This window comes from Somniosus microcephalus, chromosome 9 (genome assembly GCF_052327205.1).
Source record: "Somniosus microcephalus isolate GS21.2 chromosome 9, FLI_Smic_1.0, whole genome shotgun sequence".
NCBI lineage: Eukaryota > Metazoa > Chordata > Chondrichthyes > Squaliformes > Somniosidae > Somniosus > Somniosus microcephalus.
The window spans coordinates 70,144,988-70,217,076 of record NC_140995.1 but is presented as its reverse complement, the minus strand read 5'-3'; the positions used below and the strand labels follow the sequence as shown (position 1 = coordinate 70,217,076).

The 72,089-nt window shown below is 52.4% G+C and overlaps 1 pseudogene; it reads left to right on the top strand.

Annotated features, from left to right (window-relative positions):
• The first annotated feature begins 17,202 nt into the window (after window positions 1-17,202).
• LOC147112459 (opsin-5-like) lies at window positions 17,203-57,071 on the top strand (annotated as a pseudogene).
• Window positions 57,072-72,089: the final 15,018 nt, after the last annotated feature.

Here is a 72,089-nt window from a genome sequence, read left to right as displayed (position 1 = left end):
ATCGGTTAATGGGAGGGCGGGGCGTGTGTGATAATGGACGTGCCGGGCAACCAATGGCGGGAGTGTGGGGGCGGGGTGTGTGTGAAAACAGACATGCCGGGCGACCAATGGCGGGAGTGTGGGGGGCGGGGTGTGTGTGATAACAGACGCGCCGGGCGACCAATGGCGGGAGTGTGGGGGGCGGGGTGTGTGTGATAACAGACGCGCCGGGTGACCAAAACCGGGAGTGTGGGGGCGGGGTGTGTGTGATAATGAACGTGCCGGGTGACCAATGGTGGGAGTGTGGGGGGCGGGGTGTGTGTGATAACAGACGTGCCGGGCGACCAATGCGGGTGTGTGGAGCGGGGTGTGTGTGATAACAGACGTACCGGGCGACCAATGCGGGTGTGTGGGGGCGGGGTGTGTGTGATAATGGATGTGCCGGGTGACCAATGGCGGGAGTGTGGGGGCAGGGTGTGTGTGATAACAGACGTGCCGGGCGACCAATGCGGGTGTGTGGAGCGGGGTGTGTGTGATAACAGACGTACCGGGCGACCAATGCGGGTGTGTGGGGGCGGGGTGTGTGTGATAACGAACGTGCCGGGTGACCAATGGTGGGAGTGTGGGGGGCGGGGTGTGTGCGATAACGAACGTGCCGGGTGACCAATGGCGGGAGTGTGGAGGCGGGGTGTGTGTGATAAGGAACGTGCCTGGTGACCAATGGCGGGAGTGTGGGGGCGGGGTGTGTGTGAAAACAGACGTGCCGGGCGACCAATGGCGGGAGTGTGGGGGGCGGGGTGTGTGATACAACAGACGCGCCGGGTGACCAAAACCGGGAGTGTGGGGGCGGGGTGTGTGCGATAACAGACGTGCCGGGTGACCAATGGCGGGAGTGTGGGGGTGGGGTGTGTGTGATAACGAATGTGCCTGGTGACCAATGGCGGGAGTGTGGGGGCGCGGTGTGTGCGATAACGAACGTGCCGGGCGACCACTGGCAGGAGTGTGGGGGCGGGGTGTGTGTGATAATGAACGTGCCGGGTGACCAATGGCGGGTGTGTGGGGGCGGGGTGTGTGTGATAATGAACGTGCCAGGTGACCAATGGCGGGAGTGTGGGGGGCGGGGTGTGTGTGATAACAGACGTGCCGGGTGACCAATGGCGGGTGTGTGGGGGCGGGGTGTGTGCGATAATGAACGTGACGGGCGACCTATGGCGGGAGTGTGGGGGCGGGGTGTGTGTGATAACAGACGTGCCAGGTGACCAATGGCGGGAGTGTGGGGGCGGGGTGTGTGATAATGGATGTGCCAGGTGACCAATGGCGGGAGTGTGGGGGCGGGGTGTGTGTGATAACGAACGTGCCGGGTGACCAATGGCGGGAGTGTGGGGGCGGGGTGTGTGATAATGGATGTGCCGGGTGGCCAATGGCGGGAGTGTGGGGGCGGGGTGTGTGTGATAATGGACGAGCCGGGCGACCAATGACGGGTGTGTGGGGGCGGGGTGTGTGTGATAATGGACGTGCCGGGTGACCAATGGTGGGAGTGTGGGGGGCGGGGTGTGTGTGATAATGAACATGCCGGGTGACCAATGGCGGGAGTGTGTGGGCGGGATGTGTGCGAAAACGAACGTGCCAGGTAACCAATGGTGGGAGTGTGGGGGCGGGGTGTGTGTGATAACAGACGTGCCCGGCGACCAATGGCGGGAGTGTGGGGGCGGGGTGTGTGTGATAAAAGACGTGCCGGGTGACCAATGCGGGTGTGTGGGGGCAGGGTGTGTGTGATAACAGACGTGCCGGGTGACCAATGGCGGGAGTGTGGGGGCGGGGTGTGTGTGATAACGAACGTGCCGGGTGACCAATGGTGGGAGTGTGGAGGCGGGGTGTGTGTGATAACGAACGTGCCTGGTGACCAATGGCGGGAGTGTGGAGGCGGGGTGTGTGTGATAACGAACGTGCCTGGTGACCAAAGGCGGCAGTGTGGGGGCGGGATGTGTGCGATAACGAACGTGCTGGGCGACCACTGGCGGGAGTGTGGGGGCGGGGTGTGTGTGATAATGGACGTGCTGGGCAACCAATGGCGGGAGTGTGGGGGGCGGGGTGTGTGTGATAACAAATGTGCCGGGCGACCAATGGCGGGAGTGTGGGGGCGGGGTGTGTGTGATAATGAACGTGCCGGGCGACCAATGGCGGATGTGTGGGGGCGGGGTGTGTGCGATAACGAACGTGCCGGGCGACCAATGGCGGGAGTGTGGGGGCGGGGTGTGTGTAATAATAGACGTGCCAGGTGACCAATGGCGGGAGTGTGGGAGCGGGGTGTGTGTGATAACGAACGTGCCAGGTGACCAATGGCGGGAGTGTGGGAGCGGGGTGTGTGTGATAACGAACGTGCCGGGCGACCAATGGCGGGAGTGTGGGGGCGGGGTGTGTGTGATAATGGACGTGCCGGGCAACCAATGGCGGGTGTGTGGGGGGCGGGGTGTGTGTGATAATGGACGTGCCGGGTGACCAATGGTGGGAGTGTGGGGGGCGGGGTGTGTGTGATAATGAACGTGCCGGGTGACCAATGGCTGGAGTGTGTGGGCGGGTTGTGTGCGATAACGAACGTGCCGGGTGACCAATGGCGGGAGTGTGGGGGCAGGGTGTGTGTGATAATGGACGTGCCAGGCGACCAATGGCGGGAGTGTGGGGGCGGGGTGTGTATGATAACGAACGTGCCGGGTGACCAACGGTGGGAGTGTGGGGGGCGGGGGCTGTGCGATAACGAACGTGCCGGGCGACCACTGGCGGGAGTGAAGGAGCGGGGTGTGTGTGATAATGGACGTGCTGGGCGAGCAATGGCGGGAGTGTGGGGGGCGGGGTGTGTGTGATAACAGATGTGCCGGGCGACCAATGGTGGGAGTGTGGGGGCGGGGTGTGTGTGATAATGAACGTGCCGGGCGACCAATGGCCGGTGTGTGGGGGCGGGGTGTGTGCGATAACGAACGTGCCGGGCGAACAATGGCGGGAGTGTGGGGGCGGGGTGTGTGTGATAACAGACGTGCCAGGTGACCAATGGCGGGAGTGTGGGAGCGGGGTGTGTGTGATAACGAACGTGCCGGGTGACCAATGGCGGGAGTGTGGGGGCGGTGTGTGTGATAATGGATGTGCCGGGCGACCAGTGGCGGGAGTGTGTGGGCAGGGTGTGTGTGATAATGGACGTGCCGGGTGACCAATGGTGGGAGTGTGGGGGCGGGGTGTGTGTGATAATGGACGTGCCGGGCGACCAGTGGCGGGAGTGTGGGGGGCGGGGTGTGTGTGATAATGAACGTGCCGGGTGACCAATGGCGGGAGTGTGGGGGCGGTGTGTGTGATAACAGACGTGCCGGGCGACCAATGCGGGTGTGTAGGGGCGGGGTGTGTGTGATAACAGACGTGCCGGGTGACCAATGGCGGGAGTGTGGGGGCGGGGTGTGTGTGATAACGAACGTGCCGGGTGACCAATGGTGGGAGTGTGGGGGCGGGGTGTGTGTGATAACGAACGTGCCGGGCGACCACTGGCGGGAGTGTGGGGGCGGGGTGTGTATGATAATGGACGTGCTGGGCGACCAATGGCGGGAGTGTGGGGGGCGGGGTGTGTGTGATAACAAATGTGCCGGGCGACCAATGGCGGGAGTGTGGGGGCGGGGTGTGTGTGATAATGAACGTGCCGGGCGACCAATGGCGGGTGTGTGGGGGCGGGGTGTGTGCGATAACGAACGTGCCGGGCGACCAATGGCGGGAGTGTGGGGGCGGGGTGTGTGTAATAATAGACGTGCCAGGTGACCAATGGCGGGAGTGTGGGAGCGGGGTGTGTGTGATAACGAACGTGCCGGGTGACCAATGGCGGGAGTGTGGGGGCGGGGTGTGTGATAATGGATGTGCCGGGCGACCAATGGCGGGAGAGTGGGGGCGGGGTGTGTGTGATAATGGACGTGCCGGGCAACCAATGGCGGGTGTGTGGGGGGCGGGGTGTGTGTGATAATGGACGTGCCGGGTGACCAATGGCGGGAGTGTGTGCGCGGGGTGTGTGCGATAACGAACGTGCCGGGTGACCAATGGCGGGAGTGTGGGGGCGGGGTGTGTGTGATAATGGACGTGCCGGGCGACCAATGGCGGGAGTGTGGGGGTGGGGTGTGTGTGATAACAGGCGTGCCGGGCGACCAATGCGGGTGTGTGGGGGCGGGGTGTGTGTGATAACAGACGTGCCGGGTGACCAATGGCGGGAGTGTGGGGGCGGGGTATGTGTGATAACAGACGTGCCGTGCCGGGTGACCAATGGCGGGAGTGTGGGGGCGGGGTGTGTGTGATAATGAACGTGCCGGGCGACCAATGGCGGGTGTGTGGGGGCGGGGTGTGTGCGATACCGAACGTGCCGGGCGACCAATGGCGGGAGTGTGGGGGCGGGGTGTGTGTAATAATAGACGTGCCAGGTGACCAATGGCGGGAGTGCGGGAGCGGGGTGTGTGTGATAACGAACGTGCCAGGTGACCAATGGCGGGAGTGTGGGAGCGGGGTGTGTGTGATAACGAACGTGCCGGGCGACCAATGGCGGGAGTGTGGGGGCGGGGTGTGTGTGATAATGGACGTGCCGGGCAACCAATGGCGGGTGTGTGGGGGGCGGGGTGTGTGTGATAATGGACGTGCCGGGCGACCAATGGCCGATGTGTGGGGGCGGGGTGTGTGCGATAACGAACGTGCCGGGCGACCAATGGCGGGAGTGTGGGGGCGGGGTGTGTGCGATAACGAACGTGCCGGGCGACCACTGGCGGGAGTGAAGGAGCGGGGTGTGTGTGATAATGGACGTGCTGGGCGAGCAATGGCGGGAGTGTGGGGGGCGGGGTGTGTGTGATAACAGATGTGCCGGGCGACCAATGGCGGGAGTGTGGGGGCGGGGTGTGTGTGATAATGAACGTGCCGGGCGACCAATGGCCGATGTGTGGGGGCGGGGTGTGTGCGATAACGAACGTGCCGGGCGACCAATGGCGGGAGTGTGGGGGCGGGGTGTGTGTGATAACAGACGTGCCAGGTGACCAATGGCGTGAGTGTGGGGGCGGGGTGTGTGATAATGGATGTGCCGGGCGACCAGTGGCGGGAGTGTGGGGGCGGGGTGTGTGTGATAACAGACGTGCCAGGTGACCAATGGCGTGAGTGTGGGGGCGGGGTGTGTGTGATAATGGACGTGCCGGGTGACCAATGGTGGGAGTGTGGGGGCGGGGTGTGTGTGATAACGAACGTGCCGGGTGACCAATGGCGGGAGTGTGGGGGCGGTGTGTGTGATAATGGATGTGCCGGGCGACCAGTGGCGGGAGTGTGTGGGCAGGGTGTGTGTGATAATGGACGTGCCGGGTGACCAATGGTGGGAGTGTGGGGGCGGGGTGTGTGTGATAATGGATGTGCCGGGCGACCAGTGGCGGGAGTGTGTGGGCAGGGTGTGTGTGATAATGGACGTGCCGGGTGACCAATGGTGGGAGTGTGGGGGCGGGGTGTGTGTGATAATGGACGTGCCGGGCGACCAGTGGCGGGAGTGTGGGGGGCGGGGTGTGTGTGATAATGAACGTGCCGGGTGACCAATGGCGGGAGTGTGGGGGCGGTGTGTGCGATAACAGACGTGCCGGGCGACCAATGCGGGTGTGTGGGGGCGGGGTGTGTGTGATAACAGACGTGTCAGGCGACCAATGGTGGGAGTGTGGGGGCGGGGTGTGTGTGATAACGAACGTGCCGGGTGACCAATGGTGGGAGTGTGGTGGGCGGAGGGTGTGCGATAACGAACGTGCCGGGCGACCACTGGCGGGAGTGTGGGGGCGGGGTGTGTGTGATAATGGACGTGCTGGGCGACCAATGGCGGGAGTGTGGGGGGCGGGGTGTGTGTGATAACAAATGTGCCGGGCGACCAATGGCGGGAGTGTGGGGGCGGGGTGTGTGTGATAATGAACGTGCCGGGCGACCAATGGCGGGTGTGTGGGGGCGGGGTGTGTGCGATAACGAACGTGCCGGGCGACCAATGGCGGGAGTGTGGGGGCGGGGTGTGTGTAATAATAGACGTGCCAGGTGACCAATGGCGGGAGTGTGGGAGCGGGGTGTGTGTGATAACGAATGTGCCGGGTGACCAATGGCGGGAGTGTGGGGGCGGGGTGTGTGATAATGGATGTGCCGGGCGACCAATGGCGGGAGAGTGGGGGCGGGGTGTGTGTGATAATGGACGTGCCGGGCAACCAATGGCGGGTGTGTGGGGGGCGGGGTGTGTGTGATAATGAACGTGCCAGGTGACCAATGGCGGGAGTGTGTGGGCGGGTTGTGTGCGATAACGAACGTGCCGGGTGACCAATGGCGGGAGTGTGGGGGCGGGGTGTGTGTGATAATGGACGTGCCGGGCGACCAATGGCGGGAGTGTGGGGGCGGGGTGTGTGTGATAACAGGCGTGCCGGGCGACCAATGCGGGTGTGTGGGGGCGGGGTGTGTGTGATAACAGACATGCCGGGTGACCAATGGCGGGAGTGTGCGGGCGGGGTATGTGTGATAACAGACGTGCCGTGCCGGGTGACCAATGGCGGGAGTGTGGGGGCGGGGTGTGTGTGATAACGAACGTGCCGGGTGACCAATGGTGGGTGTGTGGGGGGCGGGGTGTGAGCGATAACGAACGTGCCGGGCGACCACTGGCGGGAGTGTAGGAGCGGGGTGTGTGTGATAATGGACGTGCTGGGCGAGCAATGGCGGGAATGTGGGGGGCGGGGTGTGTGTGATAACAGGTGTGCCGGGCGACCAATGGTGGGAATGTGGGGGGCGGGGTGTGTGTGATAACAGGTGTGCCGGGCGACCAATGGTGGGAATGTGGGGGGCGGGGTGTGTGTGATAACAGACGCGCCGGGTGACCAATGGCGCGTGTGTGTGGGGGTGGTGTGTGTGTGATAACAGACGTGCCGGGTGACCAATGGCGGGTGTGTGGGAGCGGGGTGTGTGCGATAACGAACGTGCCGGGTGACCAATGGTGGGAGTGTGTGGGCGGGGTGTGTGTGATAATGGATGTGCCGGGCGACCAATGGCGGGAGTGTGGGGGCGGGGTGTGTGCGATAACGAACGTGCCGGGCGACCAATGGCGGGAGTGTGGGGGCGGGGTGTGTGTGATAATGGACGTGCCGGGCAACCAATGGCGGGTGTGTGGGGGGCGGGGTGTGTGTGATAATGGACGTGCCGGGCGACCAATGGCCGATGTGTGGGGGCGGGGTGTGTGCGATAACGAACGTGCCGGGCGACCAATGGCGGGAGTGTGGGGGCGGGGTGTGTGCGATAACGAACGTGCCGGGCGACCACTGGCGGGAGTGAAGGAGCGGGGTGTGTGTGATAATGGACGTGCTGGGCGAGCAATGGCGGGAGTGTGGGGGGCGGGGTGTGTGTGATAACAGATGTGCCGGGCGACCAATGGCGGGAGTGTGGGGGCGGGGTGTGTGTGATAATGAACGTGCCGGGCGACCAATGGCCGATGTGTGGGGGCGGGGTGTGTGCGATAACGAACGTGCCGGGCGACCAATGGCGGGAGTGTGGGGGCGGGGTGTGTGTGATAACAGACGTGCCAGGTGACCAATGGCGTGAGTGTGGGGGCGGGGTGTGTGATAATGGATGTGCCGGGCGACCAGTGGCGGGAGTGTGGGGGCGGGGTGTGTGTGATAACAGACGTGCCAGGTGACCAATGGCGTGAGTGTGGGGGCGGGGTGTGTGTGATAATGGACGTGCCGGGTGACCAATGGTGGGAGTGTGGGGGCGGGGTGTGTGTGATAACGAACGTGCCGGGTGACCAATGGCGGGAGTGTGGGGGCGGTGTGTGTGATAATGGATGTGCCGGGCGACCAGTGGCGGGAGTGTGTGGGCAGGGTGTGTGTGATAATGGACGTGCCGGGTGACCAATGGTGGGAGTGTGGGGGCGGGGTGTGTGTGATAATGGATGTGCCGGGCGACCAGTGGCGGGAGTGTGTGGGCAGGGTGTGTGTGATAATGGACGTGCCGGGTGACCAATGGTGGGAGTGTGGGGGCGGGGTGTGTGTGATAATGGACGTGCCGGGCGACCAGTGGCGGGAGTGTGGGGGGCGGGGTGTGTGTGATAATGAACGTGCCGGGTGACCAATGGCGGGAGTGTGGGGGCGGTGTGTGCGATAACAGACGTGCCGGGCGACCAATGCGGGTGTGTGGGGGCGGGGTGTGTGTGATAACAGACGTGTCAGGCGACCAATGGTGGGAGTGTGGGGGCGGGGTGTGTGTGATAACGAACGTGCCGGGTGACCAATGGTGGGAGTGTGGTGGGCGGAGGGTGTGCGATAACGAACGTGCCGGGCGACCACTGGCGGGAGTGTGGGGGCGGGGTGTGTGTGATAATGGACGTGCTGGGCGACCAATGGCGGGAGTGTGGGGGGCGGGGTGTGTGTGATAACAAATGTGCCGGGCGACCAATGGCGGGAGTGTGGGGGCGGGGTGTGTGTGATAATGAACGTGCCGGGCGACCAATGGCGGGTGTGTGGGGGCGGGGTGTGTGCGATAACGAACGTGCCGGGCGACCAATGGCGGGAGTGTGGGGGCGGGGTGTGTGTAATAATAGACGTGCCAGGTGACCAATGGCGGGAGTGTGGGAGCGGGGTGTGTGTGATAACGAATGTGCCGGGTGACCAATGGCGGGAGTGTGGGGGCGGGGTGTGTGATAATGGATGTGCCGGGCGACCAATGGCGGGAGAGTGGGGGCGGGGTGTGTGTGATAATGGACGTGCCGGGCAACCAATGGCGGGTGTGTGGGGGGCGGGGTGTGTGTGATAATGAACGTGCCAGGTGACCAATGGCGGGAGTGTGTGGGCGGGTTGTGTGCGATAACGAACGTGCCGGGTGACCAATGGCGGGAGTGTGGGGGCGGGGTGTGTGTGATAATGGACGTGCCGGGCGACCAATGGCGGGAGTGTGGGGGCGGGGTGTGTGTGATAACAGGCGTGCCGGGCGACCAATGCGGGTGTGTGGGGGCGGGGTGTGTGTGATAACAGACATGCCGGGTGACCAATGGCGGGAGTGTGCGGGCGGGGTATGTGTGATAACAGACGTGCCGTGCCGGGTGACCAATGGCGGGAGTGTGGGGGCGGGGTGTGTGTGATAACGAACGTGCCGGGTGACCAATGGTGGGTGTGTGGGGGGCGGGGTGTGAGCGATAACGAACGTGCCGGGCGACCACTGGCGGGAGTGTAGGAGCGGGGTGTGTGTGATAATGGACGTGCTGGGCGAGCAATGGCGGGAATGTGGGGGGCGGGGTGTGTGTGATAACAGGTGTGCCGGGCGACCAATGGTGGGAATGTGGGGGGCGGGGTGTGTGTGATAACAGGTGTGCCGGGCGACCAATGGTGGGAATGTGGGGGGCGGGGTGTGTGTGATAACAGACGCGCCGGGTGACCAATGGCGCGTGTGTGTGGGGGTGGTGTGTGTGTGATAACAGACGTGCCGGGTGACCAATGGCGGGTGTGTGGGAGCGGGGTGTGTGCGATAACGAACGTGCCGGGTGACCAATGGTGGGAGTGTGTGGGCGGGGTGTGTGTGAGAATGGATGTGCCGGGCGACCAATGGCGGGAGTGTGGGGGCGGGGTGTGTGCGATAACAGACGTGCCGGGCGACCAATGGCGGGTGTGTGGGAGCGGGGTGTGTGCGATAACGAACGTGCCGGGTGACCAATGGTGGGAGTGTGGGGGCGGGGTGTGTGTGATAATGGATGTGCCGGGCGACCAATGGCGGGAGTGTGGGGGTGGGGTGTGTGTGATAATGGATGTGCCAGGTGACCAATGGCGGGTGTTTGGGGGCGGTGTGTGTGTGATAACAGACGTGCCGGGCGACCAATGGCGGGAGTGTGGGGGCGGTGTGTGTGTGATAAAAGACGTGCCGGGCGACCAATGGCGGGAGTGTGGGGGCGGGGTGTGTGTGATAAAAGACGTGCCGGGCGACCAATGCGGGTGTGTGGGGGCGGGGTGTGTGTGATAACAGACGTGCCGGGTGACCAATGGCGGGAGTGTGGGGGCGGGGTGTGTGTGATAACGAACGTGCCGGGTGACCAATGGTGGGAGTGTGGCGGGCGGGGTGTGTGCGATAACGAACGTGCCGGGTGACCAATGGCGGGAGTGTGGGGGGCGGGGTGTGTGTGATAACGAACGTGCCTGGTGACCAATGGCGGCAGTGTGGGGGCGGGGTGTGTGCGATAACGAACGTGCTGGGCGACCACTGGCGGGAGTGTGGGGGCGGGATGTGTGTGATAATGGACGTGCTGGGCAACCAATGGCGGGAGTGTGGGGGGCGGGGTGTGTGTGATAACAAATGTGCCGGGCGACCATTGGCGGGAGTGTGGGGGCGGGGTGTGTGTGATAATGAACGTGCCGGGCGACCAATGGCGGTTGTGTGGGGGCGGGGTGTGTGTAATAATAGACGTGCCAGGTGACCAATGGCGGGAGTGTGGGGGCGGGGTGTGTATGATAACGAACGTGCCAGGTGACCAATGGCGGGAGTGTGGGAGCGGGGTGTGTATGATAATGAACGTGCCGGGCGACCAATGGCGGGAGTGTGGGGGCGGGGTGTGTGTAATAATAGACGTGCCAGGTGACCAATGGCGGGAGTGTGGGAGCGGGGTGTGTGTGATAACGAACGTGCCGGGTGACCAATGGCGGGAGTGTGGGGGCGGGGTGTGTGATAATGGATGTGCCGGGCGACCAATGGCCGGTGTGTGGGGGCGGAGGGTGTGCGATAACGAACGTGCCGGGCGACCAATGGCGGGAGTGTGGGGGCGGGGTGTGTGTAATAATAGACGTGCCAGGTGACCAATGGCGGGAGTGTGGGAGCGGGGTGTGTGTGATAACGAACGTGCCAGGTGACCAATGGCGGGAGTGTGGGAGCGGGGTGTGTGTGATAACGAACGTGCCGGGCGACCAATGGCGGGAGTGTGGGGGCGGGGTGTGTGTGATAATGGACGTGCCAGGTGACCAATGGCGGGAGTGTGGGGGGCGGGGTGTGTGTGATAATGGACGTGCCGGGCAACCAATGGTGGGTGTGTGGGGGCGGGGTGTGTGTGATAATGGACGTGCCGGGTGACCAATGGTGGGAGTGTGGGGGCGGGGTGTGTGTGATAATGAACGTGCCGGGTGACCAATGGTGGGAGTGTGGGGGGCGGGGTGTGTGTGATAATGGACGTGCCAGGTGACCAATGGTGGGAGTGTGGGGGGCGGGGTGTGTGTGATAATGAACGTGCCGGGTGACCAATGGTGGGAGTGTGGGGGGCGGGGTGTGTGTGATAATGAACGTGCCGGGTGACCAATGGCGGGTGTGCGGGGGGCGGGGTGTGTGTGATAATGGACGTGCCGGGCGACCAATGGCGGGAGTGTTTGGGCGGGGTGTGTGCGATAATGAACGTGCCGGGTGACCAATGGCGGGTGTGTGGGGGGCGGGGTGTGTGTGATAATGGACGTGCCAGGTGACCAATGGTGGGAGTGTGGGGGCGGGGTGTGTGTGATAATGGACGTGCCGGGTGACCAATGGCGGGAGTGTGGGGGCGGGGTGTGTGTGATAACAGACGTGCCGGGTGACCAATGGTGGGTGTGTGGGGGCGGGGTGTGTGTGATAACGAACGTGCCGGGTGACCAATGGCGGGAGAGTGGGGGCGGGGTGTGTGTGATAATGGACGTGCCAGGTGACCAATGGTGGGAGTGTGTGGGCAGGGTGTGTGTGATAATGGACGTGCCGGGTGACCAATGGTGGGAGTGTGGGGGCGGGGTGTGTGTGATAATGGACGTGCCGGGTGACCAATGGTGGGAGTGTGGGGGCGGGGTGTGTGTGATAATGGACGTGCCGGGTGACCAATGGTGGGAGTGTGGGGGCGGGGTGTGTGTGATAATGGACGTGCCGGGTGACCAATGGCGGCAGTGTGGGGGCGGGGTGTGTGCGATAATGGATGTGCCGGGTGACCAATGGTGGGAGTGTGGGGGCGGGGTGTGTGTGATAACAGACGTGCCGGGTGACCAATGGCGGGTGTGTGGGGGCGGGGTGTGTGTGATAACGAACGTGCCAGGTGACCAATGGTGGGAGTGTGGGGGGCGGGGTGTGTGTGATAATGGACGTGCCGGGTGACCAATGGCGGCAGTGTGGGGGCGGGGTGTGTGTGATAATGGACGTGCCGGGTGACCAATGGCGGGGGTGTGGGGGCGGGGTGTGTGCGATAATGAACGTGCCGGGTGACCAATGGCGGCAGTGTGGGGGCGGGGTGTGTGTGATAATGGATGTGCCGGGTGACCAATGGCGGCAGTGTGGGGGCGGGGTGTGTGTGATAATGGACGTGCCGGGTGACCAATGGTGGGAGTGTGGGGGTGGGGTGTGTGTGATAATGGACGTGCCGGGTGACCAATGGTGGGAGTGTGGGGGTGGGGTGTGTGTGATAATGGATGTGCCGGGTGACCAATGGCGGCAGTGTGGGGGCGGGGTGTGTGTGATAACGAACGTGCCGGGTGACCAATGGTGGGAGTGTGGGGGTGGGGTGTGTGTGATAATGGATGTGCCGGGCGACCAATGGCGGCAGTGTGGGGGCGGGGTGTGTGTGATAATGGATGTGCCGGGCGACCAATGGCGGGAGTGTGGGGGCGGGGTGTGTGTGATAATGGATGTGCCGGGTGACCAATGGTGGGAGTGTGGGGGCGGGGTGTGTGTGATAATGGACGTGCCGGGTGACCAATGGCGGGAGTGTGGGGGCGGGGTGTGTGTGATAATGGATGTGCCGGGTGACCAATGGCGGGAGTGTGGGGGCGGGGTGTGTGTGATAATGGATGTGCCGGGTGACCAATGGTGGGAGTGTGGGGGCGGGGTGTGTGTGATAACGAACGTGCCGGGTGACCAATGGTGGGAGTGTGGGGGCGGGGTGTGTGTGATAATGGATGTGCCGGGTGACCAATGGTGGGAGTGTGGGGGCGGGGTGTGTGTGATAATGGATGTGCCGGGTGACCAATGGTGGGAGTGTGTGGGCGGGGTGTGTGTGATAATGGATGTGCCGGGTGACCAATGGTGGGAGTGTGGGGGCGGGGTGTGTGTGATAATGAACGTGCCGGGTGACCAATGGTGGGAGTGTGGGGGCGGGGTGTGTGTGATAATGGATGTGCCGGGTGACCAATGGCGGCAGTGTGGGGGCGGGGTGTGTGTGATAACGGATGTGCCGGGTGACCAATGGTGGGTGTGTGGGGGCGGGGTGTGTGTGATAACGAACGTGCCGGGTGACCAATGGCGGCAGTGTGGGGGCGGGGTGTGTGTGATAATGGATGTGCCGGGCGACCAATGGCGGGAGTGTGGGGGCGGGGTGTGTGTGATAACAGATGTGCCGGATGACCAATGGCGGGAGTGTGGGGGCGGGGTGTGTATGATAACAGATGTGCCGGGTGACCAATGGCGGCAGTGTGGGGGCGGGGTGTGTGTGATAATGGATGTGCCAGGTGACCAATGGTGGGAGTGTGGGGGCGGGGTGTGTGTGATAATGGATGTGCCGGGTGACCAATGGTGGGAGTGTGGGGGCGGGGTGTGTGTGATAATGGATGTGCCGGGTGACCAATGGTGGGAGTGTGGGGGCGGGGTGTGTGTGATAACAGACGTGCCAGGTGACCAATGGTGGGGGTGTGGGGGCGGGGTGTGTGTGATAACGGACGTGCCGGGTGACCAATGGTGGGTGTGTGGGGGCGGGGTGTGTGTGATAATGGATGTGCCGGGTGACCAATGGTGGGGGTGTGGGGGCGGGGTGTGTGTGATAACAGACGTGCCAGGTGACCAATGGTGGGAGTGTGGGGGGCGGGGTGTGTGTGATAATGGATGTGCCGGGTGACCAATGGTGGGGGTGTGGGGGCGGGGTGTGTGTGATAACAGACGTGCCGGGCGACCAATGGTGGGAGTGTGGGGGGCGGGGTGTGTGTGATAATGGATGTGCCGGGTGACCAATGGTGGGAGTGTGGGGGCGGGGTGTGTGTGATAATGGATGTGCCGGGTGACCAATGGTGGGAGTGTGGGGGCGGGGTGTGTGTGATAATGAACGTGCCGGGTGACCAATGGTGGGTGTGTGGGGGCGGGGTGTGTGCGATAACGGATGTGCCGGGTGACCAATGGTGGGTGTGTGGGGGCGGGGTGTGTGTGATAATGGACGTGCCGGGTGACCAATGGTGGGAGTGTGGGGGCGGGGTGTGTGCGATAATGAACGTGCCGGGTGACCAATGGTGGGTGTGTGGGGGCGGGGTGTGTGTGATAATGAACGTGCCGGGCGACCAATGGTGGGTGTGTGGGGGCGGGGTGTGTGCGATAATGAACGTGCCGGGTGACCAATGGTGGGAGTGTGGGGGCGGGGTGTGTGTGATAATGGACGTGCCGGGTGACCAATGGTGGGTGTGTGGGGGCGGGGTGTGTGCGATAATGAACGTGCCGGGTGACCAATGGTGGGAGTGTGGGGGCGGGGTGTGTGTGATAATGGACGTGCCGGGTGACCAATGGCGGCAGTGTGGGGGCGGGGTGTGTGTGATAATGGACGTGCCGGGTGACCAATGGTGGGAGTGTGGGGGCGGGGTGTGTGTGATAATGGATGTGCCGGGTGACCAATGGTGGGGGTGTGGGGGCGGGGTGTGTGTGATAACGGACGTGCCGGGTGACCAATGGTGGGGGTGTGGGGGCGGGGTGTGTGTGATAATGAACGTGCCGGGTGACCAATGGTGGGGGTGTGGGGGCGGGGTGTGTGTGATAATGGACGTGCCAGGTGACCAATGGCGGGTGTGTGGGGGCGGGGTGTGTGTGATAATGAACGTGCCGGGTGACCAATGGTGGGGGTGTGGGGGCGGGGTGTGTGTGATAACGAACGTGCCGGGTGACCAATGGTGGGGGTGTGGGGGCGGGGTGTGTGTGATAACGGACGTGCCGGGTGACCAATGGTGGGGGTGTGGGGGCGGGGTGTGTGTGATAATGAACGTGCCGGGTGACCAATGGTGGGGGTGTGGGGGCGGGGTGTGTGTGATAATGGACGTGCCAGGTGACCAATGGCGGGTGTGTGGGGGCGGGGTGTGTGTGATAATGAACGTGCCGGGTGACCAATGGTGGGGGTGTGGGGGCGGGGTGTGTGTGATAACGGACGTGCCGGGTGACCAATGGTGGGGGTGTGGGGGCGGGGTGTGTGTGATAATGAACGTGCTGGGTGACCAATGGTGGGGGTGTGGGGGCGGGGTGTGTGTGATAATGAACGTGCCAGGTGACCAATGGTGGGGGTGTGGGGGCGGGGTGTGTGCGATAACGAACGTGCCAGGTGACCAATGGTGGGGGTGTGGGGGCGGGGTGTGTGTGATAATGAACGTGCCGGGTGACCAATGGTGGGGGTGTGGGGGCGGGGTGTGTGTGATAATGAACGTGCCGGGTGACCAATGGTGGGGGTGTGGGGGCGGGGTGTGTGTGATAATGAACGTGCCGGGTGACCAATGGCGGGAGTGTGGGGGGCGGGGTGTGTGTGATAACGAACGTGCCGGGTGACCAATGGTGGGTGTGTGGGGGGCGGGGTGTGTGTGATAACGAACGTGCCGGGTGACCAATGGTGGGTGTGTGGGGGCGGGGTGTGTGTGATAATGGACGTGCCGGGTGACCAATGGCGGCAGTGTGGGGGCGGGGTGTGTGTGATAATGGATGTGCCGGGCGACCAATGGTGGGAGTGTGGGGGCGGGGTGTGTGTGATAATGGATGTGCCGGGTGACCAATGGTGGGTGTGTGGGGGCGGGGTGTGTGTGATAATGGATGTGCCGGGTGACCAATGGTGGGAGTGTGGGGGCGGGGTGTGTGTGATAATGGATGTGCCGGGTGACCAATGGTGGGTGTGTGGGGGCGGGGTGTGTGTGATAACGGACGTGCCGGGTGACCAATGGTGGGTGTGTGGGGGCGGGGTGTGTGTGATAATGAACGTGCCGGGTGACCAATGGCGGCAGTATGGGGGCGGGGTGTGTGTGATAACGAACGTGCCGGGTGACCAATGGTGGGTGTGTGGGGGCGGGGCAGTGGAAGGTGGGAAGTCATGTGATTTAACCTCCAGGAATACGTCCAATCAGAGTCAGCAACACGACTGTCATTTCAAGTGATTACGGAAAGGACAAGTACCAAGTAGATAAAGAGGTGACGAGAGAGACAGGAGTCAGGAACTTCCCCGGAGCTCCTGCTGCCCCAGTGCTGTCACTGCACTGGAGGAGCGACGGAAAACCCTCCCTTTCCAGGTGGCGAAGTTGTGACAGCGGAGGGAGAGGGGCTCCAAGGAAATCTCCGGCCGGTGTCAGGAACATTGGAATGATCCGGTGGAGAGGAGCCCATCCCCAGCACCCCCTGCTCCTACCTACCACAATTTCGAGACCCCGGCCTCGATTGCTGCTGGCCGACAAATGGATTCAGGCAACACTTCCGACTAACTTCACCTCTCCTCAAAGATCATCCCTGAGAAACTGTTTATGCACAGAGGGTCCATGGGATCGAGATCACAAGCGGGCCAGTGAGTAAACACCTCAGATAGAACAGCCCCACTTCTGACCTTATGATGGAGGGAAGGTCATTGATGAAGCAGCTGAAGATGGTTGGGCCTAGGACACTGCCCTGAGGAACTCTGGTCCACCCAGAATGTCCCACACAATTGTAATACCTTGTGCAGAACAATATATACACTTTCCACCCTCCCCAAAACCATGTGATGTCCTGGAGAGGTGAAAAACCAGATAAAAAACACAGGACAATTTGGGGAGAAAAAAATCTGGGTAATTCCTCCAACCCATCTCGGCAATTGAAACTAGTCCAGGAGATCACTCTAGCCCGGATCATTCTATGCAATCCCTACCTTTAGTACGAGGTGCTCTCCTGTGCATTACCATAATCCTGGGCAGTCGTTAGAGATGACCTGCCCACTGCCCAGTGACCTCACCCTACACTAAGTATCTCGAGGAAAGAAGATTAAATAGACTCACATCATGCTGCAGGATAGTTCTAAAGCCATTCTTAGGCCTGATTAAGAAGTAAAACCGAGGCAAGGGATTGGTTTTCGGAAAAGCATTCCTCCCCCTCCCAGAGATTCCCTATCTCACTCTCCATCTGCCCTGTTCGGTCGAGTGGGTTTCAGCGGGTCTTTTCTGTTCTGTGGTTGATGGTCAGTTCTAGATCCATGATTGAGTGACTGTTCTTAGAAAGATGGCTTTTCGTGGCCTGGTCAATAGTCCGTGGAGGAACCACAACAGCACCTTTCACCCAAGGAGACCCCCATCTCAGAGCAAGGGGAGACTGTAATTGGCGCCTACCTGCTAAGTCTCGGTACGTAGCACTGATTCACACTCTACGTAGAAATACATACATTACATAGAATTATATACATTACATCGAATGTACAGCACAGAAACCTGACAGGTCTATGCCGGTGTTTATGCTCCACACGAGCCTCCTCCCACCTCTCTTCATCTAATCCTATCAGCATATCCTTCTATTCCTTTCTCCCTCGTGTACTTATTTAGCTTCCCCTTAAATGCATCTTTAATCATCTCAACCACTCCCTGTGGTAGTGAGTTCCACATTCTCACCACTCTCTGGGTAAAGAAGTTTCTCCTGAATTCCCTATTAAATTTATTGGTGGCTATCTTGTATTTATGGCGCTTAGTTCTGGTCTTGCACGCAAGTTGAAACAGCTTCTCTACATCTACACTATAAAACCACCACCAACAACAACAACTTGTATTTATATAGTGCATTTAAGTCGTAGAGTCATAGGGCAGGATTTTCATTGGGCCGTGGAGGCGGGATTGGAGGCGTGTGGGGGGTTAAAATCCCAAAATCGGGGGGCATGAACCCATCCCGCCCCCAACCCGCCTCCATGCCAGTTTCAAAGGAGGCAGGTACCCAACCCGCACTGGGACCTGCCTCTCCGAGGCGGGAAGGGGATTAGTGCCAATTAACTGCCTGTTAACAGGCAGTTTTTAGCCTAATTTCTATTTTCATTCTTGAAGTGTGGGATTCCTGACGGCTCCAAACCACGCCAAGTTAGCGAGGCGGGCTGTCGGGCTGAAGGGCTTGGAGGGGTTGAGATGTCCGGTGTTCAGGTGAGTGATGGGTGCATGAGTGCAGAGGTAAGTATGTTTGGTGTGTTTAAAGTGTTTAATGAAGTTTTACTTACCTTTACAGCCTTCCTTCCTTCAGGTCTCGGGAGTCCCTCATCTCACCGGCACAGAAAGCAGAATGGCCACAAGCTGTCAAAAATTGCAGCATTCAGCTTTCTGTTCCGGAGAGCTCTCTAAATCATCCTGAGAGGAAGGAATTAACTTGCAGTACAGATTGTCAGTGTTTGACAGCTTCAAACAGTTGTCAAATGCTGATACTTCACCTGTCAAAAGCTCTTGACAGATGAAATATCAATCTGTGACGTCACCTGTTGCCGGGTGGCCCTTAATTGGCCTGCTGAGCATGCTGGGCGGGCTCAACAAGGTAAATCAAGTGAAAATCGTGTGGGTTGGCTACAACTTGATGGAGGCGTGACTACAACCCCTGAAAGTTTTAGTTCCGCCTCCTACCCGCCTCCTCAATGAAAACCCAGCCCATAGATTCATAAAATGTCCCAAGGCGCTTCACAGGAGCCTTATAAAACAAAATTTGACACCGAGCCACATAAGAAGATGTTAGGGCAGATGACTAAAAGCTTGGTCAAAGAGATAAGTTTTAAGGAGCGTCTTAAAGGAGGAAAGAGAGGCGGAGAGATTTAAGGAGGGAATTCCAGAGCTTAGGGCCCAGGCAGCTGAAGTACGGCCACCAATGGTTGAGCGATTAAAATTGGAGATGCTCAAGAGGCCAGAATTAGAGGAGCGTAGATGTCTCAGAGGGTTATGGGGCTGGAGGAGATTGCAGAAATAGGGAGGAACGAGGCCATTGAGGGATTTGAAAACAAGGATGAGAATTTAAAAATCGAGGTGTTGCTTAATCAGGAGCCAATGTAGGTCAGCGAGCACAGGGATGATGGGTGAACGGGATTTGGTGTGAGTTAGAACACGAGCAGCAGAGTTTTGGATAACCTCAAGTTTATGGAGGGTAGATGTGGGAGACTGGCCAGGAGTGCATTGGAATAGTCAAGTCTGGAGGTAACAAAGGCATGGGTGAGGGTTTCAGCAGCAGATGAGCTGAGGCGGGGCGGCGTCGGGAGATGTTACGGAGGTGGAAATAGGTGTCCTTAGTGATGGCGCATATGTGTGGTTGGAAGCTCATTTCGGGGTCAAATATGACACCAAGGTTGCGAACAGTCTGGTTCAGCCTCAGAAAGTTGCCGGGGAGAGGGATGGAGTCGTTGGCTATGGAACGGAGTTTGTGGTGGGGACCGAAGACAATGACTTCGGTCTTCCCAATATTTAGTTGGAGGAAATTTCTGCTCATCCAATACTGGATGTCGGGTAAGCAGTCTGACAATTTAGAGACAGGGAAGGGTTTGACAGAGGTGGTGGTGAGGTAGAGCTGGGTGTTGTCAGCGTACATGTGGAAACTGATGCTCTGAGAAATAGGAGGGGGCCAAGGATAGATCCTTGGGGGACACCAGAAGTAACGGTATGGGAGCAGGAAGAGAAGCCATTGCAGGTGATTCTCTGGCTACGATTAGATAGATAAGCATAGAACCAGGCGAGTACAGCCCCACCCAGCTGGACGACAGGATGGAGGAGGATGGTGTGGTCAACCCTGTGTCAAAAGCTGCAGACAGGTCGAGAAAGATGAGGAGGGATAGTTTACCTTTGTCACAGTCACATAGGATGTCATTTGTGACTTTGATAAGAGCCGTTACGGTACTGTGGCAGGACGGAAACCTGTTTGGAGAGATTCAAACATAGAGTTCCGGGAAAGATGGGCATGGATTTAGGAGGTGACAACACTTTCAAGGACTTTGGAGAGGAAAGGGAGGTTGGAGATGGGGCGGTAGCTTGCAAGGATGGAGGGGTCAAGGGTTGGTTTTTTGTGGACGGGTGATGACGGCAGATTTGAAGCAGAGGGGGACAGTACCTGAGGAAAGAGAATCATTAACAATGTCAGCTAACATGGGAACCCGGAAAGGAAGTTGGGTGGTCAGCAGTTTAGTGGGAACAGGTTCGAGGGAGCAGGAAGTGGCTCTCATGGACAAGATGACCTCGGAGAGAAACTGGAGAAAGATGTGAGTTCAGGGCTAGGGTAGGGGGGAACCCCTTCATAGTTTTAAAGATCTCTATCAGGTCACCCTCAGCCTTGTCTTTTCTAGAGGAGAGAGTTCTAGACTGTTCAATCTTTTTCTGTCGAGGAAATGTAAAGTGTCCATATTTCAGGGGGATTCTCCAGACTGTAAGCTCAGCTGCAATTAAAAGCTGCTTCACACACTCCCCTCCCAGGTATTATTTCTTCAAACTTTGCAGGGAGCAGATTGAACATAGAGACCTATTGTCAGTAATACATCTTCTCGCTGTGCTTCTGCCCTTAGGCTGGTTATCTTGGTTTGGAAACAGCGTGGTGATATTTGTGTTGTCCAGGCAGAGGACAACACTACAAGCACAAGATTATTTAACATTCAACCTGGCCATCTCAGATGCCAGTATTTCACTTTTTCGATACTCCCGTGGAATTATAGAGATTTTCAACGTATTTCGAGATGACGGTTTTCTGATTACCTCCACATGGACCTGTCAGGTAAGATGCACCAGCAAGCAGTCCAACTGCAGTATCTTTCTATACTACTCCTTCCACGGTGTCAACTGTGGCTCAGTGGGTAGCACTCTCGCCACTGAGTCAGAAGGTCATGAGTTTGGAGTCCCACTCCAGAGACTTGAGCACATATTTCAGGCTGATACTCCCAGTGCAGTACGTTCGAGGTGCCATCTTTTGGATGAGATGTTAAACCGAGGCCCCGTCTGTCCTCTCGGGTGGATGTAAATTATCCCACAGGCACTATTTCGAAGAAGAGTGGGTGAGTTCTTCCCGGTGTCCTGGCCAATGTTAATCTTTCAACCAATATCACTAAATATAGACTGCTCATTATCTCATTGCTGTTTGTGGGAGCTTGCTGTGCACAGATTGGCTGCTGCATTTCCCTACATTACAACGGTGGCTATACTTCAAAAGTACTTAATTGGCTGTAAAGCGCTTTAGGGCGTCCTGTGGTCGTGAAAGGCACTATAGAAATGCAAGTTCCTTCTTTCCATACTTTCCCTCGCTAGTCCTGCCCTTTCACTACGACTACCGTCCAAGAGTCCACCTGCATTTTCTTTCCACACCTTCCCTGAGGCCATAGTTAACCTTCACCGACCATTAACTCCCACCGCGTAACATGTAAACAGCAACAAACCGTTTCACAAGTCAAAAGCAACATTGTGCAGAGCTGTCAGTGGGGCTGTTGGAGGGCAGGTGAAAGCTCCGTCTGTATTTTAACCTGGTGAAGTGACAAGGGAAAATGCTGGAAACATACAGGAGGAGAAAGGCAGCGATCATCATTTCGGCTGTGACCTTTCGGCAGAACTGAAAATTAACGGATAAAGCAAACCTCTCAATAAGGCTGGAAAGTACAGGGAGAAAGAGAGAAAGAGGGGAGAAAACGACACACAGTCTGTGATAAAAATGATAACTTGTGGGAAGTTATGTCATCACTTCCTGTGAACTATGAACTATGAACTGTGTACATACCTCACTTCCTGTCATGTCACTTCCTGTTGGACTGGTATAAATACTGGTCTGTTCAGTATTGTAAGAGGCTTCTACCAGAGGCATGGTAAAGACCTCTCTTGTGTATATAGTGTGTTTATAAGTTACTTAAAGCTTACTTTAAAGTTACTTGATGGTAAGTCTCCTTTTTCTTACATCAATTTAAGTAACTTAGTATTTACACTGACAAATACTAGACCTTCAGACAAACTCGGAAGTTAAGGATCCAGGGAACCACCCATCATGGAGAAAATCCTTAGACCTATTCGTCTGGACTTGGACCCGAATACACCAGCAGCTGGCAGGGTATGGAAGCATTGGTATCGTACTTTTGAGAATTTTCTGGATGAATGTAAAGCGGATGCTCCTGCTAAATTGAAGATACTTGTCAATTATGTGACCCCAAAAGTGTTCGAATATGTTGATGACTGGGATAATTACGAAGAGGTGATTCGGGCACTTAAGAAACTGTATGCGAAGACCCCAAATGAGGTCTATGCTAGACATCTACTGGCCACAGCCCGACAAGGGCCAGGGGAATCAATTGACGAATTCCTGCAAGAACTTCGCAGGCTCAGCGTAGATTGTAACTTTCAGGCAGCCTCAGCTGAGCTGTACCGCCAAGAAATGATTCGTGATGCTTTCATCTGCGGGATTGCCTCTCCATTTATACGCCAGCGTCTACTAGAAAGTAAAACACTTGAGCTACAAAAAGCTTTTGACCTAGCTTGTTCACTGGATTTGGCAAAGAGAAATGCAGACCTCTATCAGCTGCCCAGATCTCGATCTGCTGCTGTAGCTGCAACCAGACAATTCAAGCGGTCTCAGGTGAACCCTATCATGGGGGAATCTAATTCTGATAATTCTGATGAAGAAGAGGAGGACGACCCCACTTTAGCAGCCTCTTGGCAATCTAGGAAGGAATGCTTCTTTTGTGGAGATGCTTTTCACCCTAGGAAAACCTGCCCTGCTCGCAATGCAATCTGCAGTTATTGCGGGAAAAAAGGACACTTTGCTAAAGTTTGCCTGTCAAGGGCCTCTACGAGGGCCAATCCAGCTAAGGCCTACCGAACTGCCCCAATTAGGGCCTATCAAGATGCTCCAGCTAGGACCTATCAAGCTTCCTCTCGAGCTCTCTCCCGAAGAAGCACACCGAGAGTTTTAGCCACTCTCTGTGCAACGACACCAATTACAGCTGCTTGCCCACAGAACCTGTCTCAGGCAGCCACAAAAATTTCAATTAAAGGGCATACCTTAGATGCCTTAATTGACTCAGGAAGTACTGATAGTTTCATTAAGGAACAGATTGTTGCGAAATTGAAACTACATGTCTTCCCATCGGACCAGGCAATTGCGATGGCCCAGTCATCACTTAATACCAGAATCTCCGGCTTTTGTGTTGTTGATATGACACTTCATGGTCGTATGTATCCCTCCACCTGACTTTCGGTGCTCAAGGACTTATGTAGTGATCTCCTCTTAGGGCTGGACTTCCAAAAACAGCATAAGAAACTCACCATTGAGTTTGGTGGATCCAAACCCGGACTTACTATTTCTAATATACCATCTAAATTACCATTTTGTGCATTATCAGCAGCTTCACTGGATGAACCCTCATTATTTGCCAGTATTCCGCCTCAATGCCAACCGATAATAACGAAATCGCGGCGCTTTAATCAGGAAGACCAATCTTTTATTGCGGCTGAAATCTCTCGACTTCTAGCAGAGGATATCATTGAACCATGTTCGTCGCCCTGGCGGGCTCAAGTCGTCATTGTCAAGAACCCTCTAAAACCTCACAAACAGCGACTATGCATCGATTATTCACAAACCATCAATCAATATACCGACTTGGACGCCTACCCATTGCCACGCATTGATGATATGGTTAATAAACTGGCCGAATACAAAGTGTTCTCAACTTACGATTTAAAAAGTGCCTATCATCAGTTACCCTTGAAGGTCTCAGATAAGCAGTACACAGCCTTTGAGGCTAATGGACGGCTGTACCAATTTCGTCGCCTCCCATTCGGGGTTACTAATGGAGTGGCTGTCTTTCAACGGGCAATGGATGGCCTGGTTAAGCAGGAAAACCTAAGGGACACTTTTCCCTATCTTGATAACATTACCATTGCAGGTCACGATCAACAGGAACACGACTCCAACCTCCAAAAATTTCGGGATGCCCTCCATCGCCGTAATTTGACCCTGAATGAATCCAAATCTGTTGAGTCGCAACCGACCATCAACATCCTTGGCTACTGCGTAGGCAATGGTATCATTAAGCCAGACCCAGAAAGACTTCGCCCGCTCCAAGAGCTCCCGTCACCTAAGAATCCGGCTTCTTTACGTCGGGCTCTCGGTCTGTTTGCATACTACGCTAAATGGATTCCTCATTTTTCGGACGAAATCCAACCCTTGCTGCATGCTAGATCATTTCCACTGGGAACAGCGGCTGTTGCAGCCTTTAACCTTCTCAAAAAACAGTTGGAGAAAGCGGCTCTTCACTCCATTGATGAGAATCTCCCTTTCGTGGTTGAATGTGATGCCTCGGAGGTGGCGATCTCGGCTACTCTGAATCAGGAAGGTCATCCTGTAGCATTTATGTCCAGGACCTTACAAGGTGCCGAGCTACATTATCCTCCGGTTGAGAAAGAAGCCACAGCCATCATAGAGGCAGTACGGAAGTGGAACCATTTTCTAGCTCGCCAGCACTTTACATTGATCACGGACCAACGATCAGTCGCCTTCATGCTCGATAATCGAAAACGAACCAAAATTAAGAATAATAAAATACAACTTTGGAGGATGGAACTGGCCTCTTTTGGTTATACCATTCTCTATCGGCCTGGCAAGGAGAATGTGGCCCTGGACACCCTCACACGGGCATTCTGCTCCACTATGTCATCCTCCACTCTCATGGATGTCCACAATGGTTTGTGTCATCCTGGCGTTACGCGCATGCTACATTTCGTACGATCACGGAATCTCCCTTTTTCCACTGGAGATGTAAAGAAAATATGCTCAGAATGCCGGCTTTGTGCGGAATTAAAACCTCAGTTCTTCCGCCCCTCAGATGGTATACTCATACATGCAACCCAACCGATGCAACGACTTAGCATCGATTTTAAGGGCCCAGTGCCCTCTTCAACTCGGAACACATATTTGCTCACCATGATCGACGAATATTCACGTTTTCCGTTTGCCTTCCCCTGCTCCAATATGCTGGCGTCCACAGTAATCTGCTGCCTTGAGCAGGTATTTTCTCTCTGTGGCATGCCGGCTTATATTCACTCAGATCGGGGTCCATCCTTTATGTCAAGGGAACTCAAGGACTACCCCTCAGAACGGGGAATTGCTACAAGCAAAACAACACCATACCATCCCATCGGAAATGGGCAGGTAGAGAGGTATAACGGTATCATCTGGAATTCCGTACGTCTCGCTTTAAGATCTCGGGGCCTACCAGACCAGCAATGGGAAACAGTGCTTCCGGATGCATTGCACTCTATACGGTCCCTGCTTTCTACAGCCACAAATACTACACCTCATGAGCGGTTCTTTGGATTCCAGCGTCGCTCATCTCATGGGACATCACTCCCGTCATGGCTAACTACTCCTGGACCTGTATTACTCCGAAGATACGTTCGGACGTCTAAAAATGACCCTCTTGTAGACGAGGTCGAACTAACCGATGCCAACCCCACCTATGCAAACATACGATATTCCGACGGCCGAGAATCTACCGTATCATTACGGGATCTGGCTCCCTGCCCACCAGGACCTAGTGGGACATCGGGTGATGGCATTTCACCAGGAAACTCTTGGGACCTATCGGGTACCCCTCTCCAGGACCCTGATCGGACACCAACTAGCTTGGTGCCGGTAGAACCCCGTGCTCAAGGTTGCGACCCTCCCAGTACCGCGCATGAAAGTACTGATCCACCACAAACCAGCTCTGCACCTCCCTCTGAACAGAGGCAGTCCGACTTTGAACCTATTGGGGCTCGTACTCGAAGCCATGATCTCCCCGACCCTTCACAGGGCAATCCAGGCCACACAGACTCTGACCAATGGCCAACTGCATGTAAGCGGACCAGCGACCCTCTACGACGGGAATCCAAACGGGTGCGACTCTTCCTTGTTCGGCGGCTGCGGACCAAAAGGTAGACCACAGCCTCCTAATCCTGCAGGAGGGAAGAATGTGATAAAAATGATAACTTGTGGGAAGTTATGTCATCACTTCCTGTGAACTATGAACTATGAACTGTGTACATACCTCACTTCCTGTCATGTCACTTCCTGTTGGACTGGTATAAATACTGGTCTGTTCAGTATTGTAAGAGGCTTCTACCAGAGGCATGGTAAAGACCTCTCTTGTGTATATAGTGTGTTTATAAGTTACTTAAAGCTTACTTTAAAGTTACTTGATGGTAAGTCTCCTTTTTCTTACATCACAGTCCAATCACAGAGAAGAAGTTGAATGGCCTGTAAACTGATTAATAGAAAATTATTACAAAAAGAAAATACTGCAGATGCTGGAAATCTGAAATAAAAACAGAAAATGCTGGAGATACTCAGCAGGTCAGGCAGCATCTGTGAAGAGAGAAACAGAGTTATTGGCCCAGAAATTCGTGTCGGGGGCTTCCCGCGGGTGCAAGCCCCCGACCTACACTTACATAGCGCGCCGACAGTTGAAGCCTGGGCCTGCGTGGATTTCCTGTCTGTGGCCCGGTTCAGCTCCCGGCGCGCTGTGCTTGCGTGATCCAGCGGCGTAGTTAGTGCGATGCGTCGGCTGGGATCACGTGAGCACTGGGCAACCAATCGGAGGATGCAAAAGTTCATTCATGAGTTTGACAGTAAGAACTGTCAAACTCATGAAAACTCCGGGCGCCCAAAACAGTACTGAAACTTGAAATAAAATTTTAAAAAACATCACACTATTTAAATGAACTATAAATAACTTTAAATAACTATTTTAAACAATAATTTAAATTTTTGAAAAAAATAACTTTATAAAAAATCGGGGCTAAAAATACACTTACCTTACTGTAAAGTCTTTAAAAATAATAAACCTGTGGAAAAAAAATTCTAATTTTAATTAATAGACCACTTACCTTTTAAAATTAAGTCCTTACATCTGCTTTTTTAAAGTGTAAAAAGTGGAGGCCTTCACGCACGGGCAAACCTGGAAAAAAAAAGGAAGTTCAACGCGCACGTGCAGACTCCCGCGCGCACGCGTTCGACCTCTGAACCCCTTGGTTCAGAGGATCGGAAATGCCGGTTTCCCGTGCATGCGCTGTACATGCAGAAAACCGGCAATTCCATCGGTCCCACGTGTGAGTACACGGTGCTTACTCGCGCGTTGGGACACTAATTTCTGGGCCAATGTTTCAGGTCGATGACCTTTCGTCAAGTGACAGGCGACCGGAAGCTCGGGGTCCCCCTTATGGACTGAACGGAGGTGTTCCACAAAGCGGTCACCCAATCTGCGTTTGGTCTCCCCAATGTAGAGGAGACCACATCGTGAGCAGCGAATACAGTATACTAGATTGCAAGAAGTACAAGTAAATCGCTGTTTCACCTGGAAGGGTGTTTGGGGCCCTGGACAGTGGGAAGGGGGAAGGTATAGGGGCATGTGTTGCATCTCCTGCGTTTGCACGGAAATGTGCCGAGCGAAGGGGAAGGGGTGTTGGGGATGATAGAGGAGTGGACCAGGGTGTCGCGGAGGGAGCGGTCCCTTCGGAATGCTGAAAGGGGAGGGGAGGGGAAGATGTGTTTGGTGGTGGGATCACGCTGGAGGTGGCGGAAATGGTGGAGGATGATCCATTGAAAGTGGAGGCTGGCGGGGTGAAAGGTGAGGACAAGGGGGACCCTATCGTGGTTCCGGGAGGGAGGGGCAGGGGTGAGGGCAGAAATGCGGGAGATAGAACTGACACGGTCAAGGTCCGTGTCAACCACAGTAGAGGGGAATCCTTGGTTCAGGAAAAAGGAAGACATGTCGGAAGCACTGGTATGGAAGGTGGCATCGTCAGAGCAGATGCAGCGGAGACGGAGAAACTGGGAGAATGGAATAGAGTCCTTACAGGAAGCGGGGTGGGAGGAAGTGTAGTCCAGGAGCTGTGGGAGTCAGTGGGCTTGTAGTGAATGTTTGTCAATCTCCTATCTCCAGAGATGGAGACGGAGAATCACAGAATCACAGAAACCCCACAGTGCAGATAGAGGCCATTTCGGCCCATCGAGCCTGCACCGACACATATCCCACCCGATCCCCGTAACCCCTACACCAACACATATCCCACCCTACCTCCGTAACCCCACACATTTTAATCCCCCTAACACTAAGGGTCAATTTATCATAGCCAATCAACCTAATCTGCACATCTTTGGACTGTGGGAGGAAACCGGAGCACCCGGAGGAAACCCACGCAAACACGGGGAGAATGTGCAAACTCCACACAGAAGTCGAGGAAGGGAAGGGAAGAGTCGGAGATGGACCATGTGAAGGTGAGGGAAGGGTGGAAGTTGGAAGCAAAGTGAATGAAATTTTCTAGTTCAGGGCGAGAGCAGGAAACGGCACCGATACAGTCATCAATGTACCGGAAAAAGAGGTGACGGAGGTGACCTGAGTAGTACTGGAACAAAGAGTGCTCCACATAGCCCACAACTCTTCCCTTCCCTTCCTCGACTTCTCATCTTTCGATTAGGCACTTTACAGCCTCCTGGACTCAACATAGAGTTCAATAATTTCAGATCATAACCTCGGCCCCTATCATATTTTTTTTTTCCCACACTTTTTTGTTTGTTTGTGTTCTCTTTTCTTCTCTCCCACAGGGCAGCTGTCTTTCATTCTGCCAGTGCAATTTTCACTTCATCTAGAGCCATCTTTTGTTTCTTAACCCGTCCCATTACCATCTCCTTTTTGTCTTGAATATCTCTTAATGTCTCTTAATCTCTCCCGCCTTCCAGCGTATCACAGGCCTTCCCTTTTGTTCTTTCATCCCCTCCCCCATTCCCTAGCTCCTACACTTGCTTAAAAATCTGTTCCATTTCCTGCTTTTTTCCAGTTCTGACGAAAGTTCATCGACCTGAAACGTTAACTCTGTTTCTCTCTTCACAGATGCTGCCTGACCTGCTGAGTATCTCCAGCATTTTCTGTTTTTATTTATTATTAATAGAAAATTATTAGCAGCCATCAGATGGCAGGAGTGAGGAAAAGATCAAATGTAACAAACTTTCAAATCTGTAACGAAAGAAATCACACCTGCCATTCAATAATGTAAGGAATCACACTCCCCATTAAATACTGTAGGGAATCACCCTCCACCCCTTTTCAATAGTCTAAGGAATCACACTCCCCATCCAATAGTGTAAGGAATCACACTCCCCATTAAATAGTGTAGGGAATCTACCTCCACCCCCTGTTCAATAGTCTAAGGAATCACACTCCCATTCAATAGTGTAAGGAATCAGACTCCCATTCAATAGTGTAAGGAATCACACACCCCATCCAATAGTGTAAGGAATCACATGCCCCTTTCAATAGTGTAAGAAATCACACACCCCTTTCAATAGTGTAAGAAATCACACCCTTCATCCAATAGTGTAAGGAATTACACCCTCCATCCAATAGTGTAAGGAATCACACCCTCCATCCAATAGTGTACGGAATCACACCATCCATCCAATAGTGTAAGGAATCACACCCTCCATCCAATAGTGTAAGGAATCACTGCCCCATTAAATAGTGTAACGAATCACATCCTCCATCCAATAGTGTAAGGAATCACATGCACCATTCAGTAGTGTAACAAATCACATGCACCATTCAGTAGTGTAAGGAATCACACCCTCCATCCAATAGAGTAAGGAATCACACCCTGCATTCAATAGTGTAAGGAATCACACCCAGCATTTAATAGTGTAAAGAATCACACCCTCCATCCAATAGTGAAAGGAACCACACCCTCCATCCAATAGTGTAAGGAATTACTGCCCCATTAAATAGTGTAACGAATCACATCCTCCATCCAATAGTGTAAGGAATCACATCCTCCATTCAATAGTGTAACGAATCACATGCACCATTCAGTAGTGTAAGGAATCACACCCTCCATCCAATAGTGTAAGGGATCACACTCTCCATTCAACAGTGTAAGGAATCACACCCGCCATCCAATAGTGTAAGGAATCACACCCTCCATCCAATAGTGTAAGGAATCACACCCTGCATTCAATAGTGTAAGGAATCACACCCTCCATCCAATAGTGTAAGGAATCACATGCCCCATTCAATCGTGTTAGGAATCACAGCCTCCATCCAATAGTGTAAGAAATCACACTCTTCATCCAACAGTGTAAGGAATTACACCCTCCGTCCAATAGTGTAAGGAATCACACCCTCCATCCAATAGTGTACGGAATCACACCATCTATCCAATAGTGTAAGGAATCACACCCTCCATCCAATAGTGTAAGGTATCACACCCTGCATTCAATAGTGTAAGGAATCACACCCAGCATTTAATAGTGTAAAGAATCACACCCTCCATCCAATAGTGTAAGGAACCACACCCTCCATCCAATAGTGTAAGGAATCACACCCTCCGTCCAATAGTGTAAGGAATCACAAATGCCATCCAATAGTGTAAGGAATCACACCCTGCATTCAATAGTGTAAGGAATCACACCCAGTATTTAATAGTGTAAAGAATCACACCCTCCATCCAATAGTGAAAGGAACCACACCCTCCATCCAATAGTGTAAGGAATTACTGCCCCATTAAATAGTGTAAGGAATCACACCCTCCATTCAATAGTGTAAGGAATCACACGTGCCATTCAATAGTGTAAGGAATCACACCCTCCATCCAGTAGTGTAAGGAATCACACCCTCCATTCAATAGTGTAAGGAATCACACCCTGCATTCAATAGTGTAAGGAATCACTCCCTCCATCCATAAGAACATATGGTGTGGAGATGCCGGTGTTGGACTGGGGTGGAGAAATGTAAGAAGTCACACAACACCAGGTTATAGTCCAACAGCTTTATTTGAAGTCACAAGCTTTCGGAGCGCTGCTCCTTCATCAGGTGAAGTGGAGAGATGCATAAAGACACAGCTTATATAGTCAGAGAATAATGTCAGATGTTTACAGGTAATCTTTCTAACTGCCATTTATCACACCTCGGCAGAGAGCTAATCACAGCAATCAAAGGTGTGAATGGTGTCCAAACAGGTCAGTCAGGAAAACATTACATCAAAGAACAATGAGGTGGGGTCACAAGGGGTCAAATGTTGCAGATGCTGGGGCCTGTGTGAAAAACATAAAAACAGACAAAAAACGTTTTTTTTGCTGGAAATCACAGCAGGTCCGGCCGCATCTGTGTAGAGAGAACAAGCCAACGACGACTCGAGTCTGGATGACCCTATGTCAGGTGGGGTTACATGTAGCGTGACATGAACCCAAGATCCCGGTTCAGGCCGTCCTCATGGGTGCGGAACTTGGCTATCAGTTTATACTCGACGATTTTGCATTGTCGTGTGTCTCGAAGGCCGCCTTGGAGAATGCTTACCCGAAGATCGGAGGCTGAATGTCCTTGACTGCTGAAGTGTTCCCCAACTGGGAGGGAACACTCCTGCCTGGCGATTGTTGCGCGGTGTCTGTTCATCCGTTGTCGCAGTGTCTGCATGGTCTCACCGATGTACCATGCTCCGGGGCATCCTTTCCTGCAACATATGAGGTAGACAACGTTGGCCGAGTCACATGAGTATGTACCATGTACCTGGTGGGTGGTGTCCTCACGTGTGATGATGGTATCGGTGTTGATGATCTGGCATGTCTTGCAGAGGTTGCTGTGGCAGGGTTGTGTGGTGTAGTGGTCGCTGTTCTCCTGAAAGCTGGGTAATTTGCTGCGAACGATAGTCTGTTTGAGGTTAGGCGGCTGTTTGAAGGCGAGTAGTGGAGGCGTGGGGATGGCCTTAGCGAGGTGTTCGTCGTCATCGATGACATGTTGAAGGCTGCAAAGAACATGGCGTGGTTTCTCTACTCCGGGGAAGTACTGGACGACGAAGGGTACTCTGTTGGTTGTGTCCCATGTTTGTCTTCTGAGGAGGTCTATACGATTTTTCGCTGTGGCCCGTCGGAACTGTCGATCGACGAGTCGAGCCTCATATCCCGTTCTTACGAGGGCGTCTTTCAGCATCTGTAGGTGTCCATCGCGTTCCTCCTCATCTGAGCAGATCCTGTGTATTCGCAGGGCTTGTCCATAGGGGACAAGCACACGACAACGCAAAATCGTCGAGCAGAAACTGATAGCCAAGTTCCGCACCCATGAGGACGGCCTGAACTGGGATCTTGGGTTCATGTCACGCGACATGTAACCCCACCTGACATAGGGTCATCCAGACTCGAGTCATCGTTGGCTTGCTCTCTCTACACAGATGCTGTGATTTCCAGCAAAAAAAATGTTTTTTGTCTGTTTTTTTGTTTTTCACACAGACCCCAGCATCTGCAACATTTGACCCCTTGTGACCCCACCTCATTGTTCTTTGATGTAATGTTTTCCTGACTGACCTGTTTGGACACCATTCACACCTTTGATTGCTATGATTATCTCTCTGCCGAGGTGTGGTAAATGGCAGTTAGAAAGATTACCTGTAAACATCTGACATTATTCTCTGACTATATAAGCTGTGTCTTTATGCATCTCTCCACTTCACCTGACGAAGGAGCAGCGCTCCGAAAGCTTGTGACTTCAAATAAAGCTGTTGGACTATAACCTGGTGTTGTGTGACTTCTTACATAAGAAGATAACAAGTAGGAGCAGGAGTAGGCCATACGGCCCCTCGGGCCTGCTCCACCATTCAATAGGATCATGGCTGATCCGAATCTAGACTCACGTCCACTTCCCTGCCCTCTCCCCGTAACCCCTAATTCCCTTATCTGCTAGGAAACTGTCTATCTCCGTTTTAAATTTATTTAATGTTGCAGCTTCCACAGCTCTCTGGGGTAACAAATTCCATAGATTTACTACCCTCTGAGTGGAGAAGTTTCTCCTCATCTCAGTTTTGAAAGGGCAGCCCCTTATTCTAAGATTATGCCCCCTAGTTCTAGTCTCACCCATCAGTGGAAACATCCTCACCGCATCCACCCGATCAAGCCCCCTCACAATCTTATATGTTTCGATAAGATCACCTCTCATTCTTCTGAACTCCAATGAGTAGAGTCCCAACCTACTCAACCTTTCCTCATACGTCAACCCCCTCATCTCCGGAATCAACCGAGTGAACCTTCTCTGAACCGCCTCGAGAGCAAGTATATCTTTTCTTAAATATGGAAACCAAAACTGCACGCAGTATTCCAGGTGTGGCCTCACCAATACCCTGTATAACTGCAACAAGACTTCCCTGTTTTTATACTCCATCCCCCTTGCAATAAAAGCCAAGATTCCATTGGCCTTCCTGATCACCTGCTGCACCTGCATACTAACTTTTTGTGTTTCATGCACCAGGACCCCCAGATCCCTTTGTACTGTAGCACTTTGCAGTTTCTCTCCATTTAGATAATAACTTGCTCTTTGATTTTTTCTGCCAAAGTGCATAACCTCACACTTTCCAATATTATATTCCATCTGCCAAATCTCTGCCCACTCACTTAGCCTGTCTATGTCCTTTTGCACGTTTTTTATGTCCTCCTCACTCACTGCTTTCCCTCCCACCTTTGTATCGCCAGCAAACTTGGATATGTTGCACTCGGTCCCTTCCTCCAAATCGTTAATATAGATTGTAAAGAGTTGGGGTCCCAGCACTGACCCCTGCGGAACACCACTAGTTACTGATTGCCAGCCCGAGAATGAACCATTTATCCCAAATCTTTGTTTTCTGTTAGATAGCCAATCTTCCACACATATTACCCCCAATCCTGTGATTTTTTATCTTGATCAGTAATCTTTTGTGTGGAACCTTGTCAAATGCCTTTTGGAAGTCCAAATACACTACATCCACTGGTTCCCCTTTATCCACCCTGTATGTTACGTCCTCAAAGAATTCGAGCAAATTTGTCAAACATGACTTCCCCTTCATAAAACCATGCTAACTCTGTCCTATTAAATTATGTTTATCCAAATGCTCTGTTACTGTTTCCTTAATAATGGACTCCAACATTTTGCCAACCACAGATGTTAGGCTAACTGGTCTATAGTTTCCAGCTTTTTGTCTACTTCCCTTCTTAAATAAGGGTGTTACATTAGCAGTTTTCCAATCTGCCAGGACCTTTCCTGAGTCCAGGGAGTTTTGGAAAATAATCACCAATGCATCCACAATCCCTACCACCACTTCTCTCAAGACCCTAGGATGTAGGCCATCAGGTCCGGGGGATTTATCTGCCTTAAGCCCCATTATTTTACCGAGTACCATCTCCTTAGTGATTTTAATCGTATTTAGCTCCCCCCTCCCCCCCCCCCCCCATTGCCCCCTGTTTGTCCAGTGTTGGGATACTTTTAGTGTCCTCTACTGTAAAGACTGATACAAAATATTTGTTCAGTGTCTTTGCCATCTCCATGTTCCCCACCACTAGTTTCCCAGTCTGATCCTCTAAGGGACCCTCTAAAGTTCATTTTAGCCACCCTTTTTCTTTTTATATAGCTGTAGAAACTCTTGCTATCTGTTTTTATATTTTTTGCTAGTTTACTTTCATAATCTATCTTCCCTTTCTTAATTAATCTTTTAGTTATTGTTTGCTGGCTTTTAAATGCTTCCCAATCTTCTATCCTCCCACTAGATTTGGCTACTTTATATGCCCTTGTTTTCAGTCAGATACTATCCTTTATTACTTTACTAAGCCACGGATGGCTGTCTTTTCTTTTACTCCCCTTTTTCCTCAGTGGAATATATTTATCTTGAATGATGTGAAATATCTCCTTGAATGTAGACCACTGCTCTTGTACCATCTTACACTTTAATCTGTTTTCCCAGTTCACTTTAGTCAATTCTACTCTCATACCTTCATAGTCTCCTTTATTTAAGCTCAGTACGCTGGTTTGAGATCCAACTCTCTCACCCTCAAACTGAATTTGGAATTCAAGCATATTATGGTCACTCATTCCAAGGGGATCCTTTACTAGGACATTTTTTATTAATCCTGTCTCATTACACAGGACCAGATCTAAGATTACCTGCCCCCTGGTTGGTTCAGTTACATACTGCTCAAGGAACCCGTCCCTAATACACTCTATGAACTCTTCCTCAAGGCTGCCATGCCCAATTTGATTAGTCCAGTCAATATGAAAGTTAAAATCCCCCATGATTATAGTTGTTCCCTTATTACAAGCCCCAACTATTTCCTGATTTATACTCCGACCAACAGAGTTGCAACTGTTAGGAGGCCTATAGACTATGCCCACTAGTGACTTTTTCCCCTTATTAATCCTTATCTCCACCCAAACTGTTTCACTATCCTGATCCTTTGACCCAATATCATTTCTGACTATTGCAGTGATTCCATCCTTGATTAACATAGCAGCCCCACCTCCCTTTCCTTCCTGTCTGCCCTTCCTAATTGTCAAATACCCTTGTATGTTTAGTTCCCAGTCATGATCATCTTGCAGCCATGTTTCCGTAATGGCCACCAGATCATACCCATGTGTAGTTATTTGTACCGTCAACTCATCTATTTTGTTATGAATGCTGCGTGCATTCAGATAAAGAACTTTCAAATATGTTTTCTGACAATTTATTCCTGCTTTTGCCCCTTTTACTACTTTACCTTTATCATTATACATTCTGTCCCTTCCTGACATGCTCTGGTTTTTAATTCCCCCACTGCTACCTTGCTCTATTGCCTTCTCCGCTGTCATTTTTATTTTTCGTTCTCTTAAAACCTCCCCCCTACTAATTAGTTTAAAGCCCTCTCTACAGCCCTAGTTATTCGATTCGCCAGGATTCTAGTCCCAGCACTGGCCAAGTGAAGTCCGTCCCAACGGAACAGCTCTCTCCTGTCCCAGTACTGATGCCAGTGTCCCAAGAAGCAAAACCCATTTCTCCCACACCAGTCTTTGAGCCACGCATTTAACTCTCTAATTTTATTTACCCTAGCCAAATTTGCACGTGGCTCAGGTAGTAATCCAGAGATTATTACCCTTGTGGTTCTGCTTTTTAATTTGGCCCCTAGCTGCTCAAACTCCCTCAGCAGAACCTCTTTCCTTGTCCTATCTATGTCGTTGGTACCAACATGGACCACGACAACTGGATCCTCCCCCTCCCACTCCAAGTTTACATAAGAACATAAGAAGTAGGAGCAGGAGTAGGCCATACGGCCCCTCGGGCCTGCTCCGCCATTCAATAGGATCATGGCTGTTCCGAATCTAGACTCACGTCCACTTCCCTGCCCTCTCCCCGTAACCCCTAATTCCCTTATCTGCTAGGAAACTGTCTATCTCCGTTTTAAATTTATTTAATGTTGCAGCTTCCACAGCTCTCTGGGGTAGCAAATTCCATAGATTTACTACCCTCTGAGTGAAGAAGTTTCTCCTCATCTCAGTTTTGAAAGGGCAGCCCCTTATTCTAAGATTATGCCCCCTAGTTCTAGTCTCACCCATCAGTGGAAACATCCTCACCGCATCCACCCGATCAAGCCCCCTCACAATCTTACATGTTTCGATAAGATCGCCTCTCATTCTTCTGAACTCCAATGAGTAGAGTCCCAACCTACTCAACCTTTCCTCATACGTCAACCCCCTCATCTCTGGAATCAACCGAGTGAACCTTCTCTGAACCACCTCGAGAGCAAGTATATCTTTTCTTAAATATGGAAACCAAAACTGCATGCAGTATTCCAGGTGAGGCCTCATCAATACCCTGTATAACTGCAGCAAGACTTCCCTGTTTTTATATTCCATCCCCCTTGCAATAAAAGCCAAGATTCCATTGGCCTTCCTGATCACCTGCATACTAACTTTTTGTGTTTCATGCACCAGGACCCCCAGATCCCTTTGTACTGTAGCACTTTGCAGTTTCTCTCCATTTAGATAATAACTTGCTCTTTGATTTTTTCTGCCAAAGTGCATAACCTCACACTTTCCAACATTATATTGCATCGGCCAAATCTCTGCCCACTCACTTAGCCTGTCTATGTCCTTTTGCAGGTTTTTTATGTCCTCCTCACTCACTGCTTTCCCTCCCATCTTTGTATCGTCGGCAAACTTGGATATGTTGCACTCGGTCCCTTCCTTCAAATCGTTAATATAGATTGTAAAGAGTTGGGGTCCCAGCACTGACCCCTGCGGAACACCACTGGTTACTGATTGCCAGCCTGAGAATGAACCAGCTCAGAGGAGATGTGCTTAACCCTGGCACCGGGCAGACAACACAGCCTTCGGGACTCTCGCTCTCGGCTGCAAAGAACCCTATCTATCCCCCTAACGATACTATCCCCTACCACTACAACATTTGTTTTAACTCCCCCCACTTGAATTGCCCCCCGCTCCACGGTGCTGTGGCCAGGTTGCTCATCCTCCCCGCAGTCCCCGTTCCCATCCTCACAGGGAGTAAGAGCCTCAAACCTGTTGGACAAGAGCAAGGGCTGCGGCTCCTCCAACACTACCTCCTGGATCCCCGTACCTGCCTCACTTCTAGTCACACCATCCTGTCCCTGGCCACGGACTACATCTGAATTAATTAATCCAATAGTGTAAGGAATCACACGCCCCATTCAATAGTGTAAGGAATCACACCCTCCATCCAATAGTGTAAGGAATCACACCCTGCATACAATAGTGTAAGGAATCACACCCTGCATACAATAGTGTAAGGAATCACAGCTTCCATCCAATAGTGTAAAGAATCACACCCTCCATCCAATATTGTAAAGAATCACACCCTCCATCCAATAGTGTAAGGAACCACACCCTCCATCGAATAGCGTAAGGAATCACACCCTCCATCCAATAGTGTAAGGAACCACACCCTCCATCGAATAGCGTAAGGAATCCCACCCTCCATTCAATAGTGTAAGGAACCACATGCCCATTCTATGGTGTAAGCAATCACACCCTCCATTCAATAGTGTAAGGAATCACACATGCCATTCAATAGTGAAAGGAATCACACCCTCCATTCAATAGTGTAAGAAATCACTCGCTCCATTCAATAGTGTAAGGAATCACACCCTCCATTCAATAGTGTAAGGATTCACAACCTGCATTCAATAGTGTAAGGAATCACATGCCACATTCAATAGTGTAAGGAATCACATGCCCCTTTCAATTGTGTAAGGAATCACACCCTCCATCCAATAGTGTAAGGAATAACACCCCCATTCAATAGTGCAAGGAATCACACCCTCCATTCAATAGTGTAAGGAATCACCCCCCCCATGCAATAGTGTAATGAACCTCACCTTCCATTCAATAGTGCAAGGAATCACACACCCCTTTCAATAGTGTAAGGAATCACACCCTCCATCCAATAGTGTAAGGAATCACACCCTCCATTCTCCAGTGTAAGTAATCACTCGCCCCTTTCAATAGTGTAAGGAATCACACCCGCCATCTAATAATGTAAGGAATCACACCCTCCATCTAATAATGTAAGAAATCACACACTCCATTCTGGAGTGCAGTGAATCACAGGCCCCATTCAATAGTGTAAAGAATCACGCACTCCATTCAATAGTGTAAGGAATTACACCCCATTCAATAGTATAAAGTATCACACCCTCCATTCTGTAGTGTAAGGAATCACAACCACCATTCTGTAGTGTAAGGAATCACATGCCACATTCAATAGTGTGAGGAATCACACCCTCCATCCAATAGTGTAAGGAATCACAACCTCAATTCAACAGTGTAAGGAACCACACTCTCCATTCAATAGTGTAAGGAATCACACCCTCCATTCAATAGTGTAAGGAACCACAACCTCAATTCAATAGTGTAAGGAACCACACTCTCCATTCAATAGTGTAAGGAATCACACCCTCCACTCAATAGTGTAAGGAACCACACCATCCATTCAATAGTGTAAGGAATCACACTCTCCATCCAACTGTGTAAGGAATCACAGCCTCAATTCAATAGTGTAAGGAACCACACCCTCCATTCAATAGTGTAAGGAATCACACCCTCCATTCAATAGTGTAAGGAACTACACCCTCCATTCAATAGTGTAAGGAATCACACCCTCCATCCAATAGTGTAAGGATTCACAGCCTCAATTCAATAGTGCAAGGAACCACACCCTCCATTCAATAGTGTAAGGAATCACAGCCTCAATTCAATAGTGTAAGGAATCACAACTTCCATTCAATATTGTAAGGAATCACACCCTGCATTCAATACTGTAAGGAATCACAGTCTCAATTCAATAGTGTAAGGAACCACACCCTCCATTCAATAGTGTAAGGAATCACAGTCTCAATTCAATAGTGTAATGAATCACACCCTCCATTCAATAGTGTAAGGAACTATATGCCCCATTCTGTAGTGTAAGGAACCACACCCTCCATCCAATAGTGTAAGGAATCACAGCATCAATTCAATAGTGTAAGGAATCACACCCACATTCAATAGTGCAAGGAATCACCCCCCCCACGCAATAGTGTAAGGAATCACACCCTTCATTCAATAGTGTATTGAATCACATCCTCCATTCAATAGTGTATCGAATCACACCCTCCATTCTCTAGTGTAAGGAATCACCCGCCCCTTTTAATAGTATGGGGAATCACACCCTCCATTCAATAGCGTAAGGAAACTCACCCAGATTCAATAGTGTAAGGAATCACATGCCACATTCAATAGAGTAAGGAATCACATGCCCCCTCAATAGTGTAAGCAATTGCACCCTCCATTCAATGGTGTAAGGAATAACATGCACCATTCAATAGTGTAAGGAATCACACCCTCCATTCAATAGTGTAAGGAATCACAGCCTCAATTCAATAGTGTAAGGAATTACACCCTTCATTCAATAGTGTACAGAATCATACACCCCATTCTGTAGTGTAAGGAATCTCACCCCACTCTGTAGTGTAAGGAATCACATGCCCCATTCAATTGTGTAAGGAATCAGACACCCATTCTGCAGTGTAAGGACTCACTCCCCCATTTAATAGTGTAAGGAATCACACCCTCCATCCAATAGTGTAAGGAATCACAGCATCAATTCAATAGTGTAAGGAATCACACCCTCCATTTAATAGTGTAAGGAATCACACCCTCATTCTGTAGTATAAGGAATCATATGCTCTATTCTGCCATGTGAGGAATCACATGCCCCATTCAATAGTGTAAGGAATCACACACCCTAATCTGTAGTGTAAGGAATCAGACAGCCGATTCTGCAGTGTAAGGAATCACACCCTCCATTCTGTAGTGTAAGGAATCACACCCTGCATTCAATAGTGCAAAGAATCATACACCTCAAATCTGTAGTGTTGTAGTTATTCGTAGTCACCGATGTAGGTATTGGACGAATTCCTACTTAATAATCGAGTCCGACTCCAGGAGAACAATCAAAAAGGTTTTTAATGCAGGAATAGAGGAATTCAAACAGGTTGCAGAGCTAGGTACAGGAGAGCCATAAAATAGGTCTTCACCAGACGGAGACGCCATGAGGACTGAGTAGGCAGTCCCGTGGATTGCGTGATGACGTCATCGCATTCTTCCTGCGCTTGGGTAGTCACGTAACTTGTGTGATGACGTCATCGCGTTTGCCCGCACTTGGGACGGTCACGTGATGTGTGACGTGACGTCATCGCGTTAACCCGCATCATCGCGTTTGCCTGCGTTCCCAAAGGAGGAAAGTCCCGCACCGGCTACATCGTTATGTTAAAGGGAATTATGTACGGTAAGTAAGGGACACTCGGTGGTACCGCTACATGCGCCCCCCCAGAATTCGCTTTAACGGACGTCGAACGGTGAGGTGGTCTGACGAGCCTGTCCGAACGACTTCTATAGTCTCGAGACGGAGACTGCTGGGTGGTTGGCGGTCTGGTGGGCGGTCGACGATGGGTGGTCGGTGGTCTCGGCGGTCGTGCTGTCTCGACTTGGCGGGCGAGGTCCAAATATGTGCTGGTCGTGAGCGGATCCTTGTGTGCGTCGTGGCGGATAAAACGTATCCAGCCTTGCGAAGGACCGTGGAAGCGTGTGACCTCTGTAGCCCGTGGTTCGAAACGGGCGCCGGGGCGAAACAGCTGGCCGCGTCATAGTGACTGGCAGGCTGGGCAGACGCGGACCATGGCTCTGTCATTGTTGGGAAAAGGTCCCCAGTCTGACGAAATCTGCAGGAACGCCGAACGGATGATCCAGGAGGAAAAAAACGTGGGTCTGGGCAGGTCGGTGAACTCGCCGACAGGCGAGCGAACTCTCCGGCAGTCGGGAACGCACGGAACGGTGCGTGCCGTAGTGCTACTATGGTAACACAGAAGAGAGTGAACCGTTGCTGCGTTGATCAGTGATCGGTGATGACAGCAATTTTCGCGTGGCTGATCGCGGCCGCGGGATGTCCGTTGGACCCGTCCTCGATGGTCGCAGCATCAGTAGATGTTTGCTTTTGTTGAGGCGAAAACTGTAGAGAGGGCGGCAATGCTTCTAGTTGTTGTTGATTGTGGTAGGGGGAAAAACTGCCGGGAGGGCGGCAACGCTTCTAGTTGTTGTTGATTTCGGTAGGGGGAACAAACTGCCGGGAGGGCGGCAACGCTTCTAGTTGTTGATTTCGGCAGGGGGAAAAACTGCCGGGAGGGCGGCAACGCTTCGCCGTCGCGCCGAAAAGCGTGGTAGAAAAGACAGACCAGCAGGCTGACGGGCTGGTGCGGCGTCGGCGGGGGATGGGTCCTCGTGGTTTGCGAGGGGCGAGTCCTCGTGGGTTGCGAGGGGTGAGTCCTCGTGGGTTGTGAGGGGCGAATCCTCGTGGATTGCGAGGGGCGAGTCCTCGTGGATTGCGAGGGGTGGTTTGCGAGGACTGAGTCCTCGTGGCCTCTCCGATCCTGTGAGCCCATAAACGTGCTGTACCCGCGCTGTGAGGGTGTTATACTTGTTGTTCTGCCGTGGGGTTGTTGAAGAGGCTGACGCTTCGAAAGTCGGTAGAGCTGTCGAAAACGGAGACCGTATCCAGGTACGTGGTCTGCGCCGTATCGCTGTTGCACAGGGCGAACGGGGCTTCTACCTTTATAAAGCACGAGGGCGATTGTTGCTCCCAGTGTTGCGATAGCTGAGCGAAACGGCTGTAGCTTCCATGCGCGCTTTTTTCGTGGAAAACGTTCACGAAAAATCGGGGTCCGGCTGCGCTGCTTTCGTGAATAACGTTCACGAAAAACGGGGTCACCAATGTAGATTGTAGGTATTGATGAGCTCCCGTCCTCACGTCGTTGGTCACCAATTGTAGGAATTGGTGTTCGTCGGTTGTTGTTCGGCGGTTGTTCTTCTGTGAAAACGTTCACAGAGACGGGGTCACCAATTGTAGGTATTCGTGGTCACCGATGTAGGTATTGGACGAATTCCTACTTAATAATCGAGTTTGACTCCAGGAGAACAATCAAAAAGGTTTTTAATGCAGGAACAGAGGAATTCAAACAGGTTGCAGAGCTAGGTATAGGAGAGCCATAAAATAGGTCTTCACCAGACGGAGACGCCATGAGGACTGAGTAGGCAGTCCCGTGGATTGCGTGATGACGCCATCGCGTTCTTCCTGCGCTTGATAAGTCACGTGACGTGCGTGATGACATCATCGCGTTTGCCTGCGCTTGGGACGGTCACGTGATGTGCGACGTGACGTCATCGCGTTAACCCGCGTCATCGCGTTCGCCCGCGTTCCCAAAGGAGGAAAGCCCCGCACCGGCTACATTGTTATGTTAAAGGGAATTACGTATGGTAAGTAAGGGACACTCGGTGGTACCGCTACAGTGTAAGGCATCATACCCCCATTCAATAGTGTAAGGAATCACCTCCCCCCCCATTCTGGTGGGCAGGGACTCACAGGCCCCATTCAATAGTGTAAGGAGTCACATCCACCTTTCTGTAGTTTTAGGAATCATGATGACCCATTCAATAGTGTAAGGAATCTCCCGCCCTATTCGATAGTGTAATGAATCAAACCCTCCATTCTGTAGGGTCAGCAAGCTCCCACAAATAGCAATGTGATAATGACCAGATAATCGGATGAAATGTATCCCAGGCTGTTAAACGAAGCAAAAGAGGAAATAGCAGAGACCCTGACCATTTTTCAATCCTCTCTGGCTTCAGGTGTGGTGCTGGAGGACTGACAACATGGTACCCTGTTTAAAAAGGGAGAAAAGGATAGACTGAGTAATTACAGGCCAGTCAGCCTAACCTCGACGCTGGGAAAATTATTGAAAAGACTTCTGAAGAACAGAATAAATATTCATTTAGAAAGACACAGATTAATCAAGGATAATCAGCACGGATTTGTTAAGGGAAGGTCGTGTCTGACAAACTTGATTGAATTTTTTGAGGAGGTAACAAGGAGGATAGATGAGGGTAGTGCGATTGATGTAGTGTATATGGACTTTAATAAGGCTTTTGATAAAGTTCCACATGGCAGACTGGTCACGAAGTTAAAAGCCCATGGGATCCAGGGCAAAGTGTCAAGTTAGATTCAAAACTGGCTCGGAGGCAGGAAGCAGAGGGTAACGGTTGATGGGTGCTTTTGTGACTGGAAGGCTGTTTCCAGTGGGGTTCCGCAGGGCTCAGTACTAGGTCCCTTGCTTTTTGTGGTATATATCAATGATCTAGACTTGAATATAGGGAGTATGATTAAGAAGTTTGCAGATGATACTAAAATCGGCTGTGTGATTGATACTGAAGAAGGAAGCTGTAGACTGCAGGAAGATATCAATAAATTGGTCAGGTGGGCAGAACAGTGGCAAATGGAATTCAATCCAGAGAATTGTGAGGTAATGCATTTGGGGAGGGCTAACAAGGAAAGGGAATACACATTAAATGGTAGGACACTGAGTAGTGTAGAGGAACAAAGGGACCTTAGAGTGCATGTCCACAGATCCCTGAAGGTAGCAGGCCAGGTGGTTAAGAAGGCATACGGAATGCTTGCCTTTATTAGCCGTGGCATAGAATAGGGATTATGCTTCAACTGTATAAAACGCTGGTTAGGCCTCAGCTAGAGTATTGCATGCAGTTCCGATTACCACATTACAGGAAAGATGTGATTGCACTAGAGAGATTTACAAGGATGTTGCCGGGAGTAGAGAATCTTAGCTATGAGGAAAGACTGGATAGGCTGGGTTTGTTTTCCTTGGAACAGAAGAGGCTGAGCGGAGACCTTATTGAGGTGTATAAAATTATGAGGGGGCCTAGGTAAAGTGGATAGAAAGGACCCATTTCCCTTAGCAGTGGGGTCAAAAACCAGGGGGCACAGATTTAAAGTAATTGGTGGAAGGTTTAGAGGGGATTTGAGGGGAAATTTTCTTCACCCAGAGGGTTGTGGGGGTCTGGAACTCACTGCCTGAAAGGATGGTAGAGGCAGGAACCCTAACCACATTTAAAAAGTACTTGGATGTGTACTTGGGAAGCTCTAACCTGCAGGGCTACGGTTCAAGAGCTGGGAAGTGGGATTAGGCTGGATAGCTCTTTGTTGGCCGGCGCGGACACGATGGGCCGAAATGGCCTCCTTCCGTGCTGTAACTTTCTATGATTCTATGTTAGCGATGTTGGTTGAGGAATAAATATTAGCCAGGACACCAGGGATAAATCTCCTGCTCTTCTTTGAAATAGTGCCATGTGATCTTTTACCTGCACCTGAGAGGGCAGATGGGGCCTCGGTTTAACACCTCTGTCGAAAGACAGCACATCCAACAGTGCAGCACTCTCTCAGTACTGCACTCCGAGTGTCAGCCTGGATTATTTGCTCAAGTCTCTGGAGTGGGACTGTGAATCCACAACCGCTCTGATGCAAGAGGCGATTGCTCTGCACACTGAGCCATCCCAGCTGACACAGCCCAGCTCATGCTCTAGGCTCCTCTGACTCTAATGTCTTGTTCACTGTCTTCCTTATTTGGTGGCAGAGGTATCATCCATCTAGGTTCTGCCGCTGGATGTCTCTTCTGAGGTATCTCCTCCCACTGACCTCCCACGCCTCACCACCTGGACTCCTTTTTACAGATTAAACAATTGAATTGCTCCACACGAGCCTCCTCCCGCCCCGCATAATCCAGGCCAACACTCCCAGTTCAGTGCTGAGGGAGTGATGCACTGTCAGAGGTGCTGTCTTTTGGATGAGACGTTAAACCCGAGGCCCCGTCTGCCCTCTCAGGTTGATGTAAAAGATCCCATTCCATCATTTCAAAGAGCAGCAGGGGAGTTCTTCCCAGTGTCCTGACAAAAATGTTTCCCTCAATCAACATCACTAACAGATTATCTGGTCATTATCACATTGCTGTTTGTGGGAGCTTGCTGTGTACAAATTGCTGCGTTTCCTACATTACAACAGTGACTACACTTCAAAAGTACTTGATTGGCTGTAAAGTGCTTTGGGACGTCCTGAGGAGGAAGTGACACTACATAGATGGAAGTTGTTTCTTTCCTTCTCTCTTTCTTTCTCTCTTACTCTCTCCCTCTTTCTTTCTCTTTCTTCCTTTCTCTCATTCTTTCTTTCTCCTTTTCTTCCTTTCTCTTTCTTTCATTATTTCTTTCTCTCTTTCTCTTTCTTTCTCTCTCTCTCACTTTCTTTCTCTCATTCTTCCTTTCTCTCTTGCTTCCTTTCTTTCTCCCTCTTTCTTTCTCTCTCTCTCTCTCGCTCTTTCTTTCTCTTTCTCTCTTTCTTTCTCTCTTTCCTTCTCTCTCTTTCTTCCGTTCTCTCTCTCTTTCTCTCTCTTTCTTCTATCTTTCACGTTATTGGGATATTTTTGAAGCCAGTGAGATCTCATTAAACACGAGTCTTGTCTTTTCAGGTTGATGGTTTCCTCACACTGCTCTTTGGTCTGGCCAGCATTAATACACTGACAGTGATCAGCGTCATAAGGTATATTAAAGGCTGTCACCCATACAGAGGTAACTTTATTTTAGTTTCCACGCAGTTAGAGGTACATTCCTCGATCCTGGATTCCCGATGGGGACCCACCTAAAGGGAGGATCAGTGCAGCAGTGTCGCTGACCCACGCTTCCCCCGGGAATGTCGGATCGAGGAACTTGGCCTCCTCCCTAAAAAATCGAACGCTTTTTATTAATGCGGATATCTTGTAATGTTACGTACAGTGTGGGCTTCTCTAAGCTCAGAGACTCCTATCTGAGTTATACTACTCTGTTTACAGCTCCGGACTCTGTTAGCAGGCTGGACTTTCTAATAATGAGGATTACAGCAGACTGGTTGTGTTAAATACCAGTCAACCCCCTTATGGGCACCATGAGTGTGAAATTCAACTTCAGTGGGGGGTGAGAAATGGGTGGGAACGGATCAGTCCTCTAATGTGTGCCCCCTCCTCCGCCCCCACCCCCCATTTCTCTTTCAATTTACTTCAATGCCCCAGCCTCTGAATGCTGGGGATGGGGATGGAGATGGGGTTGGAGATGGGATAGAGATGTGGTTGGGGTTGGGGATGGGGATGAAGATGGGGATGGGGTTGGGGGTGGGATGGGGTATGGGATGGGGGATAGAGATGTGGTTGGGGTTGGGGATGGGGATGAAGATGGGGATGGGGTTGGGGGTGGGATGGGGTATGGGATGGGGGATGGAGATGTGGTTGGGGTTGGGGATGGGGATGAAGATGGGGATGGGGTTGGGGGTGGGATGGGGTATGGGATGGGGATGGAGATGTGGTTGGGGTTGGGGATGGGGATGAAGATGGGGATGGGGTTGGGGGTGGGATGGGGTATGGGATGGGGGATGGAGATGTGGTTGGGGTTGGGGATGGGGATGAAGATGGGGATGGGGTTGGGGGTGGGATGGGGTATGGGATGGGGGATAGAGATGTGGTTGGGGTTGGGGATGGGGATGAAGATGGGGATGGGGTTGGGGGTGGGATGGGGTATGGGATGGGGGATGGAGATGTGGTTGGGGTTGAGGATAAGGATGGAGATGGGGTCAGAGATGGGATAGGGATGGAGATGGGGATGGGGATAGAGATGGAGTTGGAGTTGGGGTTGGGGATGGGATGGGGATGGGGTTTGGGATGGGGTCAGGGATGGGATGGAGATGGGGATGGAGATGTGGTTTGGGATGGGGTCAGGGATGGGATGGAGATGGGGATAGAGATGTGGTTGGGGTCAGGATGGGATGGAGATGGGGATGGGGATGTGGTTGCGTTCGGGATGGGATGGAGATGGGGTTTGGGATGGGGTCAGGGATGGGATGGAGATGGGCATGGAGATGTGGTTGGGGTCGGGATGAGATGGAGATGGGGATGGGGTTTGGGATGGGGTCGGGGATGGGATGGAGATGGGGATAGAGATGGGGATGGAGATGGAGATGTGGTTGGGATTGGGGATGGGATGGAGATGGGGATGGGGATGGGGTTGGAGATGGGCCTGAGATTGGAGCTGCAGAGAGGATAAGGAATGAAACAGCAGCTGTAGTAAGAGGGAGGATAGCAGAAGTAGGGAGAAGGGTTATAATTGACTGGGGCACCCAGGGATAGTTTTCTCACACAATACGTGGGAGACAAGCTCCTGGAGGAACGTCTGTGTCTGATTAGGTGTTTGGGAATTGCTGGTTAGTGGCCCAGAGGTGGATTAGCACCTGGATCGCTGGATTGCTAGATCGGACATTGTTGTTAAAGCTAAAGCCAAGAAACACGGATGAGTTGTGTAGCTGTGGGCCCTGGATCCTGGGTTTTGATCTAACACCTGGTGTGATGTTTCTGCAGCTCACTGTATTGGCACCAGGAGTATAATCGTGTCTCTGACGCTGATCTGGGCTGCTGCTCTCTTCTGGTCAGGATCACCTCTCTTTGGCTGGGGAAGTTACACAGGTGAGACAGAGTTGCCAACTCTCCAGGATTGCCCTGGAGTCTCCAGGAATTAAAGACTGATCTCCAGGACACTGCTGCCAGCAAAAAACCCGGGAGAAAAATAATAGCGGGCATTAATAAAATTGTGTTTTTAAAATAAATTCTCTGAGCAATTTGGTCATTAGTTATAAAAAAACATCTGAGATGGGAAAAATGCTGTTTGATTGATAGTCCAAAATCATCCAATTGGGTAAGGAAGAGTTTATTCGCTTTCCAATTGGCCGTGGGGGGCGGGGCACCGCAAGGATCGATGCCTTGGGCGACCAATGGCGGGACTATGGGGGCAGGGCAGTCGGAGGTGGAAGATCATGTGATGAAACCTCCAGGAATACGTCCAACCAGAGTTGGCAACCCCTAAAGTGAGATGAGTTACTCGCTTCACCTCCCACAGCTGCAGGATCATCTAGCAGGTCGGCAACAGCAATGCGACAATTTATGCTGCAGAACTTTAATTACTGCAGCAGTGTTGGCCGGGTGCCCTGTGCTTCTTGAGTACAGACAGACGGTGAGGAAGAATTTTTATTCTGCTTCTCCTTGAACTCTTATGACTCTGCTCTGGAACCTGTGCCTCTTTGAGATACTTTGCCAATGCTGGACTATTAATTCACCTAGAAAGTGAAGTTCAAATCCCACCGTGGGCAGCTTGAGGATTTTGAATTCAATTTTTAAAAAACTGGTATCAGTAAAAGTGACCATGAAGCTGGTGAATTGCTGTAAAAACCCAATTGGTTCACTAATGTCCTCACCTGGTCTGGGCCTATAGGTGACTACAGTCCCATACTGATGTCCTCACCCGGTCTGGGCCTATAGGTGACTACAGTCCCATACTGATGACCTCACCCGGTCTGGGCCTATAGGTGACTACAGTCCCATACTGATGTCCTCACCTGGTCTGGGCCTATAGGTGACTACAGTCCCATACTAATGTCCTCACCTGGTCTGGGCCTATAGGTGACTACAGTCCCATACTAATTGTAATGATCAATAACATGTCATTCTATAGTGGACACTAGGTGGAGCCGTAGAGCTGTGTAGAGCTGTATATAGCTGTATGTATAAGACTACACTACCCAGCTGTATGTATATTAAGACTACATTACCCATGAGGCACTAGGCTACCCACAAGGCAGCAGTCAAGATGGAAGCCTCTACAGATACAGTACCTAGTCCACATGTGCTCAATAAAAGTGTCTAGCAAAAGCTAGCTGTGTTCATAATAAGAATGACTATTTATTAATGAACATAAGACTAATGTCCTCACCCTCTCTGGGCCTATAGGTGACGACAGTCCCATACTGATGTCCTCACCCGGTCTGGGCCTATAGGTGACTACAGTCCCATACTGATGTCCTCACCCTCTCTGGGCCGATAGGTGACTACAGTCCCATACTGATGTCCTCACCTGGTCTGGGCCTATAGGTGACTACAGTCCCATACTAATGTCCTCACCCTCTCTGGGCCTATAGGTGACTACAGTCCCATACTGATGTCCTCACCTGGTCTGGGCCTATAGGTGACTACAGTCCCATACTAATGTCCTCACCCTCTCTGGGCCGATAGGTGACTACAGTCCCATACTGATGTCCTCACCTGGTCTGGGCCTATAGGTGACTACAGTCCCATACTAATGTCCTCACCCTCTCTGGGCCTATAGGTGACTACAGTCCCATACTGATGTCCTCACCTGGTCTGGGCCTATAGGTGACTACAGTCCCATACTGATGTCCTCACCCTCTCTGGGCCAATAAGTGACTACAGTCCCATACTGATGTTGCAGTGTATGTAACCTGAAGAAGGAACTATATTCTGCAGCCACTGTATAATGCAGTACCAGTAGTGACCACCCCTGTATATAAGCCTGTGTAGTGACCTTGCATAGTAGTTCCAGTTTTGTCTCCATTCAGTAAACACCTGTTATAACCAACTCCTGCAGTCCGTGTCTCAATTACACATGGACGTTACACTGGCGACGAACAGACCCGAACTTACCTACAGTTCTGCACCACCTCGCGGGGATCCATCCCTGAAGCGAAGTTATTGGAGGTCGAGGCCAGAAGGAAGAAATCCAAAAAGAAAAAAAAAACAAACAGCAGAAACGGGCATCGACCGTGGGCAACCGCCCTTTGATTCATCGAATTAGAAGATTTGCAGGAGAGGCTGTCGAGGGCGGGGCTTGGTTATCCAGTCTATGGTGTTCCAGCTAATCGGGCTGGTGGCAGGTAGTACACTGATCCTTCCTGGGCTGCGGCGGGCTAGAGCTCAATCGGGTGGCTTTTCAACGGGGCCGAGCAGCGTTGTCGGGAAGAGGAGAGAGAGAGAGAGGGTGGAGCACACAGGGCGCGGCCGGTGCTACGAAGCCGGGCAGCGTACAGACCCGAGAAGAGGGAGGGAAGTGTCCCATAGGGTCTGCTCTGACGACGGGAACAGTAATTAAAATAAAAGAAATTAGAAGCGCAGAAAGCCGCGAGGAGCTGCAGTTTGCCACGGGGACCGCGGAGAGCGGCGTTGGCAGCAGCGCAGGGGGAAGCGCGCGAAGACCATAGGGCATCACCATCGAGGCATAAAAATGCCAGCAACAGCGCTAGCAGCAGCGGGAAGGCAGAAAGCACGGGAGGCGCCATCTTAATCCAGCGGGGAAGAAGGCAAAGCACGGGAGGCGCCATTTTGTTCAATCGAGGAAGAAGGCAAAGCACGGGAGGCGCCATCTTAGATCTCCAAGATGCCGAAGACTGGCAATATCACTGCCTTCGATAATGCAATAGAAGACTGGACCACGTATGTGGAAAGAGTCGAAGTATATTGCGAGGCAAATGAAGTAGCCGATGAGAAAAAGGCATCGGTACTACTAAACTTAATGGGCGCAAGAACGTACGGCCTATTGCGGAACCTGATCACTCCAGTCAAACCGATGGCGAAGAGTTTTAACGAAATTGTTGATATCCTACAGGAACACCTAAATCCTACACCGCTGCTGACAGCAGAAAGATTTAAATTCCACAAGAGAAATCAGCATAAAGATGAGAGCAATGCTGAATACCTTACGGAACTATGCGGGCTATCGAAGCACTGCCAGTTCGGAGCAGGACTGGCAGATACCCTACGGGACAAATTTGTCTGTGGACTCCTGAGTGAAGGAACCCAGAAGAGGTTACTCTCAGAGAAAGAGCTGACGCTAGATAAGGCTTTCAGCGTGGCAGTATCGTATGAAGCAGCAGCAAGGGGCGCTGCGGAAATATAGCAAAAGCCACAGGAATACGGCACCCATGAAATGACACGGGGATTTGAAAAATGTTATCGCTGCGGCAGAACAACCCATGACCAGAAGGACAGCTGGTCCAAGGACAAAACATGCAGGCAATGCTGAAAGATGGGACACATTGCATGAGTTTGCAGGTCCGGGAAGAAGACTAACGACAACAAAAAGGCTACTAAGGAACAGTACAGGAAAGTACAAAAGATGACGGACAGTAGTTCTGAAGACCAAAAGAGCGATAGTGACTCCGGGAACAAGAGACTAAGCTGTCTCAAACTACACAACGTAATCGCAAAAGAGGATCACCGAACCATTTGGGTCACCCTCACGATAGCAGGGTCCCAAGTCAAAACGGAATTGGATACAGGATCAGCCCTGACCGTCATGAATCGACGAGACTATGAGCGGCTATTCTCACACATACCCTTGAAAGAGACATCCATTGTCTTGAAGATGTATACGGGGCAGAAAGTATACCCCAGAGGGAAAAAAAGGGTGCCTGTCGAATACAACGGCAAGGAAATACAGAAATTGTATCTGTACATACTGCAAGATGGTGGACCACCGTTATTGGGACGTGAATGGATCAGAAAGATAAGTTTAGACTGGCACTCCATTCAGGCACTGACTGTGGCTGGTAAAAAGGATGACGACGTCACACCTGGTCAATTGTCAAAAATCTTAGCTAACGCTAAAGAGGTATTTCAACAAGGACTGGGAACTCTTAAAGACGTAACCGCCTTGATAAAAATAGAAGAGAATGCAATTCCCAAGTTTTTCAAAGCAAGACCGGTACCGTATGCAATTCGCCCAGCCGTCGAGGCAGAGCTGGAGAATCTGGAGAATGCAGGCGTGTTATCTAAGGTAGACTGGAGCGAGCGGGCGACACCCATCGTTCCTGTCATGAAGAAAACGTTAACAATAAGTCTGAGGAGCCAAGGAAGGTTCGCATCTGTGGGGACTTCAAGGTGACTGTGAACCCAATCCTTCACACAGTACAGTATCCTCTTCCGAGGATAGAAGATATTTTCACCTCACTATCTGGAGGGAAGCGTTTTACAAAAATTGACCTAGCACAAGCATATTTGCAGATGGAGGTTGAAGAATCCTCTAGGAAATATCTCACGATAAACACTCACAAAGGTCTTTACCAGTATAATCGACTGGTATTCGGAGTAGCATCAGCTCTGGCGATATGGCAAAGAGCGATGGAACAAGTCCTGCAAGGGATTCCGGGGACTCAGTGTTACTTGGACGACATCCTAGTGACAGGTGAAAATGACAGTCAACTCTTTGCCAACCTAGAGCAGGTGCTCACTAGACTAAGAGAACATGGGCTACGAGCCAATCACCCCAAGTGCGAGTTTTTTAAGAAACAGATATCATATTGTGGCCACGTGATTGATGAAGAGGGGTTACATAAGTCCCCTGACAAAATCGAAGCGGTAGTTAAGGCTCCAGCGCCTGAAAATGTGTTGCAACTGAGGTCATTCCTCAGATTGGTGAATTACTACCATAAGTTTTTGCCGAATTTGTCCACAATTCTGCACCCACTGAACGCCCTACTACAAACTGGAGTAGCATGGAAATGGAGCGATGAATGTAAGCGGGCCTTTCAGAAGTGTAAAGGCCTGATCACTTCAAGAGAAGTATTGGCTCACTACAACCCATCACTACCGATAAGACTGGCGTGTGATGCGTCTCCCTACGGCATTGGAGCGGTACTGTCACATAAATTCCTTGATGTTTCAGAGAGGCCGATAGCTTTTGCGTCACGCTCGTTAACTGCAGCCGAGCGTAACTACACCCAGATTGACAGAGAGGCCCTCAGCCTGGTGTGGGGGGTGAAGAAGTTCAATCACTACCTGCACTGACAGAAATTTACTCTACTAACTGATCATCAACCTCTTGTCTCCATTTTCAACCCTCAGAAGGGCGTCCTGATAATGACAGCACAACGGCTACAGAGGTGGTCCCTTTTCCTAGGGGCACACCAATATGACATCGAGTACAAAGGAACTAAACAGCATGGGAATGCTGATGGATTGTCGTGCCTACCGTTGCCGACGGTGGAAGAAGCACCTGAAGTGGATCCTGTGGAGATATTCCACTCGACCATAGTCGAATGTCTACCTGTGATGAATGCAAACATAGAAAAGGAAACACGAAATGACCCGACACTCTCTAGGGTCTATGATTTAATGGTGAAGGGATGGCCAGCACATGGCGAACCACTGTTGCCAGCATTCTCGCCGAGAAGAGAACAGCTGTCAGTGTGCAGAGGAACCTTGATGTGTGGATCCAGAGTAGTAATTCCACCCAAATTGAAGGATAGAGTGCTCAATGAGCTTCATGAGGGTCATCTGGGAGGGGTAAAAATGAAGAACTTAGCCAGAGCGTTTGTGTGGTGGCCGGGAATCGATAGAGAAATTGAAGAGATGACCAAGAGCTGTACAGGATGCCAGAAGGTCCAAAATGCCCCACCACAAGCCCCTCTACATCCATGGGAGTGGCCCTCATCTCCATGGCAAAGGGTGCACATTGATTTTGCTGGTCCATTTATGGACTCGATGTTTTTAATTGCGGTGGATGCACATTCAAAGTGGCCAGAGGTAATAAAAATGTCCTCAACCACCACAGAAAAAACTATCACAGTCTTACGAACCATATTCGCCAGAAATGGGTTGCCTGAACAGATTTGCTCCGACAATGAGCCACAGTTTGTGTCTGAAGAGTTCCGGAGGTTCTTAAAGAACAATGGTGTTAAGCATTACACATCTGCCCCATATCATCCAGCCACCAATGGATTGGCTGAGAGGTTCGTTCAAACATTCAAGAAGGCTATCAAGGCAATGTGTAATGAAGACATACCCCTACAACACAAGGTGGATAACTTCTTGTTTGCCTACTGGAATGCGACACATGCGGCTACCAACCAAACTCCAGCCATGATGTTCTTCAATCGAAGACTAAGATGCCGCTTGGATTTGGTTAAGCCAAACATCAGAAGAGATGTGGAGAACAGGCAGTTTCAGAATATGAATGAAAGGCCAACCAGGAGTTTCAAGATAGGTCAACCAGTTTTGGCCCGGGACTACCGCACAGAGAAATGGCAGGCAGGAACGATCTGCACACGGCAAGGACCTCTAATGTATACCGCGGATGTTGGAGAGAGCATTGTAAGACGCCATGCTGACCAGATTCTAGAGTCACTGGAAAACGTCAAATCTACACCGCGATCCTATACACCTGGTGATGAAACCGAAGTACCAATTGCATCTACCTCAGAATCGGTGATATTGGAAGCAGACGAACCAAACAACGACGTTGATCCCGAATCAACTTTGCCAGAAGAACCTGATACCCAAAAGAGGCGTTATCCAGACAGAATCAGGAAGCCTCCTCAAAGACTGAATTTATAATTGATTAACTTCAGCTAATGTATATAGCAACTGTAATTGTAAATATGTTATTTAATTATTAATCGAATGTTATGTACTGTTTAGCTAAAAGGGGAGGAATTGTAGTGTATGTAACCTGAAGAAGGAACTTTATTCTGCAGCCCCTGTATACTGCAGTACCAGTAGTGACCACCCCTGTATATAAGCCTGTGCAGTAACCTTGCATAGTACTTCCAGTTTTGTCTCCATTCAGTAAACACCTGTTATAACCAACTCCTGCAGCCCGTGTCTCAATCACACACGGACATTACCGATGTCCTCACTCAGTCTGGACCTATAGGTGACTACAGTCCCATACTGATGTCCTCATCCGGTCTGGGCCTATAGTTGACTACAGTCCCATCCTGATGTCCTCACCCGGTCTGGGCCTATAGGTGACTACAGTCCCATACTAATGTGGTTGACTCTTGACTGCCGTCTGATGTGGTCTAGCAAGCCACTCAGTTGAAGAAGGCTCACCACCACCTTCTCAGGGTAACTAGGGATGGGCAAAAAATGCTGGCCTTGCCAGAGAAACCCATATCCTGAGAATGAATAAATTAAACCCCCGTTCTGAGCTCGGGAGTAAGGAATCAATCCTACTGTCAAAATTTGAAATATGAAGTAATGGAACAGTCACTCCGCATCTAGGTCACTTGGAACAGCTGAAAGCAAGCAGCAGCTCCACTGAGCCCTTTCCTCATCACAATCACCTTCTTTCACGACCCTTTATCTCAGAGTCATCATTCGCAATCAGGCCCGAGTCAGAAGGTTGTGGGTTCAAGTCGCACTCCAGAGACTTGAACACATAATCAAGGCTGAAACTCCCAGTGCAATGCTGAGGGAGTGCTGCACTGTTGGAGGTGCCGTCTTTCGGATGAGGCGTTAACCGATGAAGCGTTGCTCTCTCAGGTGGACGTAAAACATCCCATCCCACTATTTTGAAGAAATGCAAGGGGAGTTCTCCCCGGTGTCCTGGCCAATATTTATCCCTCAACCAATATCACTAAAACAGATTATGTAACTACATTACAACAGTGACAAAAAGTACTTAATGTGGGACCTACAGACTCTGTCACAGGTGGGGCAGACGGTAGTTGAAGGGACGGATGGGTGGGGTGCTTGGGTTGACGTGCGCTCCTTGCGCTGCTTGTGCTTGGCTTCCGCTTACTCCTGGCGAAGATACTCGAGGTGTTCGGCGCCTTCCCGGATGCTTCTTCTCCAATTTGTATGGTCTTGGGCCAGGGATTCCCAGTTGTCAGTGGGGATGTTGCACTTTTTCAAGGAGGCTTTGAGGGTGTCCTTGAAGCATTTTCTCTGTTCACCTGGGGCTCTTTTGCCGTGTCGGAGCTCCGAGTAGAGCCCTTTTTTGGGAGTCTCGTATCGGGCATGCAGACAATGTGGCCCGTTCATCGGAGCTGATCGAGCGTGGTCAAAGCTTCGATGCTGGGGATGTTGGCCTGAGCAAGAACACTGACATTGGTGCGCCTATCCTGCCAATGGATTTGCAGGATCTTGCGGAGGCAGCATTGGTGGTACCTCTCCAGTGCTTTGAGGTGCCTGCTGTACATGGTCCATGTCTCTGAGGCATACAGGAGGGCAGGTATCACTGCTGTTCTGTAGACAATGAGCTTAGTGCCGGTTAAGCATGGCCACATATGAAAGAAAGACTTGCATTTATATAGCACCTTTCACGACCACCGAATATCCCAAAGCGCTTTCCAGCCAATTAATTACTTTTTTGAAGTGTAGTCATGTTGTAATGTAGGAAACGTGGCAGCCACAGCAAGCTCCCACAAACAGCACTGTGATAATGACAAGATAATCTGTTTTTGTTATGTTGATGGAGGGATAAATATTGGCAAGGACACAGGGGAGAACTCCACTGCTCTTCTTCGAAATAGTGCCATGTGATCGTTGACATCCACCTGAGAGAGCAGACGGGGCCTCGGTTTAACATCTCATCTGAAAGACGACACCTCCGACAGTGCAGCACTCCCTCAGTACTACACGGGAGTGTCAGCCTGGATTTTTGCGCTCAAGTCTCTGGAGTGGGGCTTGAACCCACAACCTTCAGACTCAGAGGGGCGAGTGCTACCACTGAGCCACAGCTGACACCAATTAAATATGAATTAAAGGGGCGACAGGGCCACGGATTGGCTGAAGGTGGATGATGATGATGGCATGGTCATGTGAATGCCGCATGGAGTTGGGGTTAAGTTTAGGATTACAGTAGTGCTGGCAGATTGTGGCTACTCTCCTATAACTTGACCTTGTTCCGCCATTCCCAGGTTTCCATGGCGATCTGCACCACGTTCTTTGTCGCTTGGTCACCGTACGCGGTGATCTCCATGTGGTGAGTGAGCGGCCACCACGTCCCGAGGCTCACCGGCGTGCTCGCCAGCCTCTTTGCCAAGTCCGCCAGCTTCTACAACCCTGCCATCTACTTCGGAATGAACTCCAAGTTCCGCCGGGATGTCTGCGTGCTCCTGTTGTGCGCCAGCGACAAGGATGGCGTCAAACTCAAGCGGGTAAGGCACCGGCCAGAGAGGGACCTGGAGCGGGAGGGGCCAATGGATCTGGAGCAGGCGGGGCCGAGGCCGAGGGACAGCCCCCGCTCAGGGCTGGGGAACCCAGGGTACGGGGACCAGCAATGGCCCGACCTCCCCAATAGCAAGAACTCTGGCTACGAATGTGAGCGACTGTAGGGATTTGCATTCCAGCTACTGTAAGGTCATTTGGCTGCGAGAATCCGAGAGCAGGCCCAAGCCGCCATAGTGGGAGGCGCAGATTTGCGGCCCGCTCCTGTAATCAGCCCTGTAATGTCTACCTTATTTGTTCACGGTGTAAAGGGGTAACTTAGTAATGATCTGTTTCTGGCATTGAGTCTCACCGGATGGCAGGCAGGGCTATAACACTATAGGGCCCATTCTGGGAGTGGAAGAAGGGCTGTAACACTATAGGGCCCATTCTGGGAGTGGAAGAAGGGCTATAACACTATAGGGCCCATTCTGGGAGTGGGGATAGGGATATAACAATATAGGGCCCATTCTGGGAGTGGGGATAGGGCTATAACACTATAGGGCCCATTCTGGGAGTGGGAATAGGGCTATAACACTATAGGGCCCGTTCTGGGAGTGGGGATAGGGCTATAACACTATAGGGCCGATTCTAGGAGTGGGAATAGGGCTATAACACTATAGGGCCCATTCTGGGAGTGGGGATAGGGCTATAACACTGTAGGGCCCATTCTGGGAGTGGGGATAGGGCTATAACACTATATGGCCAATTCTGGGAGTGGGGATAGGGCTATAACACTATAGGGCCCATTCTATACCCACACTCGGGGTAGAGATAGGGCTATAACACTATAGGGCTGTATGATGGCCACTATATTAAATTGACATGTAAAATGGCCACTGTGGCGACACGCCACCATTGGACATAATCCGCTCACGGCAGCACGGACAGTTTACGCAGGCGCACTGCCGGCAGCAGCCGCCCCCAGCCGGGGGCCCTTTCCTCCGGCAACTTGTTTCCCACAGGGACAGGCTGCTGGGAGCACTTCCTGTCTGGGGAGTATTTAAGTGGTTGCGCGGGCTTTTCAAGCTCTCTTTTTGCCATGATGTAGATTAAAGCAGTTGTGTTTCACCAACTCTGGTCTCGACTCCCACGTTTGCCGCGGTATCTCAACACTGGTGACCCCGACGCTCAGGACGAATCCTAAGCTAGCATGGCGGATACAAACGCAGTCACGGTTAAAGTACCGGACTATTGGGAGAACCTGGCCGAGGCCTGGTTCGTTCAAGCCTAGTCCAGATTCCGGCTGAGAAGCATTACAGTCGACGCCACGAAGTACGACTACCTCGTCGCCTCTCTCACCTACGCCACAGTCCCCAAGGTTTGGGCAGCGCTGCAGGATCCACCAGTGGAAGGCAAGTACGAACATCTGAAGGCCGCGCTTCTTAAAAAATTTCAGGCGCCCTCTTACCAGCGCAACTGCCAACTCCTCGACCTCCCAGGCCTAGGTGACGCTTCACCGTTGGACCTGCTTTCCCACATGCTGTCCCTCTCGGACGACAAAAACCCCGGTGCCCTCTTTCGCACGCTTTTCATTCGGCAGCTCCCCGCCAGCATCCGCCCACTCATTGTGGAGTCTGGCTCCACGGACCTGAATGAGATAGCCGAAAAGGCCGACCTGCTGCTCTCCGTGCAGACCGCCCGCGACGTCGCGCCCGACCTCACGGCAACGACCACGCGGTCTCCCCGGCCCACTAGGCCCGACCGCCCTTCCACTTTGGGTCACTGCTACTACCACACCCGGTTTGGCACTAGGGCCCAACGCTGCATGCCACCGTGCACTTTCAAACCCCCCCCCCCGCACCGGCCCCCACGATGGCCGCGGGGCAACAGGGGCCCCTACTGTATGTCACCGACGACAGCACCAACCGCCGATTTCTGTGCGACACAGGAGCCCAGCACAGCATCACGCCCGCCTCCGCCCTCGAAATCCAACGCGGTGCACGGGGTATCACGCTGGCCGCAGCCAATGGCTCTGACATCCGCACATACGGCACCCGCATGGTCACGCTCGACCTCGCAGGCCACCGCTACCGCTGGGAGTTCCTCACAGCCAAGGTCCCCTGCCCACTCCTCGGCGCCGACTTCCTACGCGCCCACGGCCTCCTTGTCGACATTCCGAGGCACCGTCTCGTCGACATCAGCACTATGGCCCCCATCCCTGGCGCATTCACCCTGGCCCGTTTGGCCGGCCTGACGACCTACTGCCTCGCCAGAGCCATGGACGACTACTTGGCACTTCTAGCCGAGTTTCCCGCCCTCACTAACCCGACCTTTTCGGCCAAAGCCGCCAAACACGGTGTGGAGCACTATATCCCCACCAGCGGCCCCCCGGTCTCTGCCCACGCCCGCAGACTCAACCCGGCCAAGCTGGAAATTGCGCGGGCCGAGTTCACCACCATGGAGCAACTCGGCATCATCCGCCGCTCCAGCAGCCCTTGGGCCTCACCCCTCCACATCGCCCCCAAGCCTGGCGGAGGCTGGCGCCCCTGCGGGGACTACTGCCGCCTCAACGACGCCACCACCCCCGACCGATACCCGGTGCCGCACATCCAGGACTTCTCGGCCCGACTGGCCGGACGAACCGTCTTTTCCAAGGTCGACCTGGTGCGCGGTTACCACCAAGTCCCCGTACACCCCGCGGACATCCCCAAAACGGCCGTCATCACCCCATTCGGCCTGTTCGAGTTCCTGAGAATGCCCTTCGGCCTCAAGAATGCAGCCCAGGCCTTCCAGTGCCTTATGGACTCAGTCCTCCGGGACCTGAACTTCCTATTCGTCTATCTAGACGACATTCTCGTGGCCAGCTCCTCCCAACAGGAACACCTCGAACACCTTCGCATCCTGTTTGGGCGCCTAGCCCAACACGGGCTCATCCTCAGCCCGGCGAAGTGCCAATTCGGCCTAGCCGAGATCGATTTTCTCGGCCACCACATCACCCCTGCTGGGGCCGTCCCCCTGCCCAACAAGGTGCAGGCCGTCCAGCAATTCCCCCGCCCCAAAACCATCAAGGGCCCCCAGGAGTTCCTCGGGATGGTGAACTTCTACAACAGGTTCATCCCCAGAGCAGCAGCCCTCATGAAGCCCCTATACGACTCCCTCCGAGGTAAATCCGGCAAGATGGCCGTAGCCTGGGACACTGACACGTCAGCCGCCTTCGACGCCACCAAAAACGCGCTCGCCGACGCCACCCTGCTCGCGCACCCGAGGGCCGATGCCCGGGTCGCGCTCACCACCGACGCCTCCGACCACGTGGCCGGAGCCGTGTTCGAGCAGTGGGTCAATGACGTGTGGCAGCCACTTGCCTTCTACAGCTGCCAACTGCGCCCCCCGGAGGTCAAATACTCTACTTTCGACCGCGAGCTCCTCGCGCCCCACCTGTCGGTCCGCCATTTCAGGTTCCTCCTAGAGGGCCGTCCCTTTACCGCGTACGTGGACCACAAGCCGCTCACATACGCGATGGCCAAGCACACCGAACCCTGGTCCGCTAGGCAGCAACGCCAGCTCGCGGCCGTGTCCGAGTTTACCACGGACATCCAGCACGTCTCCGGTAGAGACAACGTTGTCGCCGGCTGCCTTTCCCGTCCCGCCATCTGCGCGAATCACCTCGCGGCCGACTACGCGCAACTAGCAGCGGCCCAGCTCACGGACCCAGACCTCCTCTCGGTGGCTACCAGCCTGCCAAGGCTACGCCTAGCCAAGGTCACGCACGGGCCCGAAGCCACGGCAGTCACTTGCAACGTCTCACTCGGCCAACCCAGGCCGGTCGTCCCTGCAACCTGGCGCCGCCGCATCTTCGACGCGCTCCACGGGCTCTCCCATCCGGGTTCCCGCGCATCCGTCAAACTCCTCTCCCAGCGCTTCGTCTGGCGCGGCCTCAGCATAGATGTTTGGACTTGGGCCACCTCCTGCCTCGCCTGCCAATGGGCTAAGGTACAGCTGCACACAAAAGCACCCCTGGGAGACTTCGAGGTACCCAGCCGCCGCTTCGACCACGTACACGTCGACATCGTCGGTCCTCTGCCGCCATCGCAAGGCCAAACTTATCTCCTCACGATGGTCGACCGCTACACACGCTGGCCTGAGGCAGTGCCGCTGACCTCCACCACCACAGCTGACATCGCCAGGGCATTAGTTAACACCTGGGTCGTGAGGTTCGGCGTACCGGCCGACATAACCTCCGACAGAGGCGCCCAGTTCACCTCCGAACTCTGGACGGCCACAGCGCGCAACCTCGGGGTGACGCTCCACCGAACCACGGTGTACCACCCGCACGCCAACGGGCTTTGTGAACGCTTCCACAGGTCACTCAAGGCCTCACTCCGCGCCGGCCTGCAGGACAGTACCTGGACTGACCGCCTACCGTGGGTGCTACTAGGCCTACGCACCTCCAGTCCTCAGCAGCGGAGTTAGTCTACGGACAACCGCTGCGCGTACCAGGCGAATTCCTCCCGGAGGCTACCACGCCTTAGTCGGCTGAACAGCAGCGGCTCAACTCTTTCTCTTCCGCTCAACAGTTCGCCCCACTTCCGGTCAACCAACACGGCGAACTCGCACCTCACGTCCCGCCAAACTTACAGCAGGCACGCTTCGTCTTCGTGCGACACAACGCACACCGCGGACCCCTGCGACCCCCGTACGACGGACCGTATGAGGTACTACAAACCGGGGACAAGGTCTTCAAGCTGTGACTCGGCGACAGGGTCAAAACAGTCTCCATCGACCGGCTCAAACCAGCACACACAGAACCAGGGGAACAGGTCCCTGTGGCCCGACCTCCAACTAGAGGCCGTCCCGCCAGCAAGCCAGCACAGCCGGCGGCGAACCGCCCGGCCCCACCAACTAGACCGGCGACCACTCAGAGCCGCTCCGGCAGAACCATTAGACCACCGTCACGACTCGTCCACTCCTCCTAAGCGGACTCTGGGGGAAGCTCTGTGGCGACACGCCACCATTGGACATAATCCGCTCACGGCGGCACGGACAGTTTACGCAGGCGCACTGCTGGCAGCAGCCGCCCCCAGCCGGGGGCCCTTTCCTCCGGCAACTTGTTTCCCACAAGGACAGGCTGCCGGGAGCACTTCCTGTCTGGGGAGTATTTAAGTGGTTGCGCGGGCTTTTCAAGCTCTCTTTTTGCCATGATGTAGATTAAAGCAGTTGTGTTTCACAAACTCTGGTCTCGACAAAGTAGTGTATGTACTTTGCAGAAGGAACTATATTCTGCAGCCCCTGTATACTGCAGTACCAGTAGTGACCACCCCTGTATATAAGCCTGTGTAGTAACTTTGCATAGTTAGTTCCAGTTTGTTTCCACTCAGTAAAGACCTGTTATAACCAACTCCTGCAGTCCGTGTCTCAATTACACACGGACATAATACTGGTGATGAGCAGATCCGAACTTATCTACAGTCTGCACCACCTCATGGGGATCCATCCCTGAAGCGAAGTTGTCGAGGCCGAGGCCAGAAGAAAGAAAGAAAAAAAAAACGATCAGAAGAAACGGTCGTCGACCGTGGGGCAACCGCCCTCTGATTCATCGGAGTGAAAGATTTGCAGGAGAGGCTGTCGAGAGCGGGGCTTGGTTATCCTGTCGATGGTGTTCCAGCTAATCGGGCTGGTGGCAGGTAGTACACTGATCCTTTCTGGGCTGCGGCGGGCTAGAGCTCGATCGGGTGGCTTTTCAACGGGGCCGAGCAGCGTTGTTGGGAAGAGGAGAGAGAGAGAGAGGGTGGAGTACACAGGGCGCGGCCGGTGCTATGAAGCCGGGCAGCGTACAGACCCGAGAAGAGGGAGGAAAGTGTCCCGCAGGGTTGCTCCGACGATGGGGAAATAAAAGAAATTAGAAGCGCAGAAAGCCGCGAGGAGCTGCCGTTTGCCACGGGAACCGCGGAGAGCGGCATTAGCAGCAGCGCGGGGGGAAGTGCGCGAAGACCATAGGGCGTCGCCATCAAGGCATTAAATGCCAGCAACAGCGCTAGCAGCAGCGGAGAAGACGGAAAGCACGGGAGGCGCCATTTTGTACAATCAGGGAAGAAGGCAAAGCACGGGAGGCACCATCTTAGATCTCCAAGATGCCGAAGACTGGCAATATCACTGCCTTCGATAATGCAATAGAAGACTGGACCACGTATGTGGAAAGAGTCGAAGTATATTGCGAGGCAAATGAAGTAGCCGATGAGAAAAAGGCATCGGTACTACTAAACTTAATGGGTGCAAGAACGTAAGGCCTATTGCGGAACCTGATTACTCCAGCCAAACCGATGGCGAAGAGTTTTAACGAAATTGTTGATATCCTACAGGAACACCTAAATCCTACAACGCTGCTGATAGCAGAAAGATTTAAATTCCACAGGAGAAATCAGCATAAAGATGAGAGCAATGCTGATTACCTTACGGAACTACGCAAGCTATCAAAGCACTGCCAGTTTGGAGCAGGACTGGCAGATACCCTACGGGACAAATTTGTCTGTGGACTCCTGAGTGAAGGAACCCAGAAGAGGTTACTCTCAGAGAAAGAGCTGACCCTAGATAAGGCTTTCAGTGTGGCAGTATCATACAAAGCAGCAGCAAGGGGAGCTGCGGAAATACAGCAAAAGCCACAGGAATACGGCACCCACGAAATGACATGGGGATTTGAAAAATGTTATCGCTGCGGCAGAACAACCCATAACCAGAAGGACTGCTGGTCCAAGGACAAAATATGCAGGCAATGCGGAAAGATGGGACACATTGCATGAGTTTGCAGGTCTGGGAAGTAGACTAACGACAACAAAAAGGCTACTAAGGAACAGTACAGGAAAGTACAAAAGATGACGGACAGTGGTTCCGAAGACCAGATGAGTGATAGTGAATCCGGGAACAAGAGACTAAGCTGTCTCAAACTTCACAACGTAATCGCAAAAGAGGATCACCGAACCATTTGGGTCACCCTCACGATAGCAGGGTCCCAAGTCAAAATGGAATTGGATACAGGATCAGCCCTGACCGTCATGAATCGACGAGACTACGAGCGGCTATTCTCACACATACCCTTGAAAGAGACATCCATTGTCTTGAAGATGTATACGGTGCAAAAAGTATACCCCAGAGGGAAAATAAGGGTGCCTGTCGAATACAACGGCAAGGAAATACAGAAATTGTATCTGTACATACTGCAGGATGGTGGACCACCATTATTGGGACGTGAATGGATCAGAAAGATAAGTTTAGACTGGCACTCCATTCAGGCACTGACGGTGGCTGGTAAAAAGGATGACGACGTCACACCTGGACGATTGTCAAAAATCTTAGCTAACGCCAAAGAGGTATTTCAACAAGAACTGGGAACTCTTAAAGGCATAACCGCCTCGATAAAAATAGAAGAGAATGCAATTCCCAAGTTTTTCAAAGCTAGACTGGTACCATATGCAATTCGCTCAGCCGTCGAGGCAGAGCTGGAGAATCTGAAGAATGCAGGCGTGTTATCTAAGGTAGACTGGAGCGAGTGGGCGACACCCATTGTTCCTGTCATGAAGAAAACATTAAACAATAAGTCTGAGGAGCCAAGGAAGGTTCGCATCTGTGGGGACTTCAAGGTGACGATGAACCCAGTCCTTCACACAGTACAATATCCTCTCCCGAGGATAGAAGATATTTTCGCCTCACTATCTGGAGGGAAGCGTTTTACAATAATTGATCTAGCACAAGCATATTTGCAGATGGAGGTTGAAGAATCCTCTAGGAAGTATCTCACGATAAACACTCACAGAGGTCTTTACCAGTATAATCGACTGGTATTCGGAGTAGCATCAGCTCCGGCGATATGGCAAAGAGCGATGGAACAAGTCCTGCAAGGGATTTCGGGGACTCAGTGTTACTTGGACGACATCCTAGTGACAGGTGAAGATGACAGTCAACACCTTGCCAACCTAGAGCAGGTGCTCACTAGACTAAGAGAACATGGGCTACGAGCCAACCGCCCCAAGTGCGAGTTTTTTAAGAAACAGATATCGTATTGTGGCCACGTGATTGATGAAGAGGGGTTACATAAGTCCCCTGACAAAATTGAAGCGGTAGTTAAGGCTCCAGCGCCTGAAAATGTGTTGCAACTGAGGTCATTCCTCGGATTGGTGAATTACTACCATAAGTTTTTGCCGAATTTGTCCACAATTCTGCACCCACTGAACACCCTACTACAAACTGGAGTAGCATGGAAATGGAGCGATGAATGTAAGCGGGCCTTTCAGAAGAGTAAAGGCCTAATCACTTCAAGAGAAGTATTGGCTCACTACAACCCATCACTACCAATAAGACTGGCGTGTGATGCGTCTCCCTACGGCATTGGAGCGGTACTGTCACATAAATTCCTTGATGGTTCAGAGAGGCCAATAGCTTTTGCATCACGCTCGTTAACTGCAGCCGAGCGTAACTATGCCCAGATTGACAGAGAGGCCCTCAGCCTGGTGTGGGGGGTGAAGAAGTTCAATCACTACCTGCACGGTCAGAAATTTACTCTACTAACTGATCATCAACCTCTTGTCTCCATTTTCAACCCTCAGAAGGGCGTCCTGATAATGACGGCACAACGGCTACAGAGGTGGTCCCTTTTCCTAGGGGCACACCAATATGACATCGAGTACAAAGGAACTAAACAGCATGGGAATGCTGGTAGATTGTCGCGCCTACCGTTGCCGACGGTGGAAGAAGCACCTGCAGTGGATCCAGTGGAGATATTCTACTCGACCATAGTCGAATGTCTACCTGTGACGAATGCAAACATAGAAAAGGAAACACGAAATGACCCGACACTCTCCTGGGTCTATGATTTAACGGTGAAGGGATGACCAGCACATGGCGAACCACTGTTGCCAGCATTCTTGCCGAGAAGAGAACAGCTGTCAGTGTGCAGAGGAACCTTGATGTGTGGATCCAGAGTAGTAATTCCACCCAAATTGAAGGATAGAGTGCTCAATGAGCTTCATGAGGGTCATCTGGGAGGGGTAAAAATGAAAGACTTAGCCAGAGCGTTTGTGTGGTGGCCGGGAATCGATAGAGAAATTGAAGAGATGACCAAGAGCTGTACAGGATGCCAGAAGGTCCAAAACGCCCCACCACAAGCCCCTCTACATCCATGGGAGTGGCCCTCATCTCCATGGCAAAGGGTGCACATTGATTTTGCTGGTCCATTTATGGACTCGATGTTTTTAATTGCAGTGGATGCACATTCAAAGTGGCCAGAGGTAATAAAAATGTCCTCAACCACCACAGAAAAAACTATCACAGTCTTACGAACCATATTCGTCAGAAATGGGCTGCCTGAACAGATTTGCTCCGACAATGGGCCACAGTTTGTGTCTGAAGAGTTCCGGAGGTTCTTAAAGAACAATGGTGTTAAGCATTACACATCCGCCCCATATCATCCAGCCACCAATGGTTTGGCTGAGAGGTTCGTTCAAACATTCAAGAAGGCTATCAAGGCAATGTGTAATGAAGACATACCCCTACAACACAAGGTGGATAACTTCTTGTTTGCCTACCGGAATGCGACACATGCGGTTACCAACCAAACTCCAGCCATGATGTTCTTCAATCGAAGACTACGATGCCACTTGGATTTGGTTAAGCCAAACATCAGAAGAGATGTGGAGAACAGGCAGTTTCAGAATATGAATGAAAGGCCGACCAGGAGTTTTAAGATAGGTCAACCAGTTTTGGCCCGGGACTACCGCACAGAGAAATGGCAGCCAGGAACGATCTGTGCACGGCAAGGACCTCTAATGTATACCGTGGATGTTGGAGAGAGCATTGTAAGACGCCATGCTGACCAGATTCTAGAGTCACTGGAAAACGTCAATTCCACACCACGATCCGATACACCTGGTGATGAAACCGAAGTACCAATTGCATCTACCTCAGAATCAGGAATATTGGAAGCAGACGAACCCAACAACGACGTTGATTCCGAATCAACTCTGCCAGAAGAACCTGATACCCCAAAGCGGCGTTATCCAGACAGAATCAGGAAGCCTCCTCAAAGACTGAACTTATAATTGCTTAACTTCAGCTAATGTATATGACAACTGTAATTGTAGATATATTATTTAATTATTAATCGAATGTTATGTACTGTTTAGCTAAAAGGGGAGGAATTGTAGTGTATGTACTTTGCAGAAGGAACTATATTCTGCAGCCCCTGTATACTGCAGTACCAGTAGTGACCACGCCTGTGTAGGAACTTTGCATAGTTAGTTCCAGTTTGTCTCCACTCAGTAAAGACCTGTTATAACCAACTCCTGCAGTCCGTGTCTCAATTACACACGGATATAATAATTGCTAGGCTGACCGTTCATGAGAGGATTGGTCTTGAGGCCCACTGACTAAACTGATCAAGTGAGATTAGCAAACAATTGACCATTTGGTTACAGTCACGATAATTCAGGACATAAATATGAGGGTAGTGAGAGATCTCGGCACTGCAGTCAAGAACGAGGCCTTGGTTTGGTCACCAAGTTGAGGCACCCAGGGCAAGGTAAGCTTGACCAGCACTTGAATCTGGGTAGCATAAACAGGAACCCTTAAGGTACTTAGGGGGGAAAATTCAGTTGGTAGCGCCACTTGTTAGCGCCTTAAGAGGGCGCTAAGTGGGGCGCAAACCAACTAGCGCCCGGGCGCGGCGATATCTGCGCCTCTCGCGAAATTGACCGGACATTTTGCGGCGGCGCTAAACAATACCGCCCGATCTCCTGCACACGCAGATCTTGACGTCATTCGAGAGTGCAACGCCCTTGGGGCACCCCGGACCGGAAATTCAGTGATGCCCCCCTCCTTTCCACCTGGCGCTACCAACGACAGGTTGACTGGAACACTTCCCAGTCGCTGTGGGGCTGGGGGGGCGCTATTTAAAGGGGGCCGCTTCCTGGCTTTTGTGTGGTAGCCATTTTTGCACCACTCATTCTGAGAGAGAGAGAGAGATTTGGAGAGAGACAAAGAGAGAAAGAGAGACTTCTGCATTGAGTCAACGCTGTCTGAGGTAGTTTTGGCTTCTGACCATAACTTTGCAGGTACTTTGCTTTTTGACCTTCATAACTTTGATTGCCCAGATACTATGGGGGCTGCAATGAATGGGAATGTCATCCTTCTCCATCACATTCGGAGGGCACAGAGATGCAGAGAGAGTGTGGCAATCATGGCCAGACGGAGGAGGGCCAACAGGCCTCGGTACAGGAGACCTTACCCTCCCAGGGTTTTTCGCCAACAGTTCTCCTACATTAATATGTCTGAGGAGCAGTGTTTGCAAAGGCTGCGATTCAGCAAGGAGGTGGTCACTGAGCTCTGCCATCTGCTTCAGCCAGATCTGCAGCCTCAACTGAGGAGCAGGTCATCTCTGTCAGTGGCAGTGAAGATAACAGTGGCTCTCAACTTTTAGGCCACCAGCTTATTTCAATCAGCTACTGGGGACACCGCCAATATCACAGAAATCACAGAAACCCCACAGTGCAGATACAGGCCATTTCGGCCCATCGAGCCTGCACTGACACATATCCCACCCGATCACCACAACCCCTACACCAACACATATCCCACCCTATCCCTGTAACCTCACGTATTTAATCCCCCTAACACTAAGGGTCAATTTATCATAGCCAATCATCCTAACCCGCACATCTTTGGACTGTGGGAGGAAACCGGAGCACCCGGAGGAAATCCATGCAAACACGGGGAGAATGTGCAAACTCCACACAGACAGTCACCCGAGGCCGGATTCGAACCTGGGTCCCTGGCGCTGTGAGGCAACAGTGCTAACCACTATGCCACCGTGCTGCCCTAAATATCTCCCAGTTCGCAGTGCATTGCTACATCCATCAGGTAACAAATGCCCTCTTTAAAAGGAGGCGAGAGTACATCTCTTTCCCCATGACCCCGTACAAGCAGCAAGAACACGCAATGGGCTTTGTGATGATAGCGGGCTTCCCCATGGTGCAGGGCGCCATTGACTGCACGTATGTGGCTTTGTGGGCACCGTAAGAGAATGCCGAGGATTTCCGCAACTGAAAGGGCTTCCATTCCTTAAACGTCCAGTTGGTCTGTGACCACAGACAGCTGATACTCGCTGTCAATGTCCACTTTCCAGGCAGCAGCCACGATGCCTTCATCCTGCGCCAGACTTCTGTGGCAGATCTTTTCCAGGCACTGCATCACCCAGGAGGTTGGCTTCTCGGGGACAAGGGATATCCTCTGTGCACCTGGCTGATGACACCGCTCCGTACGCCCAGAACCCCTGCTGAGCTACGATACAACGAGAGCCATCAAGCTACCAGGAACATCGTTGAGTACACAATCAGCATGCTCAAGCAACGATTCCGCTGTCTGGACCATTCTGGAGGAGCCCTGTAGTACTCACCTGAGCGAGTCTCCCACTTCGTTGTTGTGTGCTGCATACTGCATAACCTTGCAATCCTCAGGACCCAGCCAATGCCACCAGACATTGGAGCACCAGCAGAGGAGGAGGAGGAGGAGGAGGAAGATGAGGAGGATGATCAGCAGCAGCACCAAGGTGGGAGGGAGGCACAAAGTGGAAGGGTCGTCCGTCAAAGGCTCATAGCAAATCGCTTCTAGGCCCTCTCTGAGGGAATGGCTTCTGCCATTCAAACAACTTGAATGAAACCATCCCGCAACCCCTAAGCCGGTCAAGGCAACAATGAGTGCAAAGACCAAACATGTACATTTTGAATACAGACACTTCTTTATTTCACAAACTCTGTGTGTCTCATTTCCGCATGACAAAGTAATAGAAAGAAACACAAAAAAAAGCAATCATTCACATAACTGGCTCTCACAACCTGGAGACAATGTCCAAAAGAGTAACAAAAATTTGACCACGAACCTCGGCCTTCAATAAAACAATGAAAAACATTTTGCCACACCTCCTACTTTTTGCCCTTTGAGGGTGATCTGCTTCCCTTGCGAAATTCCCCCCTTCCCACCCTGCAGCTCCTCCATAATGGGACCCCAGTGGCTGGAGCAAGGCTGGGGGAAGGCTGCTGAGTGTCAGAAACTGAGACTGCAGATGCCCTTGAGGGACGGTCTGGACCAGCTCTGGGCCTGGAGGGCCCGGCTGCTGACTGCTCCAACTCTGCATGGGTGGCAGCAGTCTGTCCTACAGGTGGTGTCAACTGCAGTGGAGAAGTGCCAGTGGTGGCAGCAGGAATGCTGTCATCTTGAGAGAGGACAGCAACTCCCTGCTCGACCGACACACTGGCACCCCCACGGGGCAGCACTTCAGCATCCAGAGCAATCTGACGGAGCACAGATTGCTGGCCTGCTGCGGCGCGGTGAGAGCCCCGGGGAAATCTGCCCGATCCAGCAAGGGTGGCAGCAGTCAGTGCTCACGTGGCCTCAATCTGCGTCTGCATGAGACCAGCCACTGACTGCATTGCAGTAGTTAGCATTTGCGTGGCAGCCGCCTGTGCTACAGCGAAGTGCTCCACACTCTTTGCCAGTGATTCAATGGATTCGGGCATCCTTGCCACTGCAGCCATGAGCTCAGTGTGCCTTTGCTCCGCCTGGGCGCTCATTTCAGCGAGGACCCGCTCCTCGTCTGCGTCCAGTGCAGCAGGACTCAAGGCTATACTCTCCCTCCGGGGAGAAGGCCCCCGAGCTTCCCTACTCCCCTCACGTTGCTGCAGCCCGCTGGGTCCTGGAGCTTCACCCTCATCAGACCATTCCCCCCTGCTCCCCTCCAGGGAAGGCGTGTCCCCAGTATGGGCATGGGCTGCCTCGGTAGAGGGTGGCGCTAATGGTCCGGCTTCCTCTTCCACCTCGCCTTCAGCTTCACTCTCACTGGCAGCTTGAGGGCCCGCCTCCTCACCTGGTGAATCACCATCTGAAAGCAGGGAGGTACAAGAGTGGCTTTAGCGTGAGGACAGGGTGGCAGCAAGGGAGGCATGAGTGCAGCGATTTAGTGATTTGGATTGAAAGTGTCAAAGGCTGGTGTTGTGAGGAACAAGTGGAAGGAGAGAGGACAAAAAGGTGATGACCTTTCCATTGCTGTCCAGAACGGGGTCGGCGTCTCCAGTGGCAACGGGACCAATCACCTGGCTTGCCACAATCCTGTGGACGCGCTCCTCAAGATCGCTGAGGGCTTGAAGGTGAGGCCGCCCTCCACCGGTCCATTGCTGCTGTCTCCTATTATGAGACAGCTTGGCCTGCAAGAAAAAGGACGGCGTCTGAGTAAATATGCAGCCATGATCTTGCCTGAAATGCCTCCCATGGTTGAATAGCCCTTACTGTATGCAGCCATGATCTTGCCTGAAATGTCTCCCATGGTTGAATAGCCCTTACTGTATGCAGCCATGATCTTGCCTGAAATGCCTCCCATGGTTGAATCGCCTTTACTGTGTGCAGTCATGATCTTGCCTGAAATGCCTCCCATCATTGAATAGCCCTTACTGTATGCAAAGTGTGGAATATGCATGTGTGTTTGATGAAAGGGCCATAGGTGTTGGATGAGTGTTGAACATTGGGGCTTTCAAGACCCTCTGGCCATAAAGTGAGGTTGAGATGGAGGGATGAAGAGGTTTTGAAAAAAAGGCACTCACCCTGACGACCCGAGTGAGGTCGTTGAACTTTTTCCTACATTGCACATGGGTCCTAGGCACCATGCTGCTTGAGGACACTCTCTGAGCCACCTCCCTCTACACTCTTCTGTACTCGCGTGGCAAAGGCCTCCTGCCACTCTCTGGGTACAGAATGGATCTTCTGTGCTCCACCCCGCGAACCAGAGCCTCCAAAGCCTGCTCGCAGAAGCGCTGTGCTCGCTCCCTGGCCCTTTCCATAGTGTCTAGCTGCTAGATTTAGCCACAGGTCTGCCCAGGCCGAGATTCAAGGCTCCAGTGAGCAGGGTGTGGCTGCAGAGCAAGATCGACCCTCCCCTTTAAGAACTGACCGGCGCCAGTGTGTCTGTGTTCAATCGCTAACTGACAGCACTTGCGCTGCGCCAGCCCTATGAGGTAGCGCCTCGCTCCTCAGCCTTAGCGCCTTAAGAGAGTTGTGTAGCACCTGATTTAGCGCTCCAATCACCTCCAGGGGCGATAAAAGCCAAGTTTGCTGTCAGATGCAATAATTAGTGCCAGGTGCTAAACTTTGCGCACGGCTAATAATGGCACCCC